At 30.9% G+C, this 72089-nt stretch overlaps 5 protein-coding genes and 5 non-coding genes across 11 annotated transcripts in view; 3 read left to right on the forward strand and 7 right to left on the reverse strand.

The window, feature by feature from the left end:
- Positions 1 to 620: 620 nt before the first annotated feature.
- On the reverse strand, positions 621 to 1952 carry LOC129907038 (U5 small nuclear ribonucleoprotein 40 kDa protein-like). The gene is made up of 3 exons (XM_055983080.1): positions 1582 to 1952; positions 891 to 1516; positions 621 to 827 (listed from the first exon to the last, which is right to left on the reverse strand). The coding sequence occupies exons 1-3, from the start codon at positions 1799 to 1801 to the stop codon at positions 621 to 623; spliced, it is 1053 nt and encodes a 350-aa protein (XP_055839055.1). The 5' UTR covers positions 1802 to 1952.
- A 759-nt stretch (positions 1953 to 2711) lies between these two features.
- Positions 2712 to 2783, reverse strand: Trnad-guc (transfer RNA aspartic acid (anticodon GUC)). Its single transcript has one exon. It is a non-coding gene; the product is annotated as a tRNA-Asp (tRNA).
- A 2233-nt stretch (positions 2784 to 5016) lies between these two features.
- Trnad-guc (transfer RNA aspartic acid (anticodon GUC)) lies at positions 5017 to 5088 on the forward strand. The gene has a single exon. It is a non-coding gene; the product is annotated as a tRNA-Asp (tRNA).
- Positions 5089 to 5997: 909 nt separating this feature from the next.
- On the reverse strand, positions 5998 to 7755 carry LOC129917017 (protein bicaudal C-like). The gene has a single exon (XM_055997360.1). It carries the CDS (start codon positions 7753 to 7755, stop codon positions 5998 to 6000), a length of 1758 nt encoding a protein of 585 aa, XP_055853335.1.
- A 2235-nt stretch (positions 7756 to 9990) lies between these two features.
- On the reverse strand, positions 9991 to 10062 carry Trnad-guc (transfer RNA aspartic acid (anticodon GUC)). Its single transcript has one exon. It is a non-coding gene; the product is annotated as a tRNA-Asp (tRNA).
- A 2491-nt stretch (positions 10063 to 12553) lies between these two features.
- On the forward strand, positions 12554 to 27639 carry LOC129921243 (protein brunelleschi). The gene is made up of 8 exons (XM_056002974.1): positions 12554 to 13146; positions 19639 to 21182; positions 21237 to 21480; positions 21534 to 22611; positions 22680 to 22861; positions 26718 to 26915; positions 26988 to 27189; positions 27258 to 27639. Exons 1-8 carry the CDS (start codon positions 12954 to 12956, stop codon positions 27520 to 27522), a joined length of 3906 nt encoding a protein of 1301 aa, XP_055858949.1. The 5' UTR covers positions 12554 to 12953; the 3' UTR covers positions 27523 to 27639.
- Positions 27640 to 36539: 8900 nt separating this feature from the next.
- On the forward strand, positions 36540 to 36611 carry Trnap-agg (transfer RNA proline (anticodon AGG)). Its single transcript has one exon. It is a non-coding gene; the product is annotated as a tRNA-Pro (tRNA).
- Positions 36612 to 40349: 3738 nt separating this feature from the next.
- Trnap-agg (transfer RNA proline (anticodon AGG)) lies at positions 40350 to 40421 on the reverse strand. The gene has a single exon. It is a non-coding gene; the product is annotated as a tRNA-Pro (tRNA).
- Positions 40422 to 41250: 829 nt separating this feature from the next.
- Positions 41251 to 42468, reverse strand: LOC129906713 (U5 small nuclear ribonucleoprotein 40 kDa protein-like). The gene is made up of 3 exons (XM_055982598.1): positions 42215 to 42468; positions 41523 to 42151; positions 41251 to 41459 (listed from the first exon to the last, which is right to left on the reverse strand). Exons 1-3 carry the CDS (start codon positions 42414 to 42416, stop codon positions 41283 to 41285), a joined length of 1008 nt encoding a protein of 335 aa, XP_055838573.1. The 5' UTR covers positions 42417 to 42468; the 3' UTR covers positions 41251 to 41282.
- A 10987-nt stretch (positions 42469 to 53455) lies between these two features.
- The window catches only part of LOC129907874 (dual specificity protein phosphatase CDC14A), a 79364-nt gene continuing 60730 nt past the window's right edge, over positions 53456 to 72089 (reverse strand). For both annotated transcript variants that reach the window (XM_055984299.1, XM_055984300.1), the window contains exons 3-8: positions 62192 to 62457; positions 61592 to 62123; positions 59268 to 59406; positions 58640 to 59203; positions 58320 to 58565; positions 53456 to 55571 (exon numbers count right to left, since the gene is read on the reverse strand). In XM_055984299.1, coding sequence (XP_055840274.1) covers positions 54047 to 55571; positions 58320 to 58565; positions 58640 to 59203; positions 59268 to 59406; positions 61592 to 62123; positions 62192 to 62457 — 3272 coding nt within the window. In that variant the 3' untranslated portion in view covers positions 53456 to 54046. The remainder of the gene's footprint in view (positions 55572 to 58319; positions 58566 to 58639; positions 59204 to 59267; positions 59407 to 61591; positions 62124 to 62191; positions 62458 to 72089) is intronic.

Raw genomic sequence — 72089 nt, forward strand, 5'->3', positions numbered from 1 at the left:
TTGAGAAACGGCTGTTACAATTTTCAAAAAAAAAAATCCAAAACTTCATTGTTATGCAAGGAATCTAATGACGTTCTTTATTTTGAAGGTTGAAACAATTTAAATAGGTATTTTCGTAATTTAAAAAACAAATTTGTAATACTTCTTAGTTCTTACCTTTCTTTTAAAATTAAAGAATAAATTAAAATTATTCTTGTATTATATAAAAACCTTTTACATTCTAAGCAACTCTACCATAAGAAGAAAGTGTGACCTAGCCGTGCATTTTATTTTTTATTTATTGAGAATCCATTGGATATTAAAATTTAAAACTTTGAAACCTTGGAGTTGTGAAATACGATAAATTAATCGATATGCAGGTTTTGTCATATACTTGTTAATTTTTATTATATTTTTCTTTTTTCAAACAACAAGACCAACTCAAAAACATTGCAAATACAAAAAGTAAGAAATAAATGGCGCCCAACCAAAAATGATTAATAAGTAAATTAAGTTTTGTAGTTTTAATAAGTAAAAAAAGTTATCTTTTTATATAGTAATTAGAAAAGGTTTTTTATTTTATTATCATCTATCAACATATACAAATTACAGCTATATACAAAAACATGTTTTAATTTTTTTTATATATCTTCTTCTTCAAACTCTAAAACACATGGTAGTTCATGCATATACAAATTCTCATAGCTCGATCCAGATACAATAATTGGCTCATGTGGATGAAAATCAACATCAATTACGCTGCTTTCATGACCTTCTAACTTATGCATTAGTTCACGATTGTTGATATCCCAAATGTTAACATGATTTGTTGAAGTTCCGGCAGCAATCTAAATGAAAAATAATTATGGTTAAACCTTATTTTATCACAAAATTATTTATGTCAAACTAACCATCTTTCCATCTTTTGACCAAGTGCATCGCATTATGTTTTCTTCGTCAATATTTTGGATAGAGGGAAAAAGGTCTACACAACGATCGAAATCCATAAAAGGTCGCATATCCCAAATACGAAGAGTTGCGTCCAAAGAGTTTGAAAGCAGGAATGATCCGCAAGGTGATAGTGCAAGACCAGAAATCAGTTCTTCGTGTCCTTCCAATGTGCTTACAAGTTCGTTCCGACGAATGTCCCAGATTTGTATACAATTATCATCTCCAGCACTAAAAATATGATCACCTCTGTCGTCGAAACAAGATGCCAGAACTTGAAAGTTACACCTTAGAACCTGAACTGCATGTTGCTCACGAGTGTCCCATAGGCGGACTGTACCATCAGTTGACCCGGAGCAAATAATGTGATGGGTATTTTTATTATTTTGCACAGTGTTCACTTCACTGTAATGATCATCCAGAAGTTCAAGATTACACCCAGTTGCTATGTCCCAAATTCCAACAGAGCTGTCCAGGAAACTGGTATACAAGGTCGAGCCATCTGATGAAAATTGAGCCTCTGTTATTGTGTTTGCATGACCGTTCATGGTCATAACAATTCCATTTGAATTATAGACACAACGAATATCTGAAATAATATACATACAAGAGTTAGCAAGTTTTCAGAAGCAGGGAGAAAGAGTTCAAACTTACAAATCTGCTTATCAAAACCAGCTGACATGACTAGTTCGCCATGAGGATGAAATTTACAAGTATTGATAATGCCTTGATGATTTTCCAGTCGCACAATTTGCGAATATAAATGAGATGTCCTTCGTATTCCTGCTATGATCGTTCCGCAGTTTAATTCCATTTTTGAACTTTTGTTAACTTGGATTAATCCTGGCATACTGGGTAGACGTTTTGTGGCCATTGTGAATTCAATAAATGTTTAAGTAAAATGTAAAACCTGTTAAGAAACACACTCAAAGAGTCCTGATATTGAAATAATGCTAATCAATAGTCGACGTTGGCTATTTATAGTTTGGAAATAGCGATTAGCACAGGCCAGGTATCGTATAAGCTCCTACTTAAAATACAGGTATAAGCTGATGAAAATCAAAGGTAATTAAGGTAGTTAGATGATTAGCTAAATACAAACTCCTTGTAACAACCTCTAAACTCCGAACTTAAGAATGTATTTCTCAAGCATTATTCTTGTCTTTCGAAATTTTTGCAGAATAAATATGACTCTTTTTGACTGCGTTTCAATAAAATTGAGATCACTTTTAAATCTTCAGATATTCAATTCTAAGTCCGTTCGATTTTTTCTGCCCCATTCGATTACACTAGTCAAAAAGTTCCAAAAGATAGTTCCAAAAAACTTAAAAATGATATTAATTTTATTGAAACGCAGTGAAAAAGAGTCATATTTCTTCTCAAAATAGAGCCATTGTTTAAGTTTTTACCGTTATTATTAACAGAGTTATTAACGTCAACATGAGTGATAGTACGTAAAAGTATGCATTTTTTAACAAATTAAACCCGCAAAAGCGAATAGTTAAATAAAAGTTTAAAAAAAAAAGATTTTTTATTACTTTTTAGTCCCCAAGAAACATTTCTGCTGCATAAAAAAATCTTGACTGCAAGAATCTTCGATTAGTGCCCCTTTTGTTAAAAAATAAGACTTTAATACTGTAGTAGGTACTAGAATAAATTATAGAGCCGTTTATCAGTTGTTATGAATTTTTTAATTAGGGGATGAAAAATATTAATTTTCTATAGGTACTTATATATTCAACCAAAATTATATTAGAATAAAAAAAAAAAATTATCATCTCTATCTCCCCGACGGGGAATTGAACCCCGGTCTCCCGCGTGACAGGCGGGGATACTGACCACTATACTATCGAGGATGTTGAAAATTCGGTGCTAATAAAATATTTTGTGTACATCCATGATTTGTCGAATAAAAATTATACATACGCGAGTATTTAATTATTTTCTTGTATGTATGTATGTATTTTTACATGTGATTAATTTATGTAGGTAGCTCTAACTACTATATGGGGTAGATTTAGAAATAATTGAAAATAAAATGCACGACTGGGGTCGCACGAACTTGCTCTTAGAGTTAAAGTTGTTTAAATTTTTAAGACTTTTTATATAGAAAAAAAAATAAAATTCGTTTTTTAAAAAAAATAAAATAAAATCTGAAATTAAATTGCCCTCCAAAACAAGTATGCAGTTTTGATTGATAAATTAACATGCATTTTTGAAAAAAAAAAATTTCAAAATCGTTAGAGCCGTTTTTTAAAAAACTAATTTTTTATTAATAATTTTTTGGAAAAAAAGTTTAAAAACAAAATTGGTATGCCATTTTGTAGAAATCACTAATCAACATTTAAAAACAAAATTTCAAAAAAATTAAATGTACCGTTTTCGAAAATTTGATTTTTCAAAAAAAAATTTTCAAAATTTTTTTAAAAATCCAAAAATTATTTTTTCCAAAATTTAATTTTTGGCTTATATTTAAATTATATAAATGCTTCTTCACAAAAAGTTTCGTTGAAATCGAATAAGCAGTTTTGGAGATAATCGGATTTGAAAAAAAACGGTTCTATGGCAGGTACCGTTAATAATGATTTTCAAAAAAAAATTTTTTCATTAGAAGATAGACCTAAACTTTAAACTAACACTTGAATTTTTTAAACAAAATCGTTGGAGCCGTTTTCGAGATATTTCAATTTTACTAAAATCGGTATATGACAAGTACCGTTATTTTTGGTCCAAAAAAATTAATTCCAAAAACCCCTCTGTAGAGTCGCCAAATAACGCTGCATACCAGGTTTGACATCAATCGGTCCATCCGTTTAGGCTGTAGCTCCTTATACAGACAGACAGACAGACTGACAGACTGACAGACTGACAGACTGACAGACTGACAGACTGACAGACTGACAGACTGACAGACTGACAGACTGACAGACTGACAGACTGACAGACAGACAGACGGACTTCCGGGACCCACTTTTTTGGCATTGTCTACCATAGTAATGTTATGGAAAAATGTTATCTCAAATTTTTTTTTGTACGAATGCATAACTTGATATATAGTACCTATATCGCAAGTAAAAAAACACATTTATGGAGAATGACAAAAAAGTTGGGCTAGAAATTCTGTTACCTCGAGAAAGATACTAAAGCCAGAACTATAATTGGCGGATGGAGTCGGAAGCTACTGTCAATTGTTGTTGTTTTCTTTGTATTTTCGATAAGTTTTCATCCGTCGAGTGCGGTTGCGAGCGCTGTTCCCCTCCGTTTGCATCCGACGATCTGACAATTATAGTTCTGGCTTAAACCGCTTTGCTAATACTGCGAATTTCTTCTTGGTTTTGGGTGATTCCACAGATGGCAAATTGAATTTTTTATTTTATCAACAAAACTAACGGTAACTTTAAGTTAACCAAAGTAGAAAAGTTTTTTTTTTTCAAAAACGGCTTTTGCGATCTTATAGTTTAGATTTGTATGTGAAATGTGACAAAGAGGAATAGTACAGCGCAATTATAATATGTTGATATGTTTATGGGTGACAAAGCAGTTTGTACCAATTTTTTTGCTCATTCGATATAGAATTGGCTGAATATCATAACTCCTATTTTTCTCACTCGTGAAATTCATCTTTTTATCAAAATTTTGAAGAAACCTTCCAAGAAAAGATTGTTCACCTTTAATTTTCTAAAACTCTTCTATACAATTTTTATAGGTATCGAATACAAAAGTTATTAATTTGTACTTTCTTGAAAAAAACACGTTTTTGTCAACTTAAGAGACAAACACAATGCAATTTTTTTTTTATTTTTATACATATTTTCTGAAATTGTTGTGTTTAGTTATTACTTTCTGATTGTACGTAGAGAATTTTTAGAGACAAAATTTGAAGCGAAAACACAGCAATAATTGCAGAAGGGAGCAACACTGATCCTTACTCCCTACCCACAAGAAGAATAGATAAAAAACTAATTTTAGTGAGCAACGCAATCTTTAATTAAACAAAAAACTAAAGTATCTAATGTGTAATAGTAATTATATTATCCACCAAAATGAGAATAAACAGCAAATTGTATAATTGACACACAAATTTCAACATCCTCGATAGTATAGTGGTCAGTATCCCCGCCTGTCACGCGGGAGACCGGGGTTCAATTCCCCGTCGGGGAGGAAGAGATGATAATTTTTTTTTTTAATTTTGTATTATTATTTTTACCATACAAAAAGTCACTGTTATAATCGTGACGGAAGTTCTATTCATTATCTCACTAACACCACATAAAAGGGTGTTGAGTTATTAGCTCCGTTCCATTGGAGGTGGTAGTTTACTTATGAGTTGATCTAGCACTAGAATTAACACATGATCATCTACTCGAGGAGATAGGAATGTGTAGTTCTTGTACTAGATTTTTACTCACGAGTAAACTACCACCTCCAATGGAACAGGGCTATTATTGCATTTCGTAAGAAAATTGAAGTTGTGTTAACAGCCGCGTTCCAATGGACAATGGGATGATCTATTACATTTAAGAATACTTCTATTCATACGCTTCTAGCCGAGTAAATAGAAATTGTATTGATTTCGTGAAAAGTGCGTTCTTGAAAATAGTTAGGTAGTAAAGTATTAGTTGAAGATACTTTTGACGAACTTCTTTGGAGGTCGTAGACTACTGAGTAGTAGATCTAGTACTTTAATAAACACAAGATCTTCTGAATAATGTAGTGTGGTAATTGTTAGTAACACTAGATTTTTACTCATGAGTAGACTAACCCCTTGAAATGAATAATTAGTATCCTGACGCAAAACGAAACTGTAAAATGTATGTATTTGATTATACTTAAATTTGACTTTGTTGAAAAAAAACTGAAACAAAAATTTCGGCAATCAAGAATAATAAAGCATTTGTGTAAGAAAAACTAATAAAATGTGTTTTTACAGTTAGGTATGTTTATTTACGAAAAAAATTCAAAATTAAGTTCGAGTCATCATATTTAAGCGGGAGAATCTTAAATTGTGTATAATTATCCAGACGTAGATGTCCTTTGTGTTAGTTCGAATAAATTCGACTTAAGTTTGATTTATCTTCTGCAAACCCTCTCAGCTCCTGGGGCATTAGGGTAAACTGGGGTAATATTTTTAGTAGATGCCATAAAAATAAAAGCAACTTCCATATCTTCTGAATCAAAATCACACTCATAATGTTGATTATCATTATGAACTTCTCTCATTAATGACCAATCGCTTCCTTGAGAGCTATCGTCACTGCTGCATGTTGCTCCTGGTGAAAATGATGCTGGTGGAAGGGCTTCAATATTTTGTTCAAATAGTTCACGAGTATTGTTATCCAAGTTATAATATAATGAACTTATGCCAGAATCGACGGCTGATGGTTGAACATGCAAGAAATTGCTCTCTGTATTTGGTTCAAGGGGGGCCCATATTTTCCTTGAGATTTCCTCATATTTATTTAGATCACTGTTGATATTGTTTTCCAATGCTTTTCTATAGGATGGCTCGACAAGGAAATAGGCTTTAGGGAATTCGGTCTCATCACGAGAAGTGTTCTGCATTTCGGCTATTTCTTGATGAGCTTCGAATATGTGGGAGATAATTTTTTCCTCCGATTTCATTGTGATTGCAACAGTATTATCCTTTTCCTTGTGTTGCATGCTTATTGATATTCCGTATTTCATTCCAAGGCTCATAATTTCAGGAGTGTAGAATGGGTTGTCAATAATATCAAATGTCAACTCGATTGGAAGTTGTGAGATTATTTGATTCTTTGCCTCGTAGATACCTTCGATTGGTCCTGTTATTGTGATCTTTTGTCCATCATCATTGGAGTCCGGAAATGAAATAAGTGTCCCGGTCTTTTTCTGCAGTTCAAACAGGTTTATAGCATTTTCTTCTCTTGACAAATCAAAGAGGTGTTTTGAAACCTCCAACTTTATGTTGGATAATGTATATTCTGCTCTGGAACCACAAGTTGCTCTGACAAACATTTTTACAGCTTCTTTTAGCTTATCTACGCCTTCTTCGGTGCCTTTGATGATGGCAAAATAGGAACTTTTATTCGGGATTGCCATGAAGATTATTTTTACCCCAAAATCTGCTTCCACTTGCTTGATATCTGGTAAGTCAGTTTTTGGTTGCGGTAGTCCAAATGGCAGCTCGAAGGACATCACCAGCGGGGTTGATGAACGGAGGTAAGTTCTGGCCTGTTCAATACTCTCCAGTGTTCCATAAATCGATACTTGATGCCTTTTCTCAGTCACAGTTCGACGATTTGAATCGGGAAAATGAATATGAGTGTCCGTTTGATCCATGATGCCCTTGACATTGATTCCATTCCGACCAATGATATGTGCATGATCAGTATCAGCAATAATTATTTTCATTTTTAATAGTGGACCTCTGGTAGCCAAGCTAGCTAGAATAAGCCCCTTAGCCCAGTTTATGTCATTAGGTCTGCCAACAATGTTAATAAATGGATCCTTTCTTGTTCTAGCTCCAATCCTTAAGTTTCTTGGCCATGAAATGAAGGTGTCTGTAGTTTTCATGATTTTATCGAAGAAATGCTCTGCTTCATTAACCAAACCAATGGTTTGACTTGGTGACTGGATCATTGTTTCGAGTTTGCGACGATCGATTTTAAATGTTTCTTTTCCCAAATGACTTGTATTTGGAAGCTCTAGTTCATTCAGAGAATGATCATTTTCACTGTCTGTAGTTTCGGTAGATGAAGATGATAGCTGACTTTGCATTGCCACGTATCTGGGAATAGCAACTACGTCAGAATATAATGGTTTTTCGTTCGAAATATCTGGAGTGAACATTTTTTCTAAGAAACACTTTTTAATTTAAACTTGTTAACTTTTTTTAAAACACTTGTTTTTCAATGAACTTTTTTTTACTAGTTTTTAATATTTTTAAGAGACTTTAATGTTTCAATTTATTTATCTTTCAATTAATGTAAAATGTAAATTTTAATATTTCAGATATTTTTTTTTATAAAACTGTATTGTTTAAAACTTTGAATAGAACTGATAATGAAAACAGATTTGGTAAAGGTTTATATAGTAAAAATTATTTTTTAGATTGAATAAAAATATACCTGGAAGGATGCTAAATATTCATTTTGAAATTAGCATAGGATCAATAAGGGCGTAAATAGTAATCAACTAGATTTTTGCTTCAATCTTTTTCCTAATTACTTTCCGCAGGTAGACGAATAGAAAGACTTGTTATTTCAACATAAGTATTTATTGCACCCATAACAATGATTGAATGCATGTTCTCTATGATTCATTTTATTTTTGCATGAAAATTAATTTATTAAGCCTGATTATGTCATGTTGAGTTAATCCCTATTCTTTAATTACTATTTCAGAATGTTTGCATTGTTTTACTTCGTTTGGAACAAATATTTTCAAAAAATAAAAATCCTTTAATAGGTATACCTCAAATGACAAAAAAAATTCATTGAATTTTTCAAAATATTTGCGAGGTGTTGAAAATATGTTAGTAATTATGATATCATTGTATTCTCAAATTTTAAAGTGTCCCTTATTGTTTGTGATTTTTCTTTATCATATTATTCTTAGATATAATAACAATTATTATAATGTTGAATAATAATGTCCAAAAAGGGTAGGTTTTTGTTTTTATTTTTGATGATGCAAAGATTTGATAATGTTCTGCTACGAGCCAATTTTTCATTAGCCAGATAAACGTCCAGTTAAGACTTATTGCTACGATAAACGTTTTTGTATTCTTCTGATAGTCTAACTGACGAATGAAAAATTAGGGCTAAATTAGCTTTTCAGTATGGAAAAACGAATATTTTTGTTCATCAAATTTACGATTTTTAAAAAAGTCAATACCAAAACAACATGTACATTATATCGTTAGAACGAATCAACTTTTGAAGAGAACAGAAAGGACCGGACTCTCCTTGAACTAAAAGCTGTATTTAAAAAATATATCGATTTTCAATATCTTTGAAACCATTAGTCCTAATGTGATGTTTTTAGATTCATTTTATTGGACATTTTATGAGATTTTCTTTAACCCTTAACTGATGTGGTGGGTCCAGGGGACCCACGCCTTTTTTAAAAATTTAAAAAAAACCGTTGCGACTGAATTTTAAAGTGGAAATTTTATTTTGAAAACAAGTTTTCCCATTTTTTTTATTTTCTTAACTGGTTTGGAAAATGTTATATTTGAAATTTTTATAAAGAAATTTGTAAAAATATTTAATTTTGTATTTTGTTTTATCATTTAAAAACACCTGGGTCCACTGGACCTACGACTTTAGATACGTCAGTAAATTTCACCACATCAGTTAAGGGTTAAAGCTATAACAGACAAATCGTGAAAGAGAAGTCCTTAAGAGCTTAAATAAAATAAAAAACTGAAAATTTTGGGCATCAGAACTACTGTTCGATTTTCTTCTACGAATCGATAAAGTTACTAGACAACATACACACTAGTCCAAAAAATTAATGGAACAAAAAAAAATCGTGATTGTGATTTTCGATAGGCTGTATCTCAGTAAAAAATGATCGCATCATGACAAATTTAAAAGCATGTGCGAGCTACATTCTTCTAGTTTTAAGATTTTATGACTACAAATTTTATTTCTAATAGTAAAATAGCTAAATCGTTGGAACTGTTCACAAACCAAAATTTTCAAATTTTTTTTTGTTTTTACTTTTCTCTTCAGAAAGTGGGAAAATTTTTTCTGATAAAATGACTATTATTTTTAGAAAAGGCTATTGATTTGGCTTTAAAGATTCTTTTCGTTTCAAGCTTCTACGATTTTTTTTTTAACTCCAATATCATACATCAAACCAAAAATCATACTTTAGACTTTGACTACCAATATCTCAACCACGGATCACTTTACAGAAAATTCAAGGAAAACTGGATTCGATTCGCTACAAAGAAATTAAGAAGTTTGCTTTGTAATAAAATATTTTTTTAGATCAATTTATTTATTCATATCGTTGTTGTGTATTTTTTGTACAGTATTAAGAAAAAAAAAAAAAAAAAACAACATCACTTATTGTCTCCCCGACGGGGAATTGAACCCCGGTCTCCCGCGTGACAGGCGGGGATACTGACCACTATACTATCGAGGATGTTGAAAACTGAAAGAAAAAAATATTTTCGCAAATATTCATACTAAACTAAATTTATTTAATCTAAAATTAGCAAATAAATTAAATAAAAATAAAACTATGAAATGATTACTCGTTTCAATTAAGTATTTGTTATAGAATATACCCTTATTATTAGACAGGGCGGCCACTGCAGAAACGCTCAACTCATCGAGTTAAAGAAAATTTCAAATTGGAAGTGAAAGAGGGCTATTAGTTTTAGTAGTTTCGAGAACCACATGTCTTCCCTTCCCGTCCACATCCTGGCAGGATTGGCGTTGTAAAGTGTATTTTGCATCTCATAGAGCTAGAAGACGATATTGGTGTCAAATTAAAGGCAATACCATCTTCTTCTCAAACCTTCCGAGTCAAAGGTTGTCAGTTTCGAAACGAAGCCTGTTTTAAGGTACGAAGCGATGAAAGTGAGTTTTGTTTTTAATAAAGTCTTGTTTTTCGGTATGTTGGTCGGTGAGTTAAGGAACTTTTTCACAATAAAATAAAAATGATAGATTCTTAACAACGACCTAAAGTAGGTATATGCAAAACTAAGAATAATTCAGGAAAAAGTTTCAAATAATACGCTGCGGCTCTTTGAACCTATCGAATTAAAAGGCGAATATAATTTCAAATTAAAGCTCCTTTTCGTCGCTAGGCCGCTATCTTGTGCAATGTCCATTTTTTCAAAATTTTGGGAAATCGATTTTTAAAGTTCAGAATGAAAATTTTGGTTGATATCAGAAAATGTTGTTTTTAAATTATTTTTTTTTCTGCAACCCTTGACAATTTTATTTTTAAAACAAGTAATAGAAATAATTTTTCTATTATTTTGAATTAGTTATAAATTAAAATCAAATAGAAGTCATTTTGGATATTGGACAATGGCATATGGAATGCCAAAAAGTTTTCAAAATATGTTGGATATTGAAAAAAAAACACTCAATATTGAACAACATAGAAGAAAACACAAACACAAGTAACATAAAGTGGATTGATCTAATTGAACAAAAATAATCGTTTTATGGTTTAAAGCTATAAAGAATTTCGAGAATACTTAAAAGTCAAACAGTGTTTTCTTTTGGTTCGAATCAAAATAATATGTGTTTTAATATAAAAGCTATTTGTTTCTTAATTCAAATCTTTATTTTTTCAAAAAGTTTTAAAAAAATTATACATTAATTTTTTAGGAACGTTAAACAAACCAGAAATTCGTTTTCTTTAGCTTAAGTTCTCGTTTTAAACTTTATAACAGTAAATACATTTAAAAAAATAATTAAAAAAAGCAACAAAATAGACATATGAGGTAAGTTCATATGCATAGTGAACAAAACATCAAAAAAAGTGGATATTGGACAAGTTGGAAGTTATGAAATTCTTTTTTTTTTTTTTAATATATGTACTTCCATTTGTTCAATGTAACAAAAAAAAGGAGTTTTTTGAACAAAAAAGGACATGATAAACCGTTAAAAAAATGTCCTATTGGACAAAAAAGTTCTCTGAAACTTAAAAACTAAAAGAGATAGAACAAAATGGTTTGCGACAAACGAAAGAGCGTCCCAAAATTATAAAGACTGCATACTTGGGTTCACCTACCCTAAATCCAAGATGTTCACCTACTTTAAATCTGAGATTTAGCATAATTTTTCTTTCTCTGAGAGGATTTCATCCCCACTCCTTAAAATTTGAAAGGTTTAATACTTTTGTCCGAAAAGAACAAAAACAGACCTACTGTAAGTGTAATATACACCTTTTCCTGTACTTCTTATTCTAAGGCCGTGTGTGAATTGGGTTAAATAGTTAACCCCTGTTAAAAGAGGCAATGAAAAATATTAAACAATAAAGGCTTGGCCACACCGGAGGGTATGCGGTAGCGGTACGGGTAGCGGTAACAGTATTTGTATGAAAAAAATTCCACATCTGAACGTTGATATGTCAGTTTGAAATTTTGTTCATACAAGTACCGTTACCTCTACCCATACCGCTACCGCATACCCTCCGGTGTGGCCAAGCCTTAAGCCATCATACAGCTGAAAATTTTTTAATTCACCTCAATAGAAGCCCTGTTGCTTTGGGTGGTGGCAAAGTACTACAAATAGTTTACTAGCGATTTTAAATGGAACGCAATTTCAACGAATTCAATACAAATCGTACCTATCTACTCGGGAAGAAGAACATGAGTAGATCATAGTACTAGATTAACCAAAACATCTACTATTAGTAGACTACCACCTCCAATGGAACAGGGCTAGTGTCAAAAATTTAACAGAAGTTAAATATTTGTTGACCCAATTCACACACGGCCTTAGGGTCAAGCGTTTAAAATCTTTTCGAAAGAAACAGGGCAATCTTAAAAGCACATAGAAAAAAAATCTACTACAGAATACATAGATATCAAAGTGCCTATCACTATTTTAGAACTAAAATGCAAAAACAACAACAACATAACAGAACTGTCATTCATGACAGTTTTGTAGTGTCACAAAAAATTCGTGGAGCAAAAAAAAAACCAAAACCAAAAAAAATTTCTACTTCGTGTTTTGTTTCCTAATCTGTAAAAATCTTGGTGAAAACTTTAATCCTAAAACAATTCAATCAATTAAAAAGAAAGATGTTCTAACACATTTTATACAAAACAAATCCCCAATCAATCAACTAATCAAATAACAAATACACACAATTAGATCTTGAAATGAGATTCTAATTGCGAAGTACAGAAGAAAAAAAAATCATTAAACAAAAATTTTTGCACGTACCTACATAAAAATTCTTTCATACAAATAAAAATTATAAATGAGAATGAGTATGAAATTCATTTGAGGATCTTTCTCTGTCTGGATGAGAAAATAAATGATATTTGGACAAGTGGACAACTGTCAATGAAATCTACGGTCAGTTATATGTTATCGCATGGATCCGGGGAGCCTGTAATGTCTCGTCCGGACTACGAACAGTGTGGCTATCATCACGGCTGTTTGCTGGTGCTTTTGCGTGGTATTGGCGATGCTAAGCCACGATCCCTGCAGCGGATATTCGATCGTGTTAGAAAAGTTAATAATGTAAAGATAACAGGTGGGTGTATTTTAAGTTTTTTTTTTTTGTTAATTACTTTGCTGATAAGTTTTTTTCTGTTTTTTAATTAATGAAAAACAAATAAGCAAACAAATATGTGTTGTTTGTTTCTTTGGAATTAAAAAGAAATTTTTAGTGAATGTGCTAATAGAACCGACCTATTTATCCAATTTCAAATTTTATTTTATGACTCTTCTTTCAGATTTGTGGTTTTCTCAGTTTTCCCATTCTAATTACAAACTTTTGCTTTATTTATTAGTAATTAGATTTTCAGTTTTCTTTACATTAATTTAGAGATGCCGCGAACATTGGTTTGGCCGAATACCGAATATTCGGCCTCGCTCCTCGGCCGAATATTCGGCCAAGGACTCTCAGAAAAAAACGTTGGTAATATCAAAAACTGTAAGCATACTTTGTATAAGAAAATATGTGGCTTAAAAAATTCCCAAAAACATCGTATTGTAACGATGAATAACTAAACTACTTTTAGGCCGTGTGCGAATTGCGTTAAAATGTTGGTTAAAATATGACGTTTGGTTAAAATTTGACACTAGCATGGTGAATAAAATAGGTTAAAATTTACCCAGCTGCGGAGCAGGGTAAAATTTGACACTAGTGGTTAAAATTTGACGTTTCTCAAGATAGAAAGATCAAGATAGATTTGAAATTATTTTTGTTATAATGCGTTGATATTTTAAGAAATGTTAAAAGTATTAATACAAAGTACTTCCACAAATTAATATTCATCTTGAAAAATTGAAAATCTACTAATTGTTTGTTTGTTTTTTATTTTTTATATTTCTATTTTGTTGGCAGCTGGTGAACTACGAATTAGTGTTAGAAGACTGAATTAATAAATTTCTTTTTGATCATAATGAAATGGGATTTATCGATAAAATAAAAAAAAAGTATGTGAAATTGAGAATTTCTTACATTTTCATACTAGAATATTTAACTTGATATATTTTCAACTGGGTTTTGTTAAAAAAAATAGTTAATTGAACATAAGAAAAACCATTTTTGAGGGTAATTTTGTTTTATCTTGAGGGAATTTTATTCAAAGTAGTACCAAGAAAAAAGTCCCATTTAATACATTTTAACCCAATTCGCACAGCAAAAAAATAAATTTGATCCCTTTTTTACCCAAACGTCAAATTTTAATCGTGGTAGAAATTTTAACCAACATTTTAACGCAATTCGCACACGGCCTAAGATAACTGTCTGAACACACTACCTACTACTGCAAAGGTAGAAGAAGACAAGGTATGATCATTAGGCCGTGTGTGAATTGCGTTAAATAGTTAACACCGTGTAAAATTTTTGACACTATTGAGGTGAACAAACAAATTTTAGCTATATGGCTTATTGTTTAGTATTTTTCTCTGCCTCTTTTTTGCCATGAAACTCCTTTTTACTAAAAAAAAAATCAAAACAAAACCATCTGCAAAAAAAATTTAACCTAATTTAACCTAATTTAACCAGGTCCCAGAGCCCATTAAATTTTTAAAACGTAAACATTTTTTATTCACCTCAATAAAATTTAACACGGTGTTAACTATTTAACGCAATTCACACACGGCCTTAGAGCCGCCATTTTACAAAATAGAGTAATAAGTTTTTGATTTTTAATTTGGCAAAGTCAGCAACAACAATTTCCAAGACAAATTTGTTTACAATAACAATTTCAATGGGCAGATGTCAAAAACTTAAGTAGCCATTTTTAAGTTTTGACAGTTCTCGATACAGAGTTTTTTCTAATGATCATACCTTCTCTTTTTATACCATGGACCCATACAAGTGGTGGTCAACACATACTACAAAATTTCCAATTTTGACAACATTTGCTAAAGTCTACCTTTCGTCTCCTGGGACAAGTGTTTACAGTAAAAGACAATTTTCCGAAGGAGGAATAGTCTACGAAGATAAACGTAATCGTTTACTACCAACAAATGCGGAACAAATAGTTTTCATTCACCACAACTGCCTTAGTAGATTATAAGTACTAAAATTACAATTTTTTAATAAAACACACATTTTGGTATAATAATTTATGTCTTTTTTCTTCTCCATTTGGTATTCGGTATTCGGCCGAATAGTTAAACTATTCGGCCGAATACCGAATACCAGAAAAATAAGCCGAATACCGAATAGTGGCCGAATGTTCGCGGCATCTCTACCTTAATTTGTTCTAACTAATTTTTGAGACAGGCAGTTTTGGATGAATTTTACTTCCTTTGAAAAAATTCGTTTCCTTTGGTATGAAAACAAGACATTTGGATAATCTACCTTATCATTACTAAGCTTTAACTATACAATTAATATTGCAAAGTAGTTTTATTTGGGTCATAAGTCAGCTATTACATGAAGCCTCAAGAGGCTTGACTCTTTTTTCTAATTTTCTTTTGATAATCATTCTGTGAGGCGCGTACTATTACACGATGCCTCTTGAGTCCAGGACTCAAATTTGACATTTCTCTTTTGATTTAAAATTTGTTGTTGTATTGCACCAAGAAGCAAAAAGAAATGAAAGAGAATGTTGAAAAAAGGAAAAGTGGAAAAAGAAACTTCAAAAAAGAGTCTCAGAATTCCGACCCACGACTCTGTGGTCGGATAATTTTTTGTTTCATCTTTTTTCTCTTTTGCACCCATTACGTTTGAAAAGAGGCGCGCCTCTTGAGGCTTCATGTAATAGCTGACTAACTATTTTTTTTTTGTTTTCTCTAGAATAACCGAGTTTATAATTTTCAATTTTAGGATTTTATTTTAAAATTACCGGCAAAACATTTTTTTGCGCCAAGTTCTTGGCTTACACTTCCTAGAAAAAATATAATCATTTTCCACCATTATTACAATCCAATAGAAGAGAATATTGATATCTGATAAAGAAGTTCCAGACAAATAAGTGGATTCATCAGAGTTTAATATTACGATAAGACAGCTAGTAGTTGTTTTATTAGTCTCAAGTTTTAATCTTATATAAAGAAGCGTTTGGATGAAGAAGGGGGTAAGTGACATTTGCAAAATTTCGAAATATAAGGACTTAAAGTTTTTTATTGAAATCTTTTTTCGTATTCCAATCTAAATAAAATTGAATAAAGAAAAATAATAGCTTTTTAATAATGTTACTTTTATTTCAATACAGTAGCTTGGTATATTTAAAAAAAAAAACAAAATTTTACAAAAAAACATCAGTTAACTGTTTCTCGCACAAAAAGCTTATTAGTATTTTTAAGAATAAAAGAGAGTTAATTAACAAAATTCATTCTGTTCGCATGGTTCCGATAAAGCTTTTTCATAAAAACAGTGGTGTTCCCATGGTATGAACATCATTTGTTCCTTTAAATTTTTTATTGTCTCAACAGAAAGCTGCTTTATCTTTTTTTTTTCTCGGACGAAAAAGTTTTTTTATTTCACCTAAAAAGTGCTGTTAACCCATTCTTCCACTCATATTATACGATTTTTAGTTGTTAGTAACCCTTTTATACCAAAAATTAAAGCGCTAAATAAGAAATAAGAATCGTAGCGTGACGTGGATTAGACGGAAATTTAAGTTTTCGCAAGGCGTCCTCATTAAAAAAAAAAACGAAAATCGAAAAAATGTCACTTACCCCCTTCTTCAGCCAAACGCTTCATTTACAAATAAGATGCGACAGGTACCTGAATTTAAGTTCTCAATGAATTGAGGAACTTGCATTAAGACGGGGCAGGTTCAAATTAAACTTTTTGTTAGAAATAAAAAAAAACTCTGCAAAATTATTTATTTGACGAATGTTTTAAAATGAGAGCATATTTTAACATTTTTTACCGACTTTCAAAAAGGAGGAGGTATTTAATTCTTCTGTATTTTTGAACCAATTTTGATAATTTTGTTTTGGAAAGCTGGTGCCTGCAGTGTTGTCCCATTTCAATTTCGTTTAGTTCTGCCTATAGAAACTATGAGAAAAAAACATAAAACCCAGTTTTGAGCCATTAAAGTCGGTTTTGTTTTTTTATTGAAATGAATATTTAATATCATGACATTTTTAAACAATCGTAAACTAATCATTTTGCAAAGAGTTTTTTTTTTAATCTCGCACAAAAAGTTAAATTTGGACTTGCCTTCTTTTGATGCAAAGTCCTCAATTTGCCGGCTCTGATTGGTTTGAGCCAAAAAAAAAAAACCTAAACTTCACCCAAATTTTTATGGCATCTGAAGCCTATAAAAATTCAGAACTTAAGAACAGGTGGTCTGCGTTGAACCAAGTAAAACGCACTTATAGATTTTTGTTTGTGCTTTTGATAAAATGGAAAATCGCAAAATATTTCGTACGCTTTGAAGAAACTTGACGTTTTCCTCTCTATTTAAACGCAAGAAAGTAGGGGATAGTATTTTCCAACTGTTGATATTATAAGAAGAAAAATAAAATTTACGTGCATTCAATTAGTTTAATGCTATAAAATGAAACCCAGCCGAGTTTTTAAAGCATTAAAAAAATAGCAGAAAAAACAGGTTTAGCTCCAAAGCAATAAAATTCCAAAAAAGTCTTGTCGTTTTCCTTCACAGTACTAAAATTACTCCGGAATAAAGAATTTTAACACTTCTTGAGGAAACATACAAACTTAAAAATTAAAAATAAATATGAAGAACTACAAGTCTACAAGTATAATCTCAGCGAATAATAATTTGAAAGGTATTTTTTTTACAAAAACATTTTTGTGTGGATTATTGAAGTTTGAACGATATGAAATCATTCCAAAAAATTAATAAGACATGAATAAGTATCCTCATCTTATTTGATATTGATCACGAAAATTTTGAATTGCCGATTAAAAAAAAAAATAAACACAAAACTTCCATCTATGTAATATCCCAAGGCAAAAATGCATCCCGTTTAGATGGGAAGGGAAATACATATTGTTAAAATTGAATTAAAATAAAAAATAATTAAAAATCAACCACAATACTTACAATACCATGTTATAGCGTTTTTAAAACTCAGAAATCTATTTCTTATTAAAATTTTATGAAGGGCTTGTTTGAAAATATCTAAATGTTTCCTTTCAAGTAAGCTACTGATAATCTGGAACATTTGACTTTGTTTACATATTTTTGAGAAATTCCAATTTTTCAAATCGGCTGTTTTGATCGCAGTAATGTTCTAATGAATCAACGACGTTTCAATGGTGATGCCATCTTCCATAGCAGATCTTTTATTCACCAAATAAACTTACATTTGTTAAATATTTTATAAATAAAAAATATTTTTTGTAAAATTTGGGTGAATTTATCAATTTGCAAAACAAATTTAAAATTATTTTGTTATCATTTGAAAAGTTAATATGGAATTTAATTAAATTACTTTTTAAAAAAATACTTGTCTTATTTACACACTTCGAAATGATGTTTAGTCCGGCTAAATGAATGAAATATGTTGGGTACCTAGATTTGCGGTTGATTATATAGAGCGTTTACAAAGCGTTTGAAGCATGTCTCTCCATTTTCAGGATTTCAGGTTTTCAATTCGGTTATTTAATACAATATCGGCGGATGCTTTGTCGAACATACAAAACAAAACGAAAGTAACGCCTTGTTCTGCAAACTTGGTCCCAAAAAAAAAAGAAGAGGTTTCAGTTTAAAACTTATTGTGCGGGAAGGATAATATAAAATAAAAGAGCATGATAGTGGTTTTTTTATATTTAATTTTTTCACTTTAAATAAATGTGTTTCATTTCGTTCGGAAAGATATTTTTTTAAATTAAAATTGCAGGTTTCGCTAGGCTAAAGATACAGTTATATTCAAACTTTTAACAACTATTAATGAAGGTTTTGAATGAATAACAATAACTAGTGTTTGTTACCAATTTTGTCGAAACAGCTGTTTTTTTTACTAAAAAACCTAATGTCGTAAAATTGGCCCATTCCTTTATTTACCCATTTCAAAAAGTCTGAAATTTTACTCATTAAACGTTAATGATTTCTGATTTGTATGGTTATATGGAAAGTCTTTAAAACCTGTATTTGAACTTTTTTTTAATATATCGATTTAATTTTTTTATGTAAGTAAACTACACACTCTCAGAATCATTGCCCTTATACAATACCTTGCCATATTATTAGGCCCAAGTTAATTAAATACAATTTTTTGCTTCATGTTGCTGAATTTTTAAAGTTTTTGTCGAAATATCTTAAATATTTTTTGTCTCATTCCCTTAAAAAAAGTTAAAGAATTCATAAATGTTGATAAAAAATAACGTGCAAAAGGGAATAAGCTCCAAAAGAGGTTTTCTATGGAATTCATGACCGGAAAATTTCCAGACGGATATGTTTCCAAATTTTTTTTAGTCAATCCGTATCTACAAGATAAGTGTAAGTAAATGAGACAAACAAAATTTAAGATACTTCAACAAAAACTTTAAAAATTCAGCAACATGAAAAATTGTATTTGTATCTATTGTTTTCAAGCACTTGATTTTTTTTTTTTTCAAAAACAAAACTTTCTATTTCAACCACAGATTCCGGAGTAAGTCGTGATATTTGGCTGCGTTACATACATGACCATCCTGTTGAAAACAATGACTGGGGTGATTTTCAAACCCACAGACGTCTGCTGGGACTCATCACAATTGGCAAATTCGAAAAACAATCCGAATTGGATGAACTCTGTCGTCAGCATGAATCCCTAAAAGCCACATACATGACAACCCTTTATGATTCCCGTGCGATTCTTTTCGGACCTGCAGCACCAACAACATCCAATCAAGATGAAAACGAGGTACAACCTTCTTCAATTAAACTTCAAGACGAATTTACAACGCCAACAAATTTCAAAAGCCTTGCATTCCTATATCGTGAAAATGATCCATGCGTTGACTTGGAAACCCACATCATGGACTTTGCCAATTCACTCTTTTGGGTTCTCGAAGCTAAACGATCAGATAGATCTCGTGAAAAAGTTGAAAAGATACAACTTCTTCATGCCCCTTTTGAGAAACGTGATTTTGTTGGTATCGATTTAGATTCACGAAATGGGCGAAAGCGATGTATGGGCCGTGTTACTAAGAACCTAGCCGATCTATCACTACAAGCAGGCCTAATAGCCGACGCATTAAATCTCTATCACAATGCTATTGAAACTCTACGTGCCATAAACGATTCATTGTGGGTTGGTGCTTCAGAAGAGGGCCTCTGTGCTGCCTCTTCCATTCTTCTATTCCCCCAACTAAGAGAAATCGAAGCCTTGCATCGAAATGCTAGCCTCCAAGAAGGCAATGCTTCGCCATTAAAATCAACTCCAGAAAAATGGCGTGCCAGTGATCTTACCAAGAAAGTCATTCTCGAGCATCAAAATTCAAATGAACCCCCACACATTGCCTCCAATTCGTCATCGACTTCGTCAGTGTCATCACTATTGACTTCATCATCCTCAAATTCATCATCACTCTCATCGTCTGCATCAATTGCAGGACGAGGTGATCTTCCTGCCTCCATCCTCAAACCCAACGACATAACTGAACATTATCGTCGAGCTATCATAAATTACAGTAAATACAGACATGCAGCTGTAGTGGAAACTGAAGCCGCCTTAAAGGCAGCTCGCATTTGCATCGAACAGAATAAGAATTTAGATGTGACAATGTTTTTGCAAAATATTCTTGCAATCAATTTGAATATGAGCGATCAGGATCGTGTCAAACGGTTCGAAGTCATAACTGATTTGTATCAACAGATTGGATATCGACGAAAAGCTGCCTTCTTTCAACGAATGGCAGCTTGGAAGCATGTCGCTTGTGGCCATCAGAATCCCGAATGGGCACAAAATTATCGGCTAATGTTGGAGAGTTTTCCTGGGTACTTGTTGTCATTGGATCCTTTGGAAGTAATTGAAAATAATTCTGGGTGGCCAGCATTGCAAATTGAACAGTTGCAATCTTTGATAAAAGCTGCAGGTCGATTGGGTCATTCGGCTTTGGCTACACGTCACATGACATTTCTATTGCAAACGCAGTGGGATAATATGTCGTCAGCGGAACAAAGTAAAATGGCTCAGGATTTACAGGTAAGAGTGTGAGATTAGATTTTATGAAGGAATTTTATTAATTTTCTTTTCCAGAAACTAAGTGCTCAATGTGAAGGTTCACCGGTGCCACTGGTGCTAGAAAATGGTACTGTAATACCTCCTGCAAATTTGACAGATATTCCCTACTGTTTGGAGTTGACACTCAAAGACCTACCCTCGCACTTGCGACCCCAGCAAATCAAAGTGATCAAAGTCGATAGTGGTCCATTTTTATTTACGCCAATTCATTTTAGTTCAATCGATCGAAGGGAAAAAAAGAAGGATAAAAATAAAATTTGTAAGCTTTATTTTACTTAAATTCGAAATCGAAACTAAAATTTTATTTTATAGCATTTTTCTGGGTCCAAAATGACCTTTCTGAGATCACAATCAAAGTACGCAATCCGCTACCCTTCGAACTACAAATTTGTGATATGCGACTACTGACCAATGGTATAGTCTTTGAATCTCTACCGCAGACAGTGAAGCTTCAGCCATCAGTTCCCACACCCATAACACTCCATGGAACTCCAATCGAAGTGGGTCAGTTAGAAATTCAAGGCTACAGTACCCACACTTTGGGTGTTAAATCGAATTGCCGCCTGAAACATATGCGCAATCGTAACTTTCCTCAAAACTATCTTATTGATGTTATCCCAGCATTGCCGCGAATTAGTGTTAAGACATCACTTCCACAAACGGCTACATTTTGTACTCTGGCCAATTCAGAAACGGTTATAACATCTGCTAGTCTAACTCTGTACAATGGAGAGACATCAATTTGTACAATAACAATTATCAATGATAGTCCTCTGCCGGTGGAGCACTTGGAAATGGTTATCAGTTCGAATGTTGATCAAGCAGCTCAATCGAGAATATTTCATATTGACGAGGAGGAGTTGCAATCTCGATTGCCTATTCCACCAAAGAGTACAATTGATTTTCCTGTTCGTATATTTGGTGATGCAGATTTTATATGTCCCACAATTAGTGGACGTGCTGCTTCGGTACATTCTGGAGCAACAAACTATGGTGGTGGTGGACATCATCATGATGGTCCACAATCACTCGGTTATTCAAATGTCTCATCATCGGGTCATGCGAGTTTGCCGAGTCGAGTGAGTTCGCCAACGCCACAACATTATTCTTCTTCGAATGCTGGTGCTGGTGCTGCGGGTCGGCGCAACGATATGCAAACATCGAGTTTTCGTTCCTCTCATTCCGGTGGTCATTCATCGTTAGCCACACTAAGCCTTCCACAACCGTCCAATATTAATGTGGGTCATCATGTCGAGGCTCAGTTTCGTATGAAATATTCGGGTGGTGATGCAATGCGCGAAGGCTATTGCCGGCAATGTGCAATATCATTTAATGTCGAATTATTGCCAAGTGCTCAAATAACTAGTTGGGATGTATTGCCAGCTGAAATGTAAGTTGCATGATGTTTCTATTTTTAATGTTTCATGAAATAATTTTCTTTTTTTGTTTTTCTTTAAGACCTTCGCAATTTTATCTTGTACTAGATGTATCGAATTTAACTGCTCAAGAAATGTCGCTCAACTATACAAATAATAAAAATATTCTAATAGAGGCTAAGGAAAGCTGTAGGGTACCAATACCAGTGGATAGGTGTTCATTGGAGAGTCTATGTAAAAATGAAGAGCAATCAAAAGAACCAGGTACGTAGTATATGAATTTTATCATTTCAGTCCAAATGCTAATCTAAAATGCATGGAACATCCGGAGATATGTTTAATTATTGCCGTCGTCAGTTTTTATTTTGTCCGTGAGTAGATATACAGTCAAACTTCTTTATAACGAACCTTCAAGGGAACAAAAAATTGCTTCGTTATAAAGAAGTTTTATAAAAAATTCGTTATATAGAAAATTTATTTTTTAATACTGCATGTGTTCTTTTAAAATAATATAGTACAAAAAAGAACTCATCTTAAGGAAATTTATTCATTTATATTTTTTAGTTAAAACATATCAACTTTGAAATTGAACATGCACATGAATCATAACTTTAAAATTTTTAGTTAATTCTTTAACATTGTTGATAGTGTACTAAACGACACATCAAATTTTTCAGCCACATACTTTTCTTTTCTCCACTTTTAATTTTATCAATATTCTCTCATAGTGAAATAGCCTTGTGATTGGCTAACTTAAAATGTAAACTCAAACGAACGATTCACCTGTCTATATGCGTACAATTTCTAAAACACATGTACCCTTTTTCATGCATCCAAACATACATACATACAATAACTTTAAGAAAATTCTTGCCAAAACGGGGAGTTCCCTTTTAAAACTCGGTATACAAATCTAGTGAGCTTTTTTTCAAATTTGAAAATTGACATTTCGTTATAAAGAAACGAATTTGCTCTTGGGTCAAAAAAAATTAGTTCTTTATAAAGAGAATTTCGTTATAGGGAACTTCGTTATAAAGAAACTAATTCGTATGGAATGTTTTTTAAGGGGAAGGGGAACGAAATGAAATTCGCTATAGAGAAAATTACGTTATAAAGAAGTTCGTTATAAAGAAGTTTGACTGTATATAAATGTGGGACATATAAATGTAGGACATATAAATGTGGGGCTCTTCCAACCAACAAATCTGCTTTCACAAAGTCCTGCGGAAAGCATAGCTACATATATAAAAAAAAAAATAAAAACTAGTTGGACCGACAGCACTTTAACCCCCTCCACCTCCCAATCATAACTAATTTCACATTAAACTTATCTAGCAATTTATCAGTGTCCAAGTTAAGTGTTGTAGGTAGCTTTCTGTTGAAACTTCTTAATGATTCCGTGATTTTCAAAAAATTCACTGCATAAAATCATACTTATTAAGGGTGATAGGCACCTTAAGGATTTGGCCTCAACCAACAAGCTCTATAGCCTGCTCTATCCTAAACTAGTCTCCTTTTATCTGCATGCGCCACCTTCGACGAGATCTACCTCTACTGTTCCGTCCCTTTTGGTTAGAATCAAAAACTTTCCGGTTCGGAGCATTGTTGTCCATGCAAGCCACACGACCCAGCCATCTCAGTTGCCTCCCCTTTACTCGTTTGTCTAGGTTAGTGTTTTTGTAGAATCCGTACAGTTGGTTGTTGTATCTTTTCCTCCAATCATCATGAATGCATACGGGGCCAAAAATCGCCCTAAGAAATTTTCTCTCTAAACAATCCAGAGGGTTTTCATCTGCCTTCGTAAAAATCTATGCCTCTGCACCATATAGTATAACTGGGATGATAAGAGGGAAAGGGATACTTTAGTTGCTCAAGTAAGAAAGAGCTTTGCTTATTCATCGCCTTCTCAAAACCTTCCATTTCCATTTTAATTTCGCGTCGAGATTCATCCAAAGATATTTCAATCGATAATCGCAAGTCGCCATATTTTTTTTATATTCATTGACATAATTTGGAGCATTTTGTAAAAAAAATATACACAGTTGAACCTAAAATAATACCTTGTTCTATCCCAGACATTATTTAATAAAATAATTAAAAAATATCTATACCATCATCTCCGTAATATCTCCACCAGAATTATATTAGAAAGAATACATTTTAAAAGCATTTGAGTCTAAGGTTAGCCTACTTTTTATAAGTTATAGTACAACCAACGATTTGATATATTATGTTATCCCCTTTTCCATTGCCGAAGCACCATTTACACCATTAATGAGGGTATATTAGAGAGTCCTAAGTTGCAGATCAGCACTCAATGTATGTTTTATCCGATGTTTAAAGGAAATTGATTCTCTATGCCCACAGTCGTTCTTTGAGTTTAACTGCATAATTTGTAAACTTGATGGATAAGTTGGTCGGTTTTTTTATTCAATTTTGTTTCTCTTCAAGAGATCCCAGTTATCTATTGCTTTAACCTTTTTTACTTGCTCTATAGGGCAAGTATTGGTTTCGTGTAGAAAAAAAAAATCGAGGTTTTAATCAAAACCAACATTACGATGATGGAGTAGATCAAAAAAGTGGTTTTCGTCATGCCGTCCGTCGGTCTGTGCGTGTGTGCGTCTGTGCGTCCATCTGTACATCGAGCTAGGGCCTAAACGGATGGATGGATTTGCTTGAAACTTGGTACAGATGATTTTTACGTAATTCCCTAGACCCGTTTTTTTTATTTTTTTAATATCTCCATTTTAACGCATACCTCCCATATAACGTTTTCGAGGTATTGCAAATTTCTCGAAAACGGCTCTAACGATTTCGATCAAATTTGGTGTGCGGAATAGATTCCAACAAAACTGCGTTTTTAGTTTTTCTCAAAAAATGCGGAGAACGGAAATATGGCGTTGCCGTTTTTCAAAAATTGACATATTTTTTAAGTTCATATATTTCATTAAAGCATTAGTTATTTTATTTAAAATTTACAGAGATCATTAAGCATAAAATGTTTAAAAAAAATATTTTTAAAAACGTTTTTGAAAAAAAATTTTTTTTTAATTTAATTTAACTTTTGATTTTTTTTTTTTTTTTGATTTTTTTTTCTACAAAATCTTAAATTTCCAATAGATATTTAAGATAAAGATACTGTGAACTACAAGAGCAAGTACGTGCGACCCAGTCGTGCATTTTATTTTACCTATTCTGAAGCTAGACCCGTACAATATTTATCTTAACATTCTCGGATGAAACTTATTACCTATACCATATTTCCACTTTTCAACGTTTAAAATAGAGGCAAACTTATTGGACTAGATAATTCAAATTTCTTATTGGGTTGGTGATAAAACCGATACTTACACAGACGACCGAGTTTTTTAAATTCTTTTTAGATAAAACGATGAATTGTAAGAAAAGGTAAATTTTCTGTAATTTAAGTTAGTTAAACCTCTCCTTATTATATCTACTTTGGAAAAGATTGACTTTGCAGACCTGAAATTTGGTTTTTCTGTCCACGATATATTATTAAGTCTAACCCCTTAGTGCTCCTCTCAAAGGTAACTCTTCTTGCACCAATATCTTAATTAGCCACAGCCCTAGTTTAACTAAATATCAGTCTCTTTTTCTTTCCTAAACATTGTAACGTGTTTTTATAAAAATTTCGGAAGTAAAATCGTATCTCTCTCACGCAAAGCTGTTTTGGAATATCCCGAATCATTCTCTACAAAATTGCCAATTGTCTCTTTTTGATTAAAAAATATTTTATGTTAATTTTCGGCTTTCTAGCAGAATCTTGCTTCCTTAGCATGCAAAAACTTCTAGAACTAATTCCCGAATGAAACCAATCGAAAAAATTCATTTTTTATGGCTGTATTCTAAGAAATTTCACTTATTTCCTCAACTTAGGTAAAAACAGAACTGTACAAAAACTTTAAATGTAGAAAAAAATAGCTTTACTTGCACTGAATCAATGCCCCTAATATTAAATCTAAAAAGCTGAAGATGTTTCTTGTCTCTAAGGATCATCTAGAAAGTAAAATTCAATTATGTACCTATTTATAAATTTATATAAATTGCATTTATAATTTAGTTGTGAAAACATTCAATTTTGTTTCTATTTTCCTTTCAGTTCATATGAATATGCATATGAATCCACAACCTTCATATAGTGATAAAATTAGTAAATTGTGCTCGGATCATATAGCCGAACGAGTTAATATAAGTTGGCTTTTGACTGGAACAGAAATTCAGGGAATAGCATCTTTAAAAGGAATCACACTTACTCCTGCCATGATTGATTTAACAACAGTTGCACCACTAGAATGGAGTAAGTTTTAAAAAAAAAAAAATAATTACAATTAACTTATCTGTTTTTTTTTTTTTTTTTATTAATTTCAAGCTGTTGCAATTCAAAATACTCCAGTGGAGCCGCAATCTGAAGTTGTTTGTACAGCTGGCCATAGTTTAACTTTAAGTATAACAGTGTGTAATCAATCAGTTACACCATTAAAACATTTAGCTTTGACAATACAATTTTATCAAGACTATAAAAATGGAATTGATAATTACAACTTGGATGTTGTAATGTCTGGACCACATCAGTAAGTATATTTTTTTTTTATCTTTTATAAAGAAAACATCTGTAATATTTATTCTTTTTGTTTTATAGAACATCAATTCCATTATTAGAAAAAAATGAAAAAGCACATCATGAGTGCACAGTCATCTTTTTTACTCCTGGTATTTATAAAACAAACATCCAATGTCGATCGCTGCCAACTCAAGATAGACCAATTTTACCGCCAGCATCGATGGCTGTGGGAGATGGTCGGCCCGAGCAATCAGCATACCAAAATTTCGCCAGTTACCATGAAAGTCAGCAACATGCATGGAAATTCATTCCGCCAATTGAGGTGACAGTTCTTGAGCAATAATTTGTGATGATTATAATCTATATACTTTGTTCTTTAATTTTTATTACTATTTTTTGTTTTTTAAATAATTATCCCAATAGTTTACTCAAATTTTGTAAATAAATCATAAAACAATGATTTTTATTATTTTAGTTTAAGATGTTATAATATTTAATGGGAAAAGTTAATTCTTTTCAAAAACAAAATAAATAAATCAAATCCCAATATCCTGAGCTTATAAGTACATACTCTTTTTAATAAAAACTATAAATAAATAAGATTATTTCTTTACCTTATTATCAAATAGAAAAAAAAATAAAATAAACTATATTATAATATTGTTGCTATTTTTATGAATTTTTGTTAATAATAAAAAAAATACTCCATGGTTAAAAACCTATTTTATCTTTTTTTTTTTATTCTTACTCATTTTATTTTTTTTTTTTAATTCAAAATAACAGAAATGATAACGCAATTAGCTAAATATATATTTTTATATTGCGAAAATAACTAAATAACAAAATAACTATACAGACAAAAAAATTAATATACCTATATAGATACCTAAAACAAAAAATGATATTCATTGAAATGCTTAAAATAATAATAATAAATAAATTAATAGAAATAAAGTTGATTTTGAATTGTGCGTATTTGGAAATAATGGCGTTTATATAATCTTATTATGAGACATTTATTTGTCTGTTAAATAGAAATGTATAATTAAGGCAAACAAAAAAGATATATTATAGAAGGAACATGTTATTGGAAATAATAAAAACAAATATTAAAATAAACATATTATAATAAAATGCAATAAGGGAAAGTTATAAAATAATGTGTTTTTTTATTTAAAACGAACTAATAAATAGGCAGAGCTAAAAATGGGACTTGGTTCTTTGCTGCTTTTATCTGTTGTTGTTATTTTACGATCCATAACTAGTGGCAATATTAATGGACTCGTTTGGGGTTTTTAAATAAAAAGCCAGGAAAAAAAATTAAGGTAGGCTGCGTTTGGGATAACACAATCGGGTGAGAACTAAATGACATATTTGAAGCAATCTTCCAGTAGAAAGCTTTCGGGAATTTGTACCTGGACTACGACCTAATATTGGTTCTTCTTTTTTTATTTGAACTACGTGTGTTTTATGCAGAACTGGTTTGTCAAAGTCAATGACAGCTTGTAGATCATAATCACAATTTCGTACCTTTCTCTAGAATTTAAGTTTTCAACTTTCAGAAATGATATTTTCAGATTTGGATTGGTAAATGTCTACAAAGGTGGTATCAGCTAAAACAATTCCAAACACTTAACTAATTTTAATCGCCGAATTTTCTAAGTGAAAATCTTTAAGGCCGATGTTGCCTTAAAAGTGCTGCCAAGTTTCCTTAGAGGGCTATTGCGTTTAAGATGCGTTAATCAGTTTTGTGAAGAAGAAGAAACACTTATGTAAGCTACAATTTTTAATAAGGAATACAAAGATTTTGGCATAGACATGATAACTCCAAAAACATTAGCTAAAATGTTTCTACCAAAAACCAAATACAAAAAAATAAATACTAATTATTCGAAAAAGGGAAACCGCCACAATCTGTAATTTATAAAAAAAAAATTCGTTCAATGTAAAATCTAGTGCATTTACATTTTCCAATAAAATATAAAGCGTGTTTATGTGATTTGCCTGAAAATCAGTTGAAAATTCAAATTCTAAAATAAAAAAAATCCATCACTTAACCTGAAATAAAGCATAAAAATAAATCCACCTATATAGTAGAGTAACTAAAGCAAATTATTAGGGAACCCGGCCGAACAGCTCTGATTTTGACAATTTTTTTTTCAAACATAGGTAATTAAAAATACTTTAAAGTCTATAGATTAAAAATTGCCGGTGTTGCCGTATTGTTTTTTAAAATTAAAATTAATTTTTTTTTTAACAAAACCATTTTTTTGCTTAAATTTCATAAAACAAATGATAGCAAAAGATTCTCTAGGTAAGTTAAGGAAAATATATAAAAGGCAGAAAGGGACAATCTTCCATCGTTTAAGCGATAAATGCAATTTTCTAACATTCTGACCTCAAACACAAAACAAATATTTTGAAAACAACGGCAACACCTACAATATTTTAAAATACATTTTTAAAAAGCCAGAAGCTCATTCTTATCTCTTAAATTTAAATCCACTAAATTTAATCAAGAATTTTTGAAAAAATGGTCCTCAAACTCAGAATTCAAAAAAAAATGTTATTAGAAAAATTTAAAATGTCTTTTTTTCAAACTTTTTCTAATAAAATATGAATTTATTTAAAAAAAATTTTTGGCCATAAATATTATCAGTTGAATTTCGAAGCAAAAAAGGTAAAATATATCACACTTTTGAAAAAAAAAAAATGAAAAATTACTTCAATTTCAATGGTTTTTTTTTTATTAAAACTGAATTTTTGCATTGAAATAATTAATATTTTCAAAGACTGTGGTAAATAGGAACTTTAAATTTTTGCTATTTAACTTTCAACAGTAAGGGTTATTAAATGAATACAAAATAATTTTATGTTTAGATGTTGAACTTAAAAAAAAAAATAAGTTACATTTTTTTTCAATGAAATACTTTTTAATTTTTTTCATAAACCGTAATACATATTGACATTTCCTTTTATAATTTGAAATCATAATAAATGCGGCCAAAAAAATTTGAAAATAAATGCATTTTATATTACGACCAAGTTTAAAAAACGACATGTTAAAATTTTTTCAATAAATTTTTTTTTCAAAAATCTGAGTTCAATTACCATTCTTTCAAAAGCCGTTCATTCAATTAACTTAATTTTAATTTTACATATATGACTAAGCTTCTAGCTTTAAAAAAATGTATATTTGAATATTGTAGGTGTTGCCGTTGTGTTCAAATATTTTTTTTTGTGTTTGAAGTCAATTAGTTCGCTTGAACTATGGAAAATTGTCCCTCACTCCCATATATTTTTTTTCCTTGAATTTCCTAGACAATCTTTTGGCATCAATTAATTTATGAAATTTAAGAAAAATTTTTGAAAAAAATTTGTTTTTGTTCACAAAAATCTTCAATTAAATTTAAAAAATCAAAACGGCAACACCGGCAATTTTTAATCTATACTTTAAAGTATTTTTAATTACCGACGTTTGAAAAAAAAGATCATCAAAATCTAAGCTGTTCGGCCGGGTTCCCTAATAGTGCCAATTTTTGAGCTTTAGTTACTCCACTAATAAATGGAAAATGAAACAACATTTTTTTTTGCTGTAAATAAAGATAAAAAAGTATTTATTTTTATTTAAAGAAGAAAACCTGTAAAATAAAAACAGAAAATAAATTAATAAAATATTATAAATTATAATTGTTTGCTTTTTTATTGGTTTAGCTATTTAATAATTATATTAAATAGCTAAACCAATAAAAAAGCAAACCACACAAAAGACGACACAAGAAGGTTTCACATTTTCCTTTATTTTTCTGCGAATTCTCCAGATTTAACACTGTAGCCAGTGTAAAATCATATTAGTTCTCTGAAAATAAAAAAACATAGCAATCAGTATATCAAAAATGTCAAAATAAATATGTATAAATTATTTAAAAAATTTAAAAGTCAAATGAAAAAAAAAATACAAACATACCGAAAAACGGACCCTTCCTGGACGTCTTAACACTCGGATGGCCCGAGTCCTTGTTACTATGGTTGTAACTTCGGGGAAATATACCATTCCAATATTGTGCTGGATATAAAAATGAAATTTTAAACAATATTATCAAGATTCAATTCAACACAACTTACAAAGAGCTGCATGGCTGTTAACGAAGGCCTTTCTTCCGATGGTTCAGAACCTTCAATTGCCAGCATAGATGGGATATTATTTGGTGGCTTTGCAATCAAAATTATGAATTTATTAAATTATAATTAAAAATAAATATATTTTGCTTACCAAAAAATATCCCCTCCTCGAATTTAACCACATTCTTGGATTGATCCAATTCCTCGGGCCAAACTAAAAGTTAAAAAACTTATTAAACAATGGTTAAGGAATAAAATTTTAATAAACTTACATTTCTAAAAAATCCTCTTTCCATATAATTATCCATTTTTCTTGAAATTTCTTCGTTTTTTTTTTTTTGCAATTTTTTTCTCAATTTCAGATTATTTCAATCTGACGATGAAATTTTGCCTATATTTTTCGAGCTTAGGTACAACTTTTGGCAATAAGTGGCTGTGAATTATAAGACTCGAACGAAATTATGTTTTTAAAGGAAATCCCATGGATAACTTGATTCGAGGATTTAGCAAGTGCGCTTCGAGATGACTTTTTTCAACATCAAAGTCTCTAGCCCAATTTTTGATAATTGCAAATTGCAAAAGTGCAATGGTGTTGCATTAAAACTGTTAAAAATGCATTCAATGCACTTTTTTCCAAAAATGTTTAAAACAGGCGTCGAACTACGGCATACGTTCGTTAACGTTTTGACTTTTGCTCTCTCTATTTAATAAAAAGAAAATGAAAGAGACATAAAGCGTCAATACGTTAACGTACGTATGCCGTAGTTCGACCCCAGTTCAACACCAAAGTCTTTGGTTAATTTTGGACAAAAGTGCAATGGTTTTGAATTATAAGTGGTAAAAATGCATTCAATGCACTTTTTTCCAAAAATGTTCAAAACAGTTGAACACCAAAGTCTTTAGTAAATTTTGGACAAAAGTGTAATGGTGTTGCATTAAAAGTGGTATAAATGCATTCAATGCACTTTTATCCAAAAATGTTTAAAACAGTTCAACACCAAAGTCTTTGGTAAATTTTGGACAAAAGTGCAATGGTGTTGCATTAAAAGTGGTACAAATGCATTCAATGCACTTTTTTCCAAAAATGTTCAAAACAGTTGAACACCAAAGTCTTTGCTTAATTTTGGACAAAAGTGCAATGGTTTTGAATTATAAGTGGTAAAAATGCATTCAATGCACTTTTTTCCAAAAATGTTCAAAACAGTTAAACACCAAAGTCTTTAGTAAATTTTGGACAAAAGTGCAATGGTGTTGCATTAAAAGTGGTACAAATGCATTCAATGCACTTTTTTCCAAAAATGTTCAAAACAGTTGAACACCAAAGTCTTTGCTTAATTTTGGACAAAAGTGCAATGGTTTTGAATTATAAGTGGTAAAAATGCATTCAATGCACTTTTTTCCCAAAAATGTTCAAAACAGTTGAACACCAAAGTCTTTGCTAAATTTTGGACAAAAGTGCAATGGAGTTGCATTAAAAGTGTTAAAAATGCATTCAATGCACTTTTTTTCAAAAATGTTCGAAACAGTTAAACACCAAAGTCTTTAGTAAATTTTGGACAAAAGTGCAATGGTGTTGCATTAAAAGTGGTACAAATGCATTCAATGCACTTTTTTTTCCAAAAATGTTCAAAACAGTTGAACACCAAAGTCTTTGGTTGATTTTGGACAAAAGTGCAATGGTTTTGAATTATAAGTGGTAAAAATGCATTCAATGCACTTTTTTTGAAAAATGTTCAAAACAGTTGAACACCAAAAATTTCTGGTTAATTTTGTACAAAAATGCAATGGTTTTGTACCAAAAATGCATTCAATGCACTTTTTCAAAACAGTTCAACACAAAAGTCTGGTGAATTTTGGACATTTTTAGTGAAATTCGTACTTATCGTTTTGTCATACCTACAGTGAAATAATTCTTGTTTATTAATAAAAAAAAAACATGTTTTTAGTTTTAACATAATTTATTTGTTCCACTATTTTTCTTAATAGAAAGATGTACAGATGTAAGAAGTTTATAAGCGTATAAATAAAATTTTATGTAAAAAAGACACAAGAGAGAAATAAAAACTATTCAAAAAGGTCGAAGATATTTTTTGGCTTATTTAAAACTTAAAACTATTTTATGATGTAGATTATTTACATGAGCATTTTATATAGCGTTATATAAATGTAATGAAGTATATAAATATTATTCGAGTTAAATTTAGATTATAATAACAATAGAGGCTAAACAAAATAATGTTTTTAGTTTGTTTTATGTTTTTTGGTTTAGTTTTTTTTGTATAGAAAAAAAATAGTGAAACGTGAAAATCTTTTTACACATTCAAATTTACAATTATTGTTTATTTATTTTTTTTTTGTCTTATTTTTAAAATTTTTACTTTTCTAAATTATTTTGAACAAATCCTTAAAAAATATCATTTCATTTTGTTGTCGTCAAGTAAGTTATTCTTTTTTTTTTATGCTGCCTCCAAATTATTTTAACATTTTTAATAACTGGCGTTAATATGGAACGTTTCGAAAGAAAGAGGCGTTTGTTTGGAAGTTGCACTAAAGAGAATCAGATTTAGTAGGTAACTAGATAACGGCTTTAAAATACTCATGAGAGTTTACTTTACCTTCTCTTTTGGTAGTGGTAAACTAGGTACTCATGAGAAGATGATCTAGTACTCTTAATACTTGATATACTCATGCTTTTTCTACCCCCAAAACATAGAGGAAGGAATACCTAGAGACGCGAGTTCGGTTGGTTTTTCTCTTCCACCCTACAAGCTGCAATGAGAGGAAAAACTCCACAGTGCTTATATGTGGTAGTTTTCCCGTGCATTTTAAATGGCACCAACACATTCAACTGTGGAGTTGAGCTCAAAACAATTAAAAACAATTTAAGTGCTCAGTAGGAAATAAATTCATAAAAAAATAATATAATAAATTCAAAACACGAACCTTTTTTTTTTATTTCTGTACATATTTATTGAAAGGTGGGTGTCTGGAGTGAGCTATTTGAGCTATTTCAAGTTCATGTACAAACCAAAATCATGTTTAAATTCAAAATTTGTGAGGACATCTACTGGTGAAAGGAATATTATAGCTTTCACACGTATTCACAGATAGGAAAAGAAGAGAAAAATAAGAGAGATGTATACCAATTATCTGAAATTAAATTTGCGGGTGTTTTAGGCAAGGGGGGTACGAGTCGGCTCTCTAGGTATTCCTTCCTCTATGCCCCAAAAGATGAGAACTGCATCGATTTCGTTGAAAATGAGTTCTTGCGAAAGAAATTTGCCAGGGTAAAAAATGTTAGGGACTTAAAAGATATACAGGGTGTCCCACAGTCACCGCCCCAAACGAAAACCATGGATTCCTGAGGTCATTTTAAGTCGAAAAACTTAAGAGGTAATTTTCTCGTTTTCGTCCCGTTTTCGAGTTACCACGGTTTTTATGATTTTTGTTCTCTTTTCCCTTATCTAGCTTTATCTTTGCCAAACTACGTTTGATTTGAAAAATTTTTTTTACAACCAATCAAGAATTTATTACAGTTTTAGTTTGTCTCAAAACTTTTTTTTCTGCGGACAACCGTTTCTCCACAATTTTGCATCAAACACAATTTTCTTCGTTCTTTAAGTTGTTTTTTACACTTTCATATCATTTAAGTCAAAAAAACACGTTAATGAGTATTAATTTTTTGTGCTTTTTATTAAAGTCCAGTTTATTTTTATAAAAAAAAATAAGTTTTATTTCATAAAAAAGGCTACTGAAAGTAATTAAAAAAAAATAAACAAACTGAGTGAATTAAAAAAAAAATAATTTTTAAATAAAAAATTAATTTAAATGAATTAAAACTTTTTCTGAGCTATTGTGGTTAAGAAAAGAACAAATAAATAAAGCTCAGAAAAAGTTTTAATTAAAAATCATAAAAACCGTGGTAACTCGAAAACGGGACGAAAACGAGAAAATTACCTCTTAAGTTTTTCGACTTAAAATGACCTCAGGAATCCATGGTTTTCGTTTGGGGCGGTGACTGTGGGACACCCTGTATATAAATATACAAATTTTAGTTATTGTCAAGAACTTTCAATATTTGGAAAACTATAGATTGTTTCACTGTGGAGTATGTGGAACATTTTTTTTTTTATTAAACAAATTTTCATGAAAAAGCATTCGATCGACAACCACGAGATCTGATATGGGTGGCCCTCAGGCAACGAGGAGTTCCGGAAACCTATGTGCGGATAATTATGGACATGTATGATGGAGCAGTTACTAAAGTAAGATGTGCATTGTGCAGCTGGAGTCACCGAACAATTCGAAATCACAGTATCTGGAGTCTATGATAAATAACGAAGGTACTTGTGATGACGATATCAATCATCGCGTAAGCGTAGGGTGGATGAAGTGGCGTGATAGAAAAATGCCCCCTAAGCTGAAAGGAAGGCTCTACACCGCAGTTGTGTGTCCAGCACTCACATACGGTTCACAATGTTGGACAATGTACAAAAAGTATGAGAGTAAGTTAACGGCAGCTGAGATGAAGATGCTTCGCATGATAGCAGGAGTAACAAACCTTGATAGAAATAGAAGTACGAAGAATCGAGGAAGCCTTCATGTTAAAAATACCATCTCCCAAAAAATTGAACACGACCGACTCAGTTGGTATTGCCATGTTCAAAGGAGAGATCCTGAGAACACCGTCAAAAAAGCAATATCATATAACGTTTCAACACGAAATAAAAAGAAAGGTAGACCTAAAAACTCCTGGTACAAGCAAATGCAAAAACACCAGCATTCAGTTGGCCTCAGAAATGGAACAATACAAAACCGGGAGGGTTGCCGCCGATTTCTGAGGTCAACCCGGCGAACCCCACAGGCGGATCACTAGTGTGAAGCAGATACGTGGGATAGTTATGTATGATCCCCTCGACATCGAGATCATAACAGCGCCGAGCAAAGGAGGAAGAAGATTAAACAAATTTTCATGAGGCCAGTAGATAGCCATATTCCATATGAGGTTGTTTTAACATCTTGGAGACTCAAAAATGGAATCTTATTGTGATGCTATGTTCTATGTAGGCACTTTAAATTCGTAAAATAAATGTTTATATTGAGGTTAAAGTATCAATTATTTTTCTTAAACACATATTCAGTTTGAATTAAGTTAGATTAATAAACTTCAAAGAGCAAAATAAATAAGCAAATTATATAGCGATAAAATGAATTAAAAATGAAAACGGAAAATCAACTGGCTCGTTGGTCTAGGGGTATGATTTCCGCTTAGGGTGCGGGAGGTCCCGGGTTCAAATCCCGGACGAGCCCAAGAGAGATATCTTTTAGTTAGTTTTTAAAGTTTAATTTAAAAAATAAAATTTAAAAGTTGTTATTAAACTAATTGATATTTATGTAACGTTTGATTACCTATAAAATTTACAAAATAAAATTAGATGGTTAGAGCCATTAAAAAAAATATAAACAGATTCCATTTTTTGGTTATAAACCAAATTCACAAAGAAATTCATGGACCCGTTCCCAAGGATTGATTGTTTGACAAAAAAAGTTTTTATTTTTTGATAAAAAAAAGTTTAAAATCGGACTAGTATTTTTAGTCAAAAGTATTTATAGCTCAAAGTTTAAAAAGAATAACAGTTTAAAAAATGTAATAAATTTCGGATTTATTTTGTTTTTCAAACTTTTTTTAGTTAAAATTATTATTAATATTTTATAAGTAAATAATTAAACAAAAATAACACGGTGTTACAAAAATGAGGTTTCAAAATATACGCGGGCGGAGACCTATCAGGTTTTGTAGAGCTAGTCGCACTGATTACGAATCGGTATTTGAAAATCCCCTAACACCCCCAAAATCTGGAGTTACGGGCAAAAAACGGTTTTTTGGACCTTCACCCATTGAAAAAATTCTAGCTTCGACAATTTTTTACCCATTTTCGATTTTTTTACAGTTTCTGATAGAAGATAAATATACCTTTTCAACAATGTATAAAACATGTAACTCGGTTAAACCACTTATTATAAGCCGTCAAAGTTCAAAAATTCCATTTTTTTCGTCATTTGCCCAACTTCGGCATTAATTTAAAGTATATGTTTTCAAAAAAACATGCTATTTAAAAAATATATTCTAAAACTATATCTATTTCTCAATCAATCGAGGTATTTTTTATGAAAATCACTTCAAAATTGGCTTAGAAAAAAAAATTTTTCGATTTCAACCCAGATACAGAAATTCGAACTTTTAGGCATAGAACAAAAATGTTTTTTCGGCACGTAGTAGGATAACTTGGGCGCCAGGATTTGATAACAGGTTTTCGTAGAGGAGCTTAATACAAACATTTTTTCTTTGGGAGGGGGGTCTATCTATCCCCGTTTAGGTGGGAGGGGCATTTTTCTAAAAAAAAATTATCAAAATAAAAAAAAATTATTAAAAAACAACGGCAACATTTACAGTAATAAATGATCACAACAAAAACATTACTGTTAAAAAAAGAGCCAAGTTCTCCTATGTTGAAATTATGCTGGCACAAAAAGTACTGAGATGTAAAAGTGTACCAAGTTCTAAAGTTTGGGTTCAAATTCGTATCAATAAAATTTTGATTGTTCTCTTGACAATTTTTCTTAATTATCGATTTTTAAAGTTATTTCAAAAATTGCCAAGTAAACAATCAAAATTTTATTGATACGAATTTGAACCCAAACTTTAGAACTTGGTACACTTTTACATCTCAGTACTTTTTGTGCCAGCATAATTTCAACATAGGAGAACTTGGCTCTTTTTTTAACAGTAATGTTTTTGTTGTGATTTCACTACTTTTTGCAAGGTATGGCTGTAGAATATAAAATCTCTATATTTGATGAAAATTCAGTGAAAATGGGTGGTTGCCACGCCCCCTGCCTGAAATTCTCAAACTTTAAATTTTTTCCTTTGTGTAAACTACCAGCTCCACCATTCTACCAAATTTCAAGATTCTACGACAATCAGAAGTGCTCTATAATAATAATTTATGAAAATTCAGCGGAAATGGGCGGTTGCCACGCCCCCTGGCTGAAATTCTCAAATTTTAAATTTATTCCTTTGTATAAACTATTAGCTCTACTATTCTACCAAATTTCAAGATTCTACGACAATCAGAAGTGCTCTATAATAATTTATGAAAATTCAGCGGAAATGGGCGGTTGCCACGCCCCCTGGCTGAAATTCTCAAATTTTAAATTTTTTCCTTTGTATAAACTACCAGCTCTACCATTCTACCAAATTTCAAGATTCTACGACAATCAGAAGTGCTCTATAATAATTTATGAAAATTCAGCGGGAATGCCGGTTGCCACGCCCCCTGGCTGAAATTCTCAAATTTAAAATTTTTTCCTTTGTATAAACTACCAGCTCTACCATTCTACCAAATTTCAAGATTCTACGACAATCAGAAGTGCTCTATAATAATTTATGAAAATTCAGCGGAAATGGGCGGTTGCCACGCCCCCTGGCTGAAATTCTCAAATTTTAAATTTTTTCCTTTGTAAAAACTACCAGCTCTACCATTCTACCAAATTTCAAGATTCTACGACAATCAGAAGTGCTCTATAATAATTTATGAAAATTCAGCGGAAATGGGCGGTTGCCACGCCCCCTGGCTGAAATTCTCAAGTTTTAAATTTTTTCCTTTGTATTAACTACCAGCTCTACTATTCTACCAAATTTCAAGATTCTACGACATTCAGAAGTGCTCTATAATAATTTATGAAAATTCAGCGGAAATGGGCGGTTGCCACGCCCCCTGGCTGAAATTCTCAAGTTTTAAATTTTTTCCTTTGTATTAACTACCAGCTCTACTATTCTACCAAATTTCAAGATTCTACGATAATCAGAAGTGCTCTATAATATATGATGAAAATTCAGCGGAAATGGGCGGATGCCACGCCCCCTGAATTGAAAATCTCAAATTTTCGATTTTTTCCTTTGTATACACCACAAGTCCTATCACCGTGTAAAATTTCAAGTTTCTACGATATCGGGAAGTTCTCCATAATTTTGATGATCTGTCAGTGAGTCAGTGAGTCAGTGAGTCAGTGAGTCAGTTACGGTTTTTGCGATTTTTGAAGCCCTATATCTCAGAAACTACTCATCGTAGGAGGCTGAAATTTTGTGAGGAGTTTGGTTTTTACGAGCTCAACAAATGTAGTGAGTTTGAAATTTCTAGCATCTTTGGTGTGGAAGTTAGAGGGGGGTCGAAAATGGCCTGAGTTGTTTCCTGTAAATAAGGGTGTAGTGCCAAAGTTGCTAGAGAACTTGGCTGGGCACTACCGTGCCCCTTGATACCATTTCCGAAAGGAAAAATTGTACATTTGATTTTAATTCTTAAATCAATATAATATAACCAATAGTTTTTGAAATAATCGATTTCAAAGTTAAACAAAGGCGAAAAAAAAATTTTTAAAACTCATTTTATACTATTTTTGTCCAGACTGTGAATTTTAGTAAAAAAAAATTACTCACACAGAAAACTGCCTCAATTGATTCCTTAAAGAACAGTGAAAACTATATGTTTCTATGTCTTCTAGTTTTTGAGAAAATTGAAAAATTATTTTATCAGATTTGTCGTTTTTCAAAATATTTTTTGTTTTTATTTTTCAATTTTCTCATATCGAAAATGGGTAAAAAATTGTCGAAGCTAGAATTTTTTCAATGGGTGAAGGTCCAAAAAAAAACCGTTTTTTGCGGTAACTCCAGATTTTGGGGGTGTTAGGGGGTTTTCAAATACCGTTTCGTATTCAGTGCGATTAGCTCTACAAAACCCGATAGGTCTCCGCCCGCGTATATTTTGAGTGTTACACCGTGTAATTAAATACATTTTGCAAAAAATTAGCTCACACCCCATTCAAGTCAACGTCGCCAGGTATTTTAATTTTAATGGAGGCTTTATATATTAATTAATATTAACAAAATGCAATGCAATATACATTCATTCTAATCATAATCTAAGAATAAGTACTCATTGGTTATTGTTTGAACTAAACTTTAAAAAAAAAAAAAAAATTATAAATCTTGGGCTCGTCCGGGATTTGAACCCGGGACCTCCCGCACCCTAAGCGGAAATCATACCCCTAGACCAACGAGCCAGTTGAAAACCCTTTTTTTTTCAGATTTTTTAAAATATTTTTTCACTTAACTGAGTACGTTGGATCTTATTTATAACGAAGTATGATATACCTAGACTTCATTTTTATTTCATAAAAATAAAATTGTGTAACTCAAACATTTCCTTATCGTAGGAAAAATATTTTGTGTGTCTACCTCTAATATTAAATAATTATGACTTACTTGAGCATTGTTTTCTTTTGTAAACACAGTTGGCTTGATCTATCTGGTCTGTTTTTAATGTTTGTAATTAACGAACAAATTTTGAAAAAAATGTTGGCTTTAGAAATGAATTAACACGATGAAGACAATATGTTCAAAAATGAGACTTCGAATGTAATACATATCCTCCGATTTCTACAAAAAAAATCATGGGGCAATTTGCCATTAACAAAATGCCTAGAGATTAATTTATTTAAATATAAAATTTAAAAAAAAACCAAGACTTAAATAAAAACCTTAATATTTTGATTAATTTTTCGAAAACCTTTTTTTTTGCGAAAAGATACCTCGATAAGACCTATCGATTTTACTGTTTTCAAGTTAAGTATTTTCTAAAAAAAAAAACACCTTGAAATAAAAGACTCAAGTAGGAAAAGTGAAAAATCTTAAATCTATTTATATTTTATCAACCAAAATTTTGCAGGTTATAATTGAAATATTCCTGCTTACAATTATTACATCTTAAAACAATACACATTATTTAGGCCCAATTTATTCACTTTAAATTAGATTTAAAGTCATCAAATAAAAAATCTTCAAAATCCCATACAAATCTTTAAATTTTCTGTTTTTAATGGCGACTTTAAATTGAATGGAGAGTCAATAAATTGGGACTAAGTTCAATTAATTTCATGCAAAAATAGAAATGTGTCACTAGACGCTGATAATAAAATCTGTTCTCTTGGATGGAAAGCCACATCATTTACATTGCTGTTGTGACCGGGTAGGTCGTATATAATTTCACCACTATCCGAATCCCAAACAAAGACATCACGCTCTGATGTGCCAGCTGATATCTATTCGAAAAAAGGTTAAATTTTAGTTTAAAATCAAAATATAGGTTCAAAAATTAATCTTACCATAGATCCATCATGTGACCATTTACATCGCAAAAGATTATCAACTCCATCGTGACTGGATCTAAAGCAACGAATTTCTCTATTCAGATCTGTATAAGGACCAACATCCCAAACACGAAGTGTATTGTCTTTCGAGTGAGAAAGCAAATAACCTCCACAAGGTGACAAAGAGACTCCAGTTATCTTATCTGTGTGTTCAAACAACACATTTAGAAGCTTCTTTTGTCGAAGATCCCAAATTTCTATATTACCATCACATCCTCCAGAGAAAACATATTCACCGGTTTCACTGAAGGAACATGCAGTCACGAGTTTACTTTTTTCACTCTCAATGGTTAGTGTACTCTTATGTTCACGAGTATCCCAAATTCGAATTGTACCATCATCTGATCCTGAACATAGCAAAGGATATCCTATTTTGTTTCCTTGCATGCAATTGACACTACCCTTGTGTCCTTGTAATGTCGATTTCCGAGTGCCTCCAAATGTATCCCATATTCCTAAGGTTCCATCACTGGAGCAGGAGTAAACATCGAACCCATCGCGGGAGAAATGTGTTTCCATGACTGCATCTGTGTGTCCTTCCATTACCATCATTTTTGAAAATGTTCCATAAATATCACAAATATCTGAAGAAATCAAACAAAATTCTTGATAAAAAGAATTTTTAAATTAAAGAGAGTTAAACTTACGAATTAGTCCTTCGCGATTTGATGATAAAATATATTTTCCTGATGGATGAAACTCACAGGATATAACTTCACTTTTGTGATTTTCAATACGAACCATTGGAGCTTTAAGAGTTGAAATCGCTGGTTCCCCGAAAGGATTAAAATGTGTACGTTTTTGGGTTTGCATTCTGATTTTACTTTGTACTTGTCCGTTGGGCGCCATTTTTGTGTTTATTTTTTAATATTTTTATTTTCTCTCAAAGTCTTACAATTTTTGAAATGCTGTTGACGTGAACAATTACACTTGATGATTGGATAAGTTTTACTCTTCTTCTTCGGTTTTTATATTTATAAAAATTCATTATTTGAATTTATTTACCTGCGACTGTGATGGTAGAAAAATAATGCATTTCACTTTTATGATACGTGCTTAGATGAGAAGTATATTGCTAATTACCTAAAACATTTTACCTACTTACTTATGTTGTGTATTTGCTGCATTGGAAGGATAATTATATTTTAGTTAAGGTGTTGATTTATATCGAAGGATATTTATATTGCAGTTCATTGTTAGAAACGTTGAGGTAAAGAAAATATGGCGGCAAATGTGTTTTAATTTTTTAAACGAATATAATACTATGCAACTTTTCAGTATATGTAGGTATACATTTCTATATAATGATAGGAAGATGGTAATTGCTTTTCACAACCACTTTTAAAGAGTGGAATATTCCATTTTTGGTTTCGATTTTAAAAGGGAATGCAAAAATATAAATCCATAAGAAATTAAAAAGTTAGAAAATCAACTACCAAAACACAAGATGAGAAACTTGAAAGAAAGAATAAGAAGAAGTTTTGTTTAAATAATACTTTTTTACGGAAGTTTTGCCTTGTTAGTGAGGAAAATTGGACAAGAAAGAATAGACCCATTTATTACGTTTGAAGAAGACTCTTTACTAAGACTTTAAGACTCTTCCATACAAAAATTGTGAACTACGAGTTATATATGTATGAAATATGAATGCATATTAGTGCGGTTCTTATCCGTCGGACATGAATAGATTGCCGCTATCCGGTCGGAAATGTCGAAAAACTATTTTCCAGTTCTGTTTAGGTTTTTATTTGATTTCTTTTCTTTCCCGGATTAAACTTGAAATTTTCATGTCAGACATTATATATCATTTGATTTTTTAGGGGTAATCTTATATGGGGTATTCCCTTTTACTCGCGGATTGTTACGGGAGAATAAGCAGTTGAAATAAAAATCCGCAAAAAATAGAGAATTGTTTTTTTTTTTTTTGCTATTTCGGAAAAAAAAACGATATTAGGACCACCTTAATGTTTTGTTTATGGCCCTTATTGCGAGTGTCGTTCAACTTTCGAAAAGTCTATCGAATCGATGAATATCTATCTGTTTTGCTATTGTGTATCTGTTTTGAAAAAAATATTTGCTCAGTTTTGTGTTGCCATTTAGGACTCGAAGCCTTAATCTATTGAGTGTTGAAAAGTGAGGAAGATGTTATAGGCTATACTGCCCATAATCTCGTAAAGGCCCTATAACTACTTACTTACTTCTGAGTTATAGAGGGAAACACTAAATCTAATATTGCAATTTGCATGTAAAAACGAAAAAAATCAATTCAAAAAAATCAAAATCGAAAATTTTTTAGTTAGGGCATTTACGAAATTATGAGCAGTATAGCAAGGATTCACCAGGAGCTTCAGTTACGTTTGGTCAAATTTGTTTCCCTGAATAAAATCGAAACTAAATTCATATTTCCTTGATTTTATTGTTTTATTATATTTGATAATTTTTTATACAAAACTAAAGAACATTCGCTCGCTTTGCAGAGCGTTTTTCTAAAAAAAAACATGTTTTTAAAAAATACAAAGTGCATGCAAAAAGAATAACGTCGATTGGACTTTGGACTTCCCAATAAATTGTTATGAGCGTACAAACTAACATTAAAGTTCTATATACATATATAGAGAAGAAGAAGATGTGAAACGTTCAGTCGAACAATGGGCCGCCAGAGCCAGAGTGGCGTAATTGATTTTTGAACATTTTCTTCGAACGGCTTAGACTTATATTAGGGGTGTTTTTTTTATTACGACCGGGCTAAACTGGACAAAATCAGACCCAGTCGAAGCCAAGCCATTTACATTAATGCAACAACATCCATCCTCTCGGCTAAGCTAAGCCTTTGTAGGGCTTTATAGGACACCTGGGGTGTCATTCCGTCATTTTTAAAATTATAATCAAAAACGATAATCGTTTTACAGTTTGAGAATCTTCAAAAATTTTTGAAATCATGCCTGATTCAATACATCCTAAAATATATAAAAGTTTTCTCATTCTTAGAAGTCGTGTCAGTCTAGGTGACTCGTGACTGAATGGTTGCCTTCTACTCCGGTGACCTAGGCCCGTATCGCGATTGTTTTTCTAATTTTTGAAATTTATCATTTCAAGTCCTAACTAACTAATATTGCTTGCGAAATTTTAAAGATACCTTTAATGTTCCTATACATAATTCTTCATGTACGGTTGCCAGATATATTTTGACGAAACTAGTAATCGAGATGCAAAATCCCGGACTTTCCCGGACAAATAAAGACAAAAAAAAGAGTACAAAACTAGGACAAAAAAAATGCATAATTTTATAAAAAAAAAAACCGAACAATCCTAATAAAATTTAACTAAAAATCACATTTTTAGTATTATAATAACCATTCGAGCTATAATACTACAAAAGTTGTAATGCAATTCCAGTTAAAAAAATTTTAAAATTCCATTGAAAACCAATTGCGCAAAATTTTGAACGATTTAGTTAAATGCAAATAGAATTTTTAGTAAGTTACTAAGTTAAGAAATGGTCTTTTTGACTTAGCAACTTAATTAAGTGGCTTTAGATTTTCCTTAATCGTTTAAAATTTTGTTATATTCTATATTTTTGAGTTTTGATTATATTGGAACAGAATACAAAACAGAATTGAGCAGATAATAAACCAAAATAAAAACGCCTCGCTTTTAATGAACTCGATTCGTTTTTTTGAATAATAAGGGCCAATTTTTCAATAGTCAGATAAACCTCAGTTAGAGCGTATTCCTAGGAATAAAAGTTTTTTTAATATTGACATATATTCCTATGATGGTCTAACTGACAATTGAAAAATCAGGGCTAAATGAATTTAGATTAGCATACAAGTACTGAGCTACTTAAAGGCTAGAAAAAGAGTAAAATCCCGGACAATTGATAGAAACTATCCCGGACGTCCCCCACACAGCCAAAAAAGAGTACATGTCCGGGAAAACCCGGACGCATGGCAACCCTATCTTCATGGGATATTCTTTGAAGTTCTTTATAGCGCAGTGAAAAATTCTCTATAAACATACTCTTACTAGCTAAAGATGTTGAGAAATGTTTGCCACTAGGAATCAGGGAAAAAGTCATAAAAAGCTTCTTAACCAACTTACAATTTTGTTCTATAAATAACCTTCTTTATATATAACGATTTTTGAACTTTCACCACTTATAAACATACAAAAAATAATTATACTAAAATAGGACTGACTTAATTTTTTTAAATTAAGAATTAAGACTTTGATCGAATTGTATACTCGAATTGTATATCCGAGGTTAAACCCTTATTTGCCTGGGCTAATAGTATTTTCTTACTATCAACATATTCTGTTTATTTTTTTGGGTCCTTGAAAGGAAAGCTGACAAAATATTGTTTGTTAGCCATACAAATATGTCTTTTCGTTCCAAAACATTTGTAAAATCCTTCAAAAGATCAATTTAATTTTCCTGGGGCTCAATTATTTAAATTTTTTCAGGAGCCAAATAATGGAACCGGGCCCCACCAATTGTGCGGCTAGCCCAAAATGCATATATGTCAAAAAGGCCCATAATGTGTATCTCTTGTGTTCTCGCTGATTCAACTCGGCCCTGGGGCATAGCCCCTGCTACTCTAATGATAAGTTCGTCAGTTAATCATAACACGGCTACTTCAGTTGCCTGAACAAAATTGTCCGAACGAAATAAAAGCCTACAAACAACTTTTCTTAAAAGAAATCTTGTATATTTTATTTCAAATTAAAAACAAAAAAATATACAATCATAATATTTTTATTTTATTGATTAAATCATTTAAAAGTAATAAAAATTATAAAGACACTTTTTGATTCTCATCATTTTCATTACATATTATTTTAAAAAAATAAAACAATAAAGACTATAAAACTTATTTATTTGAATTGTAATATTTTAAAAATAAAAATAGATAAAGGAAAACAATTAAATTATACAATATATTGTTTTAAACAACTATTTGTACAATTATGAAGGCAAGTTCTACTAAATAAAAGAAAGTCTTTTTTTTGTTATTTTATATTTTAAGATTAACAGAGAAATTATAAATAAATACATATTTGTTTTTTTTTTTTCAATAACAATAATCATATTTTTTTCTCATCGTTAAATTTACATAACTACATATATGTTTTTCATTTTAAAAATTAGGTACTTATTTTTTAATATTAAATTATTTGATTTAATGAATTGTTTTTTTTTTTTCTTGTAAATGCATTTCTAATTTTTTTTTTTTTTATTAATTTTATTTTTATGAGCTACATTTATAATGTTGTTGTTTTTTTTTTAAATTTTAGTTTAATATGCTTGTGAATTTAGAGTAATATATTTTTTATAAATCTAGAAAAATGTATATATCCTATGTTATAATGATGAATTCATGTAAAGTTTTTTTTTATTTTTTTTTTTGTATGCAATGAATGAGGAGCGAAAATGTAATGTTTTAGTTAATATCATGATTTTAATGCGTTTTTTAGTGAAAATTTATTGCAAACATATTTAAGAAATATTGTAATATTAGCAAGTCATGTTTTACAATTAAATATGTCTGCAATCGTTTGATGTGTGCTTCTGAAGTTATATTATGTATGTTTTTTTTTTTAATTTTTTCTACAGCGCCTATAAAAAAGGACAATGTATGCAAACAAAATTGATTAATAAAGTAATGGTTAACAAAAATTAAGAAAATGTTTTTTTTTTTAATTTCTTACCGTTTAAATACTATTTTAGTTCTTTTCTAAAATAAGTGAAAACATTTGTGTATGTTAAAAGAAAAATATTTATTTTAACATCAAACTCATTGAAATTTAAGTCATTGAGATGTGTTGAGTGTTATTTTATTTAGTTCGATTAAAAAAGGATGTACATAAATAATCTTAACAATCATTTTGTCCAATTGTTTTAAGGAGTTGAAAATATAATATAAATTTGTATATTAAATAAATAATAAATAAAATTGTGGCACAAAATTCCAATAAAGTTGCAAGGCCTATAGCCTAACAACGCTCAACCATTCTTGTTTGCGTGTAGGCCTACAATTTACTAGGGGTGTGCTAAAGAGTGATTTTTAAATAGAAGTGATAGCAGTGAGCATCGTATAAAAAGTACAGCTTTAAATAGCTGCTATTTAATCACTCTTAAAATAACAGTTAACGCCGCAAATTATTCTTTAAATTTCTACCTGATTTGAAATATGATTAAAAATATGAAATACAAAATAAATAAAAGGAAAGTGACCATTTTCGAATTTTTATAATAAGAAATAACTCTTTGAATGCCTGACGCAATTGTATTTAAAATTGAACTTCTCTGTTTCGTCATCATCATGGTAATCTTTTCTCTGCATTTCTTTTTCAAAGTAAATTAAATCATTAGATATGAAAAAAAAAATGCTCACAAAACAGCTGTGAAATTTTTAAATAGCCGAGAATATTTTCTGAGCAGAAAAGTGAAGTAACAAATAACAGAGAGCATTTTTGCTTAAAAAAGCAGTGAAATCCTTAAGAGTATCGAACATGTTTGATGTTCTCACTGTTCACTTGATCGCTTCATATTCATCATTGTATATTAAATAGAACACAGCAAATTCGATTGGGTTGGATTTTTTAAGGCTGAGAACTGAGCGTTGAGCAGCTATTTTAAAGAACAATCGCAAATGTTCAAATCGAATCCTAACGCCTAAGCTTTTTCTGTCAATTCCTCACAAGAGGCAGTTACCAATAGACCATCGCACTAACCATTACGCTCCAGTATACTACATTTATTAATAATTACTGCAATTAATAATAGACTTGAATTTCAATAACCGTCACAGTAAGAGAATGTTCTAAAATTATTTTACTTTTTTTTAAGAAAAAAAAATGTTCCACATACGCCGTAGTGACCGTTTAAATTATATTAGTTTGCTCTTATAACCAAAATGTAAGAAAAACCATATTTTAAGTTCATTTTGTTAAAAAAAAATTTCTGTAGTTTTTTTTTTTCATTTGCATAGGGTTGCCATAATTGTAGGCCTATATTCCTTTAATTAATTTATTAATTTTTGTTTCAATATTTAAGCTTTTGTTTAGCACTTTTACTTGATCAGACTACAAAGATATGGCAAAATTACTCATGTAACAATTTTTCCTTTAAAAGCGGGCTGCCACAAAGAAGTTCCCATTTTAAAAGTGGCAATCCTACTTTTTTCAATTTTAGTATCAACTTATCATTGATTTTACACCAGTTTTAACCTATAACTTTATTAGCTTAGTAACTGGACGGTTTCCATTACGTATTGAAAATATTTTTGAAATCTTCAATTTGAACAACCTGATTTAAAATTATATTTACTAAAAAACTACAATTTTAAACCCTTTATTTCCTTATATTGTATAAAATTTGGACAAAATTACATGCATAAAAAAAAGAAACCATTTCTGGAAAAAACAATGTACCAACATTATGTATACCTGTGTTACAATAAAAAATTTCAATTTTAAACTTATAATAATATTGCAACCTTAAAAAATATCGCAATAATTTATTTTATAAAAAAAAAAAACAGATCTTAAAAACAAAATTTAAATATCTAATTTTGAAATATTATAAATTTACCAGTCATTTTTCATTTTTGATTCAAAATAATTTTAGCCACATAATAAATATTGCACAAATAAACTAATTCAACTTTTGAAATATAAAAAAAATAACAAAATGTTAAATTATTGTATTTTATACTTTCATTGTCCATTTTATAAAGCACCATTCCACATTAATTTATAATTAAAAACTATGTTTTTTTTTATGTATGTATGTAATGTATTGTATTGTATTTTTTTTTTACATTTAAGTAATCATATTTAAAATTGTTAATTTTGAGATTTTTCATTTTATAAATCTATAAAATGTCTAAATAAATATAAAAACAAAATTAAAATTATATTCTTAAAGTTAAAACTAATTAAAAAAAATTAAAAATACTTTTTCTAATATGTATACATTTTTGCTACACAACAACAATACGAAATGAATTGTTTATTTGTTTTTGTTAAGACAGATAGTTTTAAAATATATTTTCTTTTGTTTGCATAATATTTAACTATATCGGTTCTTTATATTTTTTCGCTTTCTTTTTCTTGTATATTATCTTTCTCATTCGATTTTCTTATTTTTCATATTTTTTTGCTTAGCAAAAAAGTGCACTTTTTTATACTGTTTCTACGGTTATTTTATTTCTATTTCCAGTTTGATATTAAAAAAAAACACAAAATGTTTTTTTTTTTTTAAGTTCGACACATTTTGTGTGTGATAATTATATTCCGTTGATTATGAGATTTCATTAATTTTAGAGTCATGTAAAATTTCGAAAAAAAAAAACAATAATTATAATTAAATAACAATTTTAAAGACTTTCAAATATGTAATTGGGAATCAAACGAGGAATGTTTCAATTACATGGGCAATAGCGCAATATTTTATGTTATTTTGTATCCTGAAATACATTGAACATAAAATCAATGCTAAAAAATTGCACAATCCATTATAAGCCCCTAAAATAAAACATAATGGGGAAAACCAGGTTCTCTGTTTTGTTCAAATAAAATTCACTGAGAATCCTTAATTGCCTAAAAATATGTATTTTTTTTTTTTGCTTAAATTAATACATACATTGTATCAGCAAATTTTTTGTTAACTTTTTTTCATCACGAAATTGGTATCTTGTTTTTTTTTTCTGAAACCAATTTAAAACAGAAATGCTAATCTTTAAAAAAATCTTATTATAAGATTGAAACATTCCCACACTTTTTATTCTAATTGTATTAAATTAAATATGAATTATGAAATGTGCTCTTAAATACATACGACCAACGCTTGGCGTTTTCAACATGAAAATTGGCTTTGCTCTTTCATAATGGGAAAGACACAAAATAAATTTTCTTTTTGTATGGCCAGGCCAATACATTTGGTTACTGATAAAATATGAGCACATATCAGTTTTACTACTACTCCAACTTCCTTTAAGTTTCTTGGTGAAATATTTATCGGTTCCATAAAATTTGCATACAAAACCCATCCTCTAGGTCGAAATTTAAAAATTTGAATTAACAATATATTTTCAGATAAAAAGAATTTTTTTTTATTAAGAGTTGACCAAACCTTTGATTCATAACTTGTGTTTTCTGCCTATGGAGATTCCTTCCCAAACCATGATAGAATACACCCAGATTTTATTAATATTATGTACTTACTCTTGCAGTTGAAAACACTTTTATGTTAGTTTACTTGTAGATTGGCTCTATATATATTTTAAAGAGATTTTGTTGATGTTCTTAAAAGAAAATTTTTTTTTGTTATTTGACTTTTTTGAGAAAAACTAAAAATGCAGTTTTATTGCAATTGCTTTGAATATTATGTATGCAATGTTTAATCAAAATCGTTAGAGCGGTTTTAGAGATATTTAGTATAAATTGAAAAATTTGTATGGGAGGTACACTTTCTACGTGAGATAAAAAAAAAAAAAAACAACTTTCAGAATTCCATAAAAATCATCTGTACCAAATTTGAAGGAAAACCATCAACCCGTTTAGGCTGTTGAAATGTGTACAGATGGACGGAATTGGAATTCTCCATCATCGTAATGTTGGTTATGATTAAAACCTCGAATTTTTTTTCGACACGAAACCAATACTTGCCCTATAGATACGGTGACCATATTTCTGGAAGCGAAACCCGGGACAGATAAAAAAATTCGTTGGATCGTTTTGAAAATATTGATTTTTCAAAAAAAATTAAATTTTTTTAAGGTCCAATTTATTCACACTCCATTAAATTTAAAGTCGCCATTAAAAAAGTTAAATTTTAAAATTTGTATGCGATTTGACAGTTTTATAATTTTTAATGGAGCCTTTAAAAATAATGGAGAGTGAATAAATTGGGCCTAAATGAGTTTTCATAATTTTTCCTTATTTTGTTATCAAGATTTCCTAAACGATTTTATGGGAAGCGTTTTTGTTGAAATCATTTAAGTCGTTTACGAAGTCAGAGATCAAGAAAATGGTTTTATAGTAATGTCTGTTAATAACTTCTAAAAAAAAATATTTTTTTAATCAAAATCGGGAGAGCTCTTTTTTTAACATTTTAATTTTATTTTAAATGATTTTGAAATTTTATGATCTTTAACACAACTTTTAACATGTCTTTAAAAGTTTTGAAACTTATCTGGGTTCTTTACTCTTCCATATGTTGATCTTTATTCGAAAACATTTTACCTAGTGTAGCAACCTGACCAACAGAAGCTGGAACTTAATAATTGACGAACATTTACAAAAAACTAAAGCCTACTCTACATATATAAAACCAGCACAAAATTTTAATTTTCGTTGCACAGTACGCAGCTTAGGTAACGAAATTCTTACCTGTGCTAGAATATATGGAGATTTTTCAATCGTTTGTCACTCACATTTATTTGTCCAGGCAAGTTTTTTAACTTTGGAGACTTAGAAACATTTTCGTTTTGCTTCAGCTGCGTACTAGGCTTAATGCTTTATCCGAAAAATTAGAATAATTTTAATTTCCAACCACTGTATTCTTGTTTTCCGTACAAAGTATTTAAAATATTGAATACAAAAATCAGAGAATATCCAAATACGGGACAATCACGGGACAAATTACAAAATACGGGACACTTATACGTCCCGGGTTTCTTAAATAAAAACCCGGGGCAAGCTGTAGAAATACGGGACAGTCCCGGGTAAACCGGGACGGATGGTCACCGTACCTATAGAGCAAGTAAAAATCTTAAATAAACAAAAAAAAGTATGCAATTTGATTTCTTTAACTAAGATTAAGAGCCGTTTGAAAAAAATTATGTTTTTTTGGAAAAATGTGGCTATTACTAATCGAACATTTAATTTTACAAAAACAAAAAAAAAAATCAATTTTTATTTTAAATCTGAAAATAATTGTTTTCAAATTTTAATTTTAGGTTTATACTTAAACTATAAACATAAATGCTTTTGAACCAACAATTTCGGTAAAATTGAACAAAGTGAAAATCATATTTAAAAAAAAACCGTTCTATGGCAGATAAGGTTTTATAGATAATCCTTGTTTAAAAACTAATATTTGAATTTATTTAACAACAAATCGTTGGAGCTATTTTTGAGAAAATTAAACTTTTCCAAAATTGAATCATTTATTTGCAAAACATGATAAGTCCATGATTTTAAATTTTTCAGGAGAAGAAAAAAGCGTTCTATTTTCTTTTGATATGCGTAGAAAAATTTATAAAAAATATATTCTGTAGAACTCTTGCCTAGCTACAAAATACCGTTTCGTTTTTAATTTTTGGAGCGATAGCTCAAAAGATAAAAAATAAAAACGCTTTTGGACTTATCATACTTTGAAAATAAACGGATGTGAAATTAGTTTTTAAATGGATATGCAATTTTGCTTTTAGCCCCAGTCTATCAAACAATTGTATTTGAGAATAAAATACAATGTCCGGACTGCTAATTTAACTTTAAAGTAGCTTTAAACTTAAGATTTTCAGCCATTAATCTAATATACCATTTACACAAAAAGAAGCTGTTGTTTATTTTCAAAAGATGATAAGTCCGGGACTTATTCTGTTTTTGATACCTACTAAAAAAATATTTCGCGTAGCTGTAAAATCGGATATAGATGGAGTAGATAGTTGATATTTTAAAGACAGACGTGGTTATCCCTGGAGTACAAATTTAGTCAAAAAAACGAATTTTGAAAAAAAGTGGACTTATCATGTTTTGCAAATAAATGATTCAATTGGTATGTACATTTATATGATCGTTATTTTTAGTAAAAATAAATAATTCCAAAACCAGCCTGGAGAGTCTCCAAAAAACTCTACAATAGACTTGCAAGATTCACATTTTGTATTCTTTATCATCTTAATGTCATGCCTGATTGTTATCTCAACTTATTTTTTTCGAATGCATAATTTGATAAAAATTACCTATGTATACATATAAAACAAAAATAATAACATGTTTCAATGATAGATTCAAAAACTTTTTAAACAGCATTTGCCAGCAAAGATCAACTCTGTGGATTTGTATATCAATTATAGAATACGTTTCAGATACTTGATTTCCAACAAATAGGAAAAAAATCTTATTTTCCTTTTATCAGTTAAAGCCCACCCAGCTAAATACATATGTATTTAAGAGCACATTCCCTTCACCAAGAAAAATAAGAAGTATAAAAAACTTCTAATAAAAATCGAAATTAAAAAAAAATAATAATTGAATATGTATTTTTTCGATAGAGTTACCAGTCTCTTTTTCACAATCAGTCAGTTACGGTTTTTCAAATACCTTCCCTTAAATTATATATTATTATATAAAAAAAAAATACATTTTAACAAACAAATACAAATAAACAAAACATCAACAATGTATTAAAGTAGTCATAAATCCTACTTTTTCTCTATGACCCCAAATGCCCCAATGCCGCTTAGACCCTAATAACTGACCTTTTTACGTAATTTCAGCGATAGGGACTGCCGCAATGGTGGATCGGGTTGTTGTGATTCTACAAATCTATTTGTACTACTACGTCCACTACTTGCATTCGCTGCTGCTGCCACTGCAGTAGCCGACGAATGAGCATGCAGCAGTAAAGAATCCATCACTGAACCAGGTCCAATAAGTCGCCTGGCCAATGATGGATTCTTTACAACTGATGGTGCTGGCGATGTTGATGCCGAAACTGATATGGCACCATGAGAATGATTATAATTACCGCCAGTTCGGTACGAAGTGGTGGACGTTGTTGTTCCCGTTCCAGATGATGATGAATTGGGATTATTATTGCTACTTCCACTTTGATTGGCAGTCTTGCGCAGCAACTTTGTATTGTACTCATCGCACTTGTCTTTTTCTATTCGAGTGCTGCTTAAAGAGCGTTTATTGCGTTTGGTTATATTATTGTTAACCGGAATGCCAGATGGTTGATGATGATTATGATGTTGATGCTGATGTGAATGATGCAGGTTTGAATGATATTGAGAATGTGTGGAAGAAATACCACCAGTATTACTGCTGGCAGCTTTCAATTCCAATACAACACCTCCGCCATTGTTGATGTTCGTTTTTTGATTATTGCTGGAAGAAGAGAGATTGTTATCATCGATTAGCAATTTCTGGCTTACACCCGTCGTTGTCCCCGTCAAAGCAGTCATTGGCGGAACACTGATCGGATTCGAATTGTGATCAACATGAACACCAACACCAGAAGAAGCACAGACAGAAGTTAATACTGAGGATGAGGAAGTGGTGTTACCGCCGCCGCCGCCGCAAGTGGCAGTGGTTGAGCTGTCACGATAGTTGTACCTTGTACCTGCAGCTGCAGCTAATACAGAACCAGCTGAACTTGAAGTTGGTGTCTGTGACGCCGATGGTTGCTGTTCAACACTATGCGCCGATGTACGATAACGTATTCGTGATCGGCCACGCAACGTCATATGATGCAAATGATGACCAAGGCGCGATGATGATCGACCCGGAAGCACTAAATTAGTGTTGTTGTTGTTATTGTTGTTGTTATTAGTGCTGACTGCCCCTCCGCCAGCAGGGCCACCTCCACCACTGTCCACATCGCGAACTATTGGAATTTTACTCTCGGTTATCGATGCCATTACACTGGACGAGGATAGAAGGGTATTGTTGTGGGTTTTGGTCTGTTTATTCAAACTACTAAGGGTTGGTGCAGTCACATCATGATGATGGTGTTCCAGTTGCTGATGATAATGATGATTGGAATTTTGGACAGACCCAGCCATTGAACTATTTAGATTATTATTAGTAGTAGCTAGAGAAGATGTTGTTGTGGATGTGTTGGTGTTGGTATTGATATTGGTATTGGTATTGGTAATAGTGGTTGAGGTCGATGATGAGGTGCTGTTAGTGATGGTAGAACTAGAGAAGGATGTTGATGGGATATTACTCTGTTGTGCTTCCGCTTTACGCATGTGCATTAGGCCCATTCTGGTAGGATTCAGTTTATTTTTTTTTTTTTCATTTTCAACAAAATACAGAGGATAGAAGAGGAGAGATAAAAAGAAAAAAAAAAGATAAAAACATAGAATGAGAACATTTTAAAATTCTCAAGACGTCTTTTGTACTACAGAGAAATAAATTCAATTTAAAAATAACAAAAAATGAAGCATAGCAAAAAAAGATCCAATATATACGCAGGAAAAGAAAAATAATTCAAAGCATAAACAAAAAATAAATAAAAACAATCACAAAAAAATCCAAAAGAAAACATTTTTTATTCGGAAACAAAAAAAAAAAAACAATTTTGTAATTTGTAATTAAATTTATTGGCATGCGATACATAAATAAAATACACAGGGATTTAAAATTTTGTTTTTTTAATCACCTTAAAAAAGAACATTTAAATAAAAACAAAAAAATACTAGTCATAATAAGGGTTATATAGTTTGTGCCGTTGGATTTAAAAAAAATATATTTATAACTCTTGTTTTATTGAAAAACATAGAGAAGAGTGTTTTAGTATTGTAAACATTTCTTTTTATTTTTGTAAATATTTTTAATTAAATTTAATACTAAATGCCATTTATTTTTCATATCATTAAATAAAAAAAAAAAACTATAAAATTGTATTTATGCTTAAAGTACTTTAAAAACTGTCCAAGAAAAATAATGCACATTTTATCAATACAAAATTAAAATCAAATCTTAAAACTTGGTGTCCTTTAAATTGTTTTCTTGCCGGACTTATTTCAAACACTTGAGATTTCACTCCTTTTTACATAATATAGACCTTGACTAGCGAACAAATTGTTTGCTCTTTTTAAACTACTATCTAGCATTTTTTAAAGTAAAAAAAATTCTAGGATTGTAGAATTGAAATGGGCGGTTGCAACCTGACAGCGTCAAACAACATAATAAGAAATAAGCTAGATCTAGTTTGAGATTGACCATCAACACCAGGTATAATACCAGCTGATCTCCAAATGGTCGAAGACTTAACTATCCATATCTTCGAGATAATTCTATGACTAAAGGCCATAACTATAGGTGATGATACCCGGGTACTCGAGTAAATCGGGTAATGCCCGGGTACCCGGGTACTACCCGGGTACCCAACTACCCGATTACCCGGGTATAATTTGTTACTGAATTTATCGGAATTGCTTCCTACTTTTATCAAATATTTTTCCACGACTAGTAAAATGCTTTTGAAAAAGTGATAAAGATAGTAATATAATTGTTTTTATTTGTATACCCTTCCTAAAACTCTAGAATGATAGATCTGAATTTGATTCTAAAGGCTTTATTAAGGACTCCCGAGACAAACGTTCGACTCGTGGCTTATCTATTTGCATAAAGAGATCATTTTTTATTGATCTGAGATCAAATTTTCCAGATCTCGATTTTTAAAGAAATTTACACCATGTGCATATGCACATGCACTTTCACATGTGAACATTTGTTGACCAGGTTTTTTTTGTATATGGAAAAATTGCTACGAATAAAAATAAATCTTTTGGCATTATCCATTTGCCACAAGAGATCATTGGATTTGCTACAAAAATCTCTGTTTCAAATGGAAATCGACATTAGTGTGTTCGCTGTTTTCCAAACCAAAATGGTCAGTCATAACTTGGAGGTAGTAAAGTACTTCGTGTATCTAGGCTCTGCTTTTAATACAGGCAATAACACTAGCGTTGAAATCAATCGAAGAATTACTCTTGTCAACTTCTGCTACTTTGAGAATGGCAATTTACCAGAAAAGCCCTCTCTCGAGCAACTAAGGTGTCCTTATACAAGACTGGGACTCTTATCATCCCAGTCCTTCAATATGCTGCAGAGGCATGGACTTTGAAGAAAGTAGACGAAAGATCTTTGGAATGTGTCGAGAAAAAAATTCCTCGGGAGATTTTTGGTCCATTCTACATTAATGGCTATTGGTGACGAAGATACAACATCGAGCTGTACGGGTTGTACAAGATGGATAGGTCATGTTAAGAGTATCTCAATCAACTTGGCGTGCGAAAGTGAATGCAGCTGTCAAAGGATAAAGCTGGCTGTAGAAGCTCTTTGGTTGAGGCCCGGAGTCACAACGGGTTGTAGCACCTCCTTAAGACGCTGGTTACCTCAACTAATATGAATTTTCACATTAGAAGAACCCTTAAAAAGGTTGAACAGTAATCTACATAATACTTTAAATTTTGATTGATCATTCATTTTTCTCTAATTTTAATGTTTCCCATTTTTGTGATGTCTTACGCGCTTTGAAAAATAAACTACTAAAAAAATAAATGGCATTTTTTTTAATTCGAAATATTTGTAATTTTTAAAAATTCTAAAAAAAAATATACATAATTTTTACCAAAACAAGAAAAACTTAAAAACCAATTTCGTTAAATAAAAAAAAAAAAAAAAAAAACTATACAAAAAAAGACTATTAATTTACTTACATAAACATATAAATAAAACATTTCCATAATCAAAAAACAAAAAATGGCAAGCATTTAAAGGACATTATACTTATATAAGGGATCCAACAAAAAAAAATACAGGACCATTTATTTTATTGGAATGGATAAAGGAAGACGTTACTTTAGCATCGCAAATCAAACAAATTTACAACAGAACAAATAATTATTTAAAAAAAAATATATACTTAAAACGAAATTATGTAGTTCCACCCAAAAAAGGTTGTTTTTCAATTTGGAGGGATTTGTTTTTGGAAGCTACTCTTACCTCTTGCTATAGAACGCAAGACCTTTGGTTCTTGTACTGCTTATAGAGCTAGTTGTAGTACTTGTTGTTAATGTACCAACCGAAGAAGGATTTGTATGCGTTGTTGTTGTTTCAATACAATCAATTGTGGTCTTCAAGAGTGATGGCGACAGTGATGTACTACTCAAGACATTCACAATATTGCCATTATTATTTCTAAATGGCTGCGATCGTGCACGGGTATGTCTAGCTGGATTATCACAGTCACTAGAAAAAAATTAAAGTTTAATATAAGTTTTAGAAGAATTCAAAAAAACAATATAAAAGGAAACCAAACTAACAGTGTTCCAGGTACATTGACTGATCTTGAATTATGCTGCCTGCGCATTGCTTTAATCTGATTAAGTTTATCGCCTTGAGTTTGGGCATTTTTCTTATCAATAGCTGCCTGAGTCATCTTTACCGTCGATGCTATCGTATGCTTATTAGCTGCCTCGAAAATACTACATGGTTTTTTCAATTTCTTTTCAGCATACAAAGGCTCTATGGAAAGTTTATTGTTGTCAACAACATCATTACTACTACGATGCAATGGTTTTTCATCGTCATTATTATCATCATCACCACTTGACGATTCATCTTCTTCAACATGTTTTGTTGTGAGCACCTTCTTTTTGGGAACATTTCCGTTTTCATTCTCTTCATCGTTGATATGCATTGTATCGACTTTTTGTGAGATACCTTTCACTCGACTTGTGAGTAGAACTTCTGAATTATCATTCAATTGTTGATTGCTAGCTTTGCCATTCAAAATCAATGAGTAGATGCCGTATTTGTGTTTGGGTGGTTCGGTATTCCAACGTTTTCGATGACGTTCACCTTCTGTTAATAGCCAAGCTTGTTTACTAAAAAAAAATAATTAAAAGGTTTTGAGTAAGATGAATGATAGTAATGGATTTTTATACTTACTCTTCCATCCATTGTTGTTGATGGCCAATAACTGACCCTGGTCGACAGAGTCGTAGCCATGCTATAGCTTCCAGAGCTGTGAAACTATAATGTTTCATAATGTAAGCACCAATTAAACTACCAGTTCTGCCAAGTCCAGCTGAAATTTTATTAAATTGTTTAAATTTTTATTCAATTATTAATTGTTCTATAGTAAAAAGTAAAATAATAAATTTATGGCACGACAATCATTGAAGGAGCAAGGCCAAGTTTTTAGGTGATGGAAGCTGGGATACGAACCAGCTAAAACCTAAGTCGAAATGCCTGGGGTCTTTTGCTTATATGACTACAGATTAATATCATTTAAAGAACATTAGATTCCCAGAATAAAATTGAGGTACGTACGATTAGCCATGATCATGGTAAACATTGTGAAGCATGGTGAAGCAACATGCTTTTGACAGGTTTTTGAGTTCTCTGAACCTATTTTCAGAATTTATAAAAAGCTAGATAAGTTTTGCAAGATCATTCAAAGAGACTTAACAAATTCTGAATTTAAATAAATATTGAAATATATTAATTTTAATTGTTCTAAAATTTAGGACAACTTTTACATTTACTTTACATCTTTCAAAAATTAAATTTTCAAAAAGTAATTAAGTATTAGGTCAAATACTGTTTTTACTGTTTTAAAATAAGCGCACCCACAAGGGATTAATCTGTCCTTAATATCATATAATGAACACAGCAAGAGCGTTAGGGAAATAGGGAGGGATTTAAAAGTTGGGAAGATTTAGAGGAGATCATTTTGTAAAATTGAGAACAGAACACAGACCTGGGCCACACCAGCATTTATTTTGTGCGTTTCATACTTGGATCTAACAACTTGTATCGAACGCTCTAAAAGCACGATTTTCGAAACTGTTAACTAATTTCCATAACCTAGGAAAGAAACGTAAGTTCAATCGGTCGATAGTTAGAGGGTGAAGCAAATTCGCGGCCTTTTTTTAAGGACATTTTCCTTCAGGACTCTTTTCAGTGTACGAATGAGAAAGAAGATTCATCTCATTGAATCATGTAAACTCTCGTATATGGGAGTGCAGAGTAAATTTTTCAGCTAAAGTTTCATTGAAGACAAGCGTTGGAACCGAAAAAGACATATGAGTTTTTAACGTATGTTACAAATGACCAAAAATGAAAAAAAAAATTGGTTCGTCGAATATGGGCGATGCTGGTCTTCTTAGCTTGTTTAAACTATTCCTACTAATAGTATCAAATTTAAAACGCTCTGTGTGTGACAAGGCCTTAAAAAAGAAACTCGTGCATCGTTAATTTGTCTAAAACAAACCGAATTTGAATTGAAATGTGAATTGCCCAGGTCATATATGTATATTATTGAGAAATGAGCTGTTGCAATTTTGAATTCTTTCAAACTGTTATCTTGTCAAATGTAGGGCATTGATCAACATATCGCTCATTTACTGTTATTAATGCAGAAGTTATTAGAATTTAAAAAAAAACAGCTAGAACCTGGTTATTAAGCCAATTTTCGATAACCAAATCCGTCCCAAGTCATTTCTTCACACAAGTACTTACAAACTCGTTTCGAGTATACTACCCATAATCTCGTAAAGGCCCTAACTACATTTTTCATATTTTTGAGTGAGAGCACTTAATAGCTTTTCGCATTTTTAATATAAAAATTTAAAAAAATTAAAAATTATTTGAGGCCTAAGCTAAACAAATTAATGAGAATCAATCAGAGACAATGCTCTAACTCTAAATATGCAAAAAAAAAAAAAAAAAAAAACAAATCGAAAATTTTGTAGTCAGGGCCTTAACGAGATTATGGGCAGTATAGATATCGGCAATCTAGCTAAATCTAATTGGTGCAAGGGATTTCAGTCTTTTCAAAACATTTTGTACAATCTTGAATCCTCAGTGGGATTATGGTTGGTGTTGAATATTCTTTTGTTAATTTCACTTAGGATTCAAGGTATGTATTAATAAAAAAAGTCACGAAGATAGAAATAATCATTTTGTACAATTTTATTTTGAATTGTTGGCAGAAATAGAAAATTGTCTAGGAGATGGTTGAATACTTGTTGGTCAAATACTTGTATATCAAAGTCCAATATTAATTGTCTTTTTATATGTTGTGAAAGTTTTGAAGGATACTCTTGCTCTTCTTTGGGACGAGTTTAACAAACTCGGTCTATATTAAAGAAATCACTTAATATCAGTATTAGGATTGAATGTTGTTCAAATATTTTCAGTAATTTAGTTATAACTCCTACTTTGAAAATTATAAATCATGTATAAGTAGATAATAAATTTGTACTCACCTTTGCAATGCACCGCAATAGCACCTTTAGTTGTTTCGCATATATTAAGGAACTTTTTCAAAATCAAATCACTCGGCGTACTGCCATCGATGAAGAACAAATCCTTATGATCGAATCCTGCATTCTCAAAACTCGATGCATGATAGACTTTAGCATTCAATCGAATAACCGTTGTCACATTATTCTCCCGAAAATATTCAAAATATGTTTCGGGTGAATGGCACGGATAACCATTCGATAGAGTTTTCGATTTTTGATGTGGCCCGCAAAAAGCTATAAACTTTTCGGGTACAATCCAATTGAAGTCACCATTTTCGACTCGCTCAAAGTATTCATACTCTTCGGCATCGAAATCATCGAAATTGAAGAAACCAGCCTTCAAAGCTTTGTATACAGCATTTATACAATCGATAAGTGATATTTTATATCCCGATGGGCCATAGGATGCATCACAGAAACGTGTGTAAGCTGGTATATCGCCGGCTACCAGCGGCCGATATGCTTCTTCTGGTGTCCTATTTAGATAAATTACCTATGAAGAAGAAATTTAGTTTACAATATATAGCTGGATAAATAAATGATGAATAGAACTTGACTTACTGCATACGAACCAATCAAATAGGCTGCATTTAATCTTTTAGCCGGATTCATCGATGTATAGTGAATGATTTTTTTATTTGAATGCCATTTTGAGGTTATTTTTCGATTGAGTTTCTGGCAGTAACGGTATAGCATGCATATATTTAGGGGACCGAAGTCATTGTAGAAATTTTCGTAGACAAAATCTTCATCTATGCTAAAATAATGCGTACTTGGTGTGTTCTTTGGCTTAAAGTTCTTTTTGAAGGCCACAAAATACAGTCGATCTGAAATAAAATAAAATAAATAAATTAATAAACACATTATCGGCAGAAGAAGCTAATAAATTTATAATGAAGTCCGGGGCCCAATTTCACAAGAGTGAGTTTTTTTCTGCCTTGTTCCCAAGGCAATTTACACGTTTTTTCGTGTACACAGAGGAATTCACTCTTGCGGAATTGGGCCCCTGGTGAAATACGCTCTTAATTAATTTTGTGTCCGTGAAATTAGTGGACAGGAATTGAACGCACAATTTTCTAACGAATCTGAGCATCTTAAATAAGATGCACTTTCGATCTCCTGAGTCAACAGCAGTTAATAGAATTTAGCATAGTAAATACCAAAACAATACCATGCATCAGAGTTGACAAAATTGGCTATTTATCGCCAAAAATGCTCCTTAAACATTTGTCTCGCTCCTTAAAATTTTAATTTTTGAATTATCAAAGTTTGGCTCCTAAAGTTCATAAATTGGTGATTTTGGGCTCTTATAAAAAATCATTTTACGAAATATAATTCACCAGAAATAGCCAAGAAAGACGATTTTTATTTTAAATTTACGCCCATCAAAGTATCAATCAGAGATGATGGACTGAGATTTATCCGATGTAATTATAATTGAACTTCAGGAGACTTCTCCTGAAGAATCCGAGAAATTACATCACGTATGGCAATGACATGCTGAATAAGAGTCGCTGCAAATCTCGGGAGATTTGAGATTTGTTAATCCGATCCGACCGAAATAAAGCAACTCTTGAGAATCGCTGTTTCTTTGTTAAGTTAGATTTCCTGTTATATAATTGATAAATACTACAAAAGATTATTTATTTTAAAGACTTTTTTTTAGGAAACCTGAAGTTTAAACACATTTTTGGGGTAAAATCGCAATAAAAACACTGGTCTGCAAAATGTATCTTTTTTTTCTCCTTCAAATAATTTTTTGAAATTATGAAAGATTTGACTTTCCTGAATCTAAATCTGGGGTCGAATTACCGCACACGATTACGATCATACGTTAACGTTTTGTTTATTGCTCTCTCTATTTATTTAGTAGAAGAAGATAGGGACACATAGCAACCATACGTTAACGAACGTATGCCGTAGTTCGACCCCTGGTTTCAGAAAAATTCTAGCACGTACCATTTTTACTTGCGATATAGGTACAATATGTACATACATATATCAAGTTATGCATTCGTACAAAAAAAAGTTGAGATAACATTTTTTCATGACATTACGATGACAGAGATACCAAAAAATGGGTCCCGGAAGTCCGTCTGTCTGTCTGTCTGTAAACGAAGCTACAGCGTAAACGGATGGACTGACTGATGTCAAACTTGGTATGTAGCGTTATTTGGCGACTATCCAGAGGGGTTTTTGGAATTTTTTTTTTACCAAAAATAACGGTACTTGTCATAAACGGATTTTAGTAAAATTGAAATATCTTGAAAACGGCTCAAACGATTTTGTTAAAAAAATTCAAATGTAAGTTTTAAGAGAAGGTCCATCTTTAAATAAAAAAAATTTATTTTGAAAATCATTATTAACGGTACCTGCCATAGAACCGTTTTTTTTTTTTTTAATTCGATTTACTCCAAAACTACTTATTCGATTTCAACGAACTTTTTTGTAAAAAAAACTATTTATATTTTTTTTAATACACTTCGCGTCACTTGAATAGAAACAACATTTTTTCTTTAGAAAATAGCGATTGGCGCTTTGGTGAGGTAACTTAGTAGATTTTTGGTTTTGCATTTTCAAAGAGGAACCTTTAACAAACAATGTTGTAAAAACAAAAAACCCAAAACAGAAACCGTTTGGCTTCTAGTTGCGTTTTTTCGCATTACCTCACAAAAAACAGTGTTTTTTTTTGCGTCACTTGAATAGAAACAAGCTCTTAAATTAGATAAAAATGATGAAAAATCATGGAAAACGCTAATTATAGTAAAGCAATATTAAGCTTTGACATTATTTGCACATTATAACCAATTATGGGCTACGAGCTACCAATAGGCACCACAGAAAATGCATAAATAGCAGCTAACATTGGAAATGCACCTGCACTATGCAAAATCGAGAAAGATATTGGAAAATTTGCCAAATTTGGATGAGATAATTTTTAAAATATTGGAAACTAGTGATCAAATCAAAAAATAAGACAGGTGAGACCCAAGTCACGAGCAGAGAAAAAAATAACTTAAAAACTAGCTGCAATTTTCTTCACTTTGCCGCTAAAATCGGTCAAAAACGTGGTGATAGTGCGATGGAAACGTGTTGGTGTGTTCCATCCTGGAAGTTATAAAAGGTGCACAACATTAAAAAAGCCTCAAAATGCAAAATAACAACATTTTAAGTTCTACTAAGATTACAAAAAAGTTAACTATTTCATAGTTGCATTCGAACTGAAAAGTAGTGGGGTAAAGAGTGGTTTTTTAAAGGAAAACATACCAACTCAGATGGACCACGTTAATATTAGCCCTATTTCATTGGTTTATAAAAGAATAACCTTAATCGCATCGCAAATACAGGGCACTAAAATGTGTTATAGTAATACGCTTTGTTTTAATGATGTGCAATAGCAAAATTGAAGCTTCACGCTTCAAAAACAGATGCTAACTTTTACAAAGAAATAATGGTAGAAGCTCTTGGCAAGTTTAGGAACGTGGAAGAACAACCGTCTTAGAGATTGCACAAGGATAGTTCAAGAAAAAACAACGCAATAAAAACAAAACAGATGCATTCCGGATAAAAACGAAAGTTTATTTCACTTATTCAATCCTTAAATTGTAGAAAATGTCATTTTCTTAATTTGTAAGAAGCTACTAAACACTTTTATCACTTTCTCCAATTAGGTCCACGATTGTGTACAGTAGAAGTGCATTTTCAATGTTAAATTCTATTTATGCATTTTCTGTGGTGCAAAAAAAAACACTGTTTTTTGTGAGGTAATGCGAAAAAACGCAACTAGAAGCCATACGGTTTCTGTTTTGGGTTTTTTGTTTTTACAACATTGTTTGTTAAAAGTTCCTCTTTGAAAATGCAAAACCAAAAATCTACTAAGTTACCTCACCAAAGCACCAATCGCTATTTTCTAAAGAAAAAATGTTGTTTCTATTCAAGTGACGCGAAGTGTATAAGCCAAAAATAAAATTTTGAAAAAAATTATTTTTTGATTTAAAAAAATTTTTTTTTTTTTTTTTGAAAAATCAAATTTTCGAAAACGGTAAATTGAATTTTTTTGGAAATTTCGTTTTTATATCAGTGATTTTTACAAAATGGCATACCAATTTTCCAAAAAATTATACGATTTTGAAATTTTTTTTTCTAAAAATGCATCTTAATATATCACTCGAAACTGCATACTTGTTTTGGGGGGCAATTTGATTTCTGAGTTTATTTTATATTTTTTTTAAGAACGATTTTTTTTTATACCTACATTTTCCAAATTTCTATATAAAAAGTCTTAAAAATTTAAACAACTTGAACTCTAAGAGCAAGTTCGTGGGACCCAGTCGTGCATTTTATTTAACTTGCAATCATTTTTTTATATACATATTTAATATTTTTAACTTGAAAAACGTAATGTGAACAAAAAAATTAATTTGGCTTTCAAAATTTCGAAAAGTGACAAACTTTTCTCTTAATCTGGCATATTCCACTTCCGATGGTCCAAATTTATAACAAATTTATTTCTGTGCTCGTTTACTCCTCGGTTTGTTTTGTTTAATAGTTTTTTTTTACATGTATGAGCTTAATTGTTGGCTTCAACAACTGCATGTCAGTGGCCGAAGTATAACAATCACATTGCAATCTACACCTTTTTAAAAAGTTATTCATACACTCGCATAAGGTTGTCTATATATAAAACAAAACAAATAAAAAAAATTGCAAACTTTTTCACCACCACTGCGCTGCTAACAATTCGTTTGTCCTAAATATTATTTTTTTTTTTTACAAAAATACAACAAAAAAAAAGTTTTGCGTAGCTATACTTGTCTTCGTTACATCGATGATGGCCTGGTTACAACGAAACGTGACCTATATTTCGCTATTGTTTACACAAAAGACATGAATAGCGCTGAGAGTAAAACTGTGCACTTCAATTCTATTTGGCTCACCATAATTGTTTCATTGTCGTTAAGTATTATTCCTTTTCGAAATGAGGAATAAATTACGTGTTGCGCTTTTACTATAGAAGTAGAATGAGTACCTAAGGTATATTTCCGTGCTTAGACTTCTTTTTGTCCTTGTAACTTTGTTATTTTCATTAAAGAATTTATTACATTCTTCATTCATAATGTATACTGACGGATGTCATCGCTTATTCTGATAATTTGATGTTTTTAGAACTAGTTACATGGTGTAATTTTAATTGTACGTCATTAAAGTTGAAGGATGAAAACGAATAACATACGGTTATGTTAACAAACAAATTTCTTTTTGCCTTTGCAAAGTTACATTATTTGATATTCCTCTTGGAGACTTGAGGTTGTTACTCATAATAAGGCGAGGCGTTCCACAAAACTACATAGTTTAGTTATGTTGAAAAAATTTACCTTTTTATTAGTCTTGTTCCTAGTATCTACTATTCAAATTAATAGGGTGTTGAACAAAAGTATTTTCCTGAGCATTTTATTTTTTTTTTAATTAATTTTATCCTTATTTCTTAGAACTTCTTTTGTGAGTTTTATGTCGTTGAAGAATGAAGATCACATTAATCAGCAAATCGCCTTTGAACAAAATCATACATATCAAAAAGGATTCCGTGGGCTAATTTCAAATTTGTGATCTAGCACAGTTCTTGAGACAGTTCAATATACATATTTCAAAAAACGTTTTTTTTTTTTGTAACTTTGACGTGGTATCACATTACCGCAATCTGAAAACTGAGTATTTAGTTTTCTCATGCGATCTATAGACCAGGGTCGATAATTTTTGAAACCAAAAATATCATAGTAGAATGAAACCAATTGGAAAAGGAGGTGAATATGATGAAAATTAAAGGAAAAATAATTTACGGGCGAGCCGAGTGCGGGAAGTGGGTGGGTTGAGTTTTTAATGGTAAAAAATGGTATATCTCAATTTCCAAGTAAACAAAGTGAAAAAAAAAAATAATGAAAATTATTTTTATTTTTAAGCGGAGTGATTGAATATAATTCAATTAAAAAGTTAATAACTTTTTATTATTAAAAAACGTAAGATTAATCAATGTTACATGAAATCTTACGTTTTTTGAGTAATTAAAGTGTAAATTTGAAAAAATAGGCCAAAATTGTAAACAATGATAAAAAATTTTTTTCGAATTCAAGCTTTTTTCATTTTTTGAATTTTACTAGAACATGTTCTATAGTATACTAATGTACAATTTTTTTTACACCATCAGAAAATAGACATTTTAACGAACGAAATGCCCACCGACTTTTTGAAAAAAGCTGATATTTTGACACGTGAATTTTCGATTGAAAATTAGGGTGTTTTTTTGGTATTAAGTCAAAATAAGGTGAAAAAATTAATATTTTAAATCAAATAAATTACAGTGTATTTGGGACATAATAAGGTAAGTTTTCACCAAATTTCGTAGAAAAATTTTTGTTTTTGAAAAAGATAAAAATAAAAAACCAAAAACTCGGTTTTTTGAATTTTTCACATAAATTTTGAGGTTATGTGAAAAAATTGTTGATACAAAAGTTGTAGATCTTTTTATTACCTACAACTTTGCCATACAACTTTTTTCTATAGGATTTGTAGTTTTGCCGGGAATCGAGATATACCATTTTTTACCACTAAAAACTCAACCCACCCACTTCCCGAACTCGGCTCGCCCGTAATTTATTTTTCCTTTCATTCTTATCATATTCCCCTCCTTTTCCAATGGGTTTCATCCTACTATGATTTTTTTGTACTTTTTAATGTTTTTGAAGGCATCGGCACTGGTCAACTAGGTTCAGGCACTTTTCATCAATTTTTCTACAGTTTAAGCTTACTTGCAGAGGAAAATGCTGACAAGAAAGAATCGAATACCAACCAAAGGATGATTCATTTGCCTCTTAATTTTTTAAGCTTTTTTCACGTAGGTCATTTCATAATTTTATTAAAGTTTTCTCGCTATTCAGTTTTTTTTTTTTTCTTTAAAAAAATTCTTACAACGTTGTGTGATATTTCTATTTTTTCGGTTTTAGATGTGCACTTGAATTTTAATTTTAATATTTGTTTGGAACTAAGGCACTTGGAATGTCCAGTTTTCCCGCCCAATGATCAATATAAGTTTGAACTCAAACTTACTTTAAAGTGAGTGAAACTATTCAAAAAACGGACTTACTTTTGGAAAAAATACAAAAAAAGCATTTATATTTACCGTGACAATAGGTTCCCATCAACCTCTTTTCAATTTATAGTTAGAGGAAAAGCCCTTCTTTGAAACTGCTTTTACAAAAAGGTTTTAATAGAGCTATATTAAGATTAAAAAAAAAACTGTTCTTTGTCGTTTACAATGTGTACCTATTCTATTTACCGGCCTATGAACATTACATATTTGACAGACTTATGGCCAGTTTCAAAAAGCCCTTTTAAATATTTATCAAGCTTTTACTTCTTAAAATGACAATGCATTTATTTGTAAAAAAACTTTTAAATCATATGTCTTATGGAAAAATATTTTCTACAGCTTGTCCCGGGTTTTTATTTACGAAACCCGGAACTTATAAGTGTCCCATATTTTGTAATTTTTCCCGTGATTGTCCCGTATTTGGACATTCTCTGATTTTTGTCTTCAATATTTTAAATACTTTGTACGGAAAACAAGAAAACAGTGGCTGGAAATTAAAATTTTTCTAATTTTTCGGATAAAGCATTAAGCCTAGTACGCTGCTGAAGCAAAACGAAAATTTTTCTAAGTCTCCAAAGTTAAAAAACATTTGCTGCAAGAAAAATTGCCTGCACAAATAAATGGGAGTGACAAACGATTGCAAAATCTCCATAATTATATTCTACTAAAGGTAAGAATTTCGTTACCTAAGCTGCGTATTGTGCAACGAAAAGCAAAATTTTGTGCTGGTTTTGTATGAAAATTTTCGTTTCACCTCTAGACTAGGCTTGGTTTTTTTTTTAATGTTCGTCAATTATTTAGTTCCAGCTTCTGTTTGTCAGGTTGCTACACCAGGTAAAGTGTTTTCGAATAAAGAACAACATATGGAAGAGTCAAGAACCCAGATATGTTTCAAAACTTTTAAGGAAATGTTAAAAGTTGTGTTAAAGATCATACAATTTCAAAATCATTTAAAAAAAAATTAAAATGTTAAAAAACCAGCTCTCCCGATTTTGATTAAAAAAAACATGGGTGAAAAAAAAAGTAAAACCATTTTACTTGATTTATAATTTCGTAAACGACTTAAATGATTGCAACAAAAACGCTCCTTGATATCAAACTCATTTAACTCATTTAAAAAAATTTAATTTTTTTTTGAAAAATCAATATTTTCAAAACGATCCAACGAATTTTTTATCTGTCCCGGGATTCGCTTCCAGAAATATGGTCATCGTACTTATAATACATATCTATAAACAAACATTAACAAAACTTTAAGCTAGGTTTAATCCTTATTTAAGTGAGTTTCAATTCAAGTAAAAATGCTGCAAGGATTTATTGCAAAAAAAAAATGTTTTTAATTTGTGGTTTTTTTGTACTTTTAATACATACATACCTACTACAAAACTCTACAAGGTATTTTTAATAAATGTTTCCAAAAATAAATTCTAATTTTTTAATATACCAATATTTAGTTCATTTGAGAGTGGGATAAAATGCTCTCAAATACTGCATAAACTGTAGAAATTTAATAACAGAACGCTTAAAATGTCTTCTACATTTTATTTTAATTTCTGTTGAACCTAAGTCAGTTTTTTCTTAGCCAAAAAAAATAAAATAAAAACAATTATGCATTTGAAGTAGAGCCTACGATTTTGTTCGTGTATTTAATTACACGTGTACCCGATACACGTGTACACGTGTATCTAAAAAACGTTTACACGTGTATCTTATTTACACGTGTATTTATTAAATACACGTGTATTTATATTTACACGTGTAAATACGAAACAAAATGATTTTTTTGCTTTTTGGGGGTAAAATAAAAGTTTTTAAAACTAAACAACTGAAGATTATTGTGCAAATAAATAGTTCGAATTGGAAAAATAGTATTTGAACTTTTTGAAGACCTTATAAATAATTTATTAAAAAATTAAAAATAATGATGTGCCTTTTCATTAAAAAAAAACTAATAAATTTTTCCAAGATATATTTGCATATTGCCTACTGTGTCTTTCTCAGAAGAAAGTGTACCAACTGTTACATGTTTTTTTTTTTTTTTTTTGTTAATCACCGTTTATTTGAAGATCATATGGTTTACTAAGTTCATAGTGAAAGTGTAAAAGGTGTTTTATAAATAAAGCGACAAATTCAATCAAAATAAATTTTAAAATAAAACTAAAATATGAAGCCAAGGAGTTGGGTATGGCAATATGCCCACCGAGAAGGGACAAATGCCTACTGTGACTTATGTAGTTCACAACAAAACAACCGTTTTTCTTGTCCCGGTGGAACAACCGGAGCCCTTGGACGGCATTTAAAGGGACTCCATGGAGTCAATTTAATTATTTTATATGTTTTGTTGCTTGGTAATCTAATCTAATCTGCTTTATTTTTTTACTTTTTAGTCGTATAATATTTGAAAGAAGATGATAATTTGCTTGGGTGGTATGAGCTCCCAAAGCCCCTCTCTTGCAATTTACCTACAAAAGCTTTTGCGATATTTAGAATGGGATAAAATAGATTTGGGGTGTTTCAACCCCCTAATGCCCCTCCCCTGAGTTCGGACCCCAAAATATTGCGTTGCAATCCAAACTTCATATGTGTACAAAGTTCAGTTCGATACGATAATGGGAATCGGGTCAAAATTTTTTTCCAAGATTTATATGGCTAGGGTTGAATAAGAATTTCCAATTAAATTTTCCGTGTAATTTCAATGTGTAAATCTAGCCAATAACCGCAAAAACCTGAACAATATCCTTTTCATTCAATATAATACATATTTTAGGAAATCGCCACCAAATCTACCTGTTCGAACGCTATTTACACGTGTAAATATAAATACACGTGTAAATATAAATACACGTGTATTTACAAATACACGTGCTTCGGCACGAATTATTTAAATACACGTGTAGCACGTGTACCTTAATACACGTGCAATAGTAGGCTCTAATTTGAAGCCTTCTGATTTATAGACGAAATCGCTAAAAATGTACAAGATTAAACCTTATATTACAACTAAAGATTGACTACTTTGTAATATTTTGTAACTGCTAAAAGTTTTTTAAATATAAATCTGAGCCTACACCTATTTAAACACCTTCCTAATATCAACACAAACTACTGTCCATAATCCAACTATATTTACACAATGTCCAATTTACATCTTTACACATTTTGACATCAAAGTTAAACTTTGTTTCTATAAAAAAATAACAACAGCGGATTATAATCCAGAATGGTCAATATTCTCTGACAGGTTTTTTTTTCTTTTTGTATAATGACCAGAATATTGAATAATATATAAAAAAACAAATTAATATTCCGCCCAAC

Source organism: Episyrphus balteatus, chromosome 1, assembly GCF_945859705.1.
Source record: "Episyrphus balteatus chromosome 1, idEpiBalt1.1, whole genome shotgun sequence".
NCBI lineage: Eukaryota > Metazoa > Arthropoda > Insecta > Diptera > Syrphidae > Episyrphus > Episyrphus balteatus.

Excerpts from the sequence above, each read along its gene's own strand:
- LOC129907038 (XM_055983080.1), bottom strand. The coding sequence starts at position 1,801 with ATGGCCACAAAACGTCTACCCAGTATGCCAGGATTAATCCAAGTTAAC. Across the intron at positions 1,517-1,581 it reads TGGTTTTGATAAGCAGATTT|ATATTCGTTGTGTCTATAAT; the intron begins GTAAGTTTGAAC and ends ATATTATTTCAG. Across the intron at positions 828-890 it reads GGTCAAAAGATGGAAAGATG|ATTGCTGCCGGAACTTCAAC; the intron begins GTTAGTTTGACA and ends TTTTTCATTTAG.
- LOC129917017 (XM_055997360.1), bottom strand. The coding sequence starts at position 7,755 with ATGTTCACTCCAGATATTTCGAACGAAAAACCATTATATTCTGACGTA.
- LOC129921243 (XM_056002974.1), top strand. The coding sequence starts at position 12,954 with ATGAAATCTACGGTCAGTTATATGTTATCGCATGGATCCGGGGAGCCT. Across the intron at positions 21,183-21,236 it reads AAATGGCTCAGGATTTACAG|AAACTAAGTGCTCAATGTGA; the intron begins GTAAGAGTGTGA and ends TTTCTTTTCCAG. Across the intron at positions 22,612-22,679 it reads GATGTATTGCCAGCTGAAAT|ACCTTCGCAATTTTATCTTG; the intron begins GTAAGTTGCATG and ends TTTTTCTTTAAG.
- LOC129906713 (XM_055982598.1), bottom strand. The coding sequence starts at position 42,416 with ATGGCGCCCAACGGACAAGTACAAAGTAAAATCAGAATGCAAACCCAA. Across the intron at positions 42,152-42,214 it reads AAATCGCGAAGGACTAATTC|ATATTTGTGATATTTATGGA; the intron begins GTAAGTTTAACT and ends TGATTTCTTCAG. Across the intron at positions 41,460-41,522 it reads GGTCACATGATGGATCTATG|ATATCAGCTGGCACATCAGA; the intron begins GTAAGATTAATT and ends TTTTTCGAATAG.